The 68,260-nt window shown below is 57.1% G+C and overlaps 2 protein-coding genes across 4 annotated transcripts; one reads left to right on the top strand and one right to left on the bottom strand.

Moving 5' to 3' along the window:
* The first annotated feature begins 35,671 nt into the window (after positions 1 to 35,671).
* SLC7A10 (solute carrier family 7 member 10) lies at positions 35,672 to 51,295 on the top strand. Of its 2 annotated transcripts, none has more exons than XM_061135181.1 (11): positions 35,672 to 35,828; positions 44,888 to 45,092; positions 47,192 to 47,343; positions 47,834 to 47,959; positions 48,031 to 48,184; positions 48,905 to 49,028; positions 49,116 to 49,219; positions 49,568 to 49,664; positions 49,853 to 50,002; positions 50,575 to 50,752; positions 50,987 to 51,204. In XM_061135181.1, the coding sequence occupies exons 1-11, from the start codon at positions 35,681 to 35,683 to the stop codon at positions 51,115 to 51,117; spliced, it is 1,569 nt and encodes a 522-aa protein (XP_060991164.1). In that variant the 5' UTR covers positions 35,672 to 35,680; the 3' UTR covers positions 51,118 to 51,204. The 2 variants fall into 2 exon arrangements, with proteins under 2 accessions (XP_060991164.1, XP_060991157.1); XM_061135174.1 differs by having other exon boundaries at positions 35,681 to 35,828; positions 51,037 to 51,295.
* Positions 51,296 to 52,290: 995 nt separating this feature from the next.
* Positions 52,291 to 64,153, bottom strand: LRP3 (LDL receptor related protein 3). 2 transcript variants are annotated; one of them, XM_061135158.1, is made up of 7 exons: positions 64,072 to 64,153; positions 62,115 to 62,162; positions 56,654 to 56,828; positions 55,102 to 55,316; positions 53,564 to 54,680; positions 53,186 to 53,318; positions 52,291 to 52,944 (listed from the first exon to the last, which is right to left on the bottom strand). In XM_061135158.1, exons 1-7 carry the CDS (start codon positions 64,142 to 64,144, stop codon positions 52,357 to 52,359), a joined length of 2,349 nt encoding a protein of 782 aa, XP_060991141.1. In that variant the 5' UTR covers positions 64,145 to 64,153; the 3' UTR covers positions 52,291 to 52,356. The 2 variants fall into 2 exon arrangements, with proteins under 2 accessions (XP_060991141.1, XP_060991150.1); XM_061135167.1 differs by having other exon boundaries at positions 56,654 to 56,792; positions 64,072 to 64,152.
* Positions 64,154 to 68,260: the final 4,107 nt, after the last annotated feature.

Genomic DNA, 68,260 nt, shown 5'->3' with positions numbered 1-68,260 from the left:
CTAGAAATTAACATAAAAACTGATAAAGAACTATAAAACTTACTTCTAACCACTTTGTATGAACACTTCCACCCAGGGCAATTTCTACAGAAAAACAATCCCTGGTGAAGATGAGCTCACAATAAAAAGAAATTACAAAGAACCTGAGAAAGCAAGCCACTGCATCAGCAGGAGATTGTAGATGTATTAATAGATATTAGAACAATTTTTTAAAACTACATAATAGAAATTTTGAATTACTAAGGAGATAGAAGCATAAGTGGAAGACATAATAAAAATATTACTTAAAAATAAAGAACAGTTAAATTTCAAAGTATATCAAAAAGTCATCACAGTATAAAATAAAAGTTCAGTGGATGGATTATATAGCGGATTATATAGCAGATTATATAGCTAATTAGCTGTGGTGGAAGAGGGAACTGGAAAACACATCTGAAGAAATTTCATGAAATGCAGCACAGAGATATAAAAACAAGGAAAAATAAGATACAAAGTCTCTTAAAGGATAAAATGAAATGGTCCAAGAAGGTCCAACATGCATGTAATAGGAATTCCAGAAGGTGAAAGCAGGAAAAACTCAAGACCTAATGGTCAAGAAATTTCGGGAATTAAAGAATAAGTCCTCACACTGAAGATGCACACTGAGTCCTAAGAAGCATAAATAAAAAGAAATTCACATACTAGTAAAACTGCAGAAGTTCAAAAACAAAAAACAATCTTAAAAGTACCAGAAAGAAATGAGGAATTACACAAAAGAATAACAGTTAGACTGACAACAGACTTCTTCTCAGCAGCAATGGATGCCAGAGGACTAGAGAATCAAATATTCCAGGTGCTTAGGGAGATAACTTTCCATCAAAAATCCTGTGCTCCACTAATGTCATGTAATATGTTAGTCACCCAGTCATGTCTGACTCTTTGCGACCCCATGGACTGTAGCCTGCCAGGCTCCTCTGTCCATGGAATTCTCCAGGCAAGAACACTGGAGTGGGTTGCCATTTCCTTCTCCAGGGGATCTTCCCAACCGAGGGACTGAACCCAGGTGTCCTGCATTGCAGGCAGATTCTTTACCACTGAGCCACTAAATTATGTCCATACTCCACTAAACTGAAGTGAGATAAAGAATTGGGGTGCAAGTAGTGGGCTCGATCTCTGGTGAGAAGATAGCGTTCATGATCAGGAGTAGAACTGAGGGCCTTCAAAGCAATCATGGTGGAGGGCAGAGTGGACAGATGGGCCAGTCTGGCCTTTTGGAGAATGGCTTACTTTTGATGGACACATGAGACAGGAAAGCGGTGAAAGGCAAGGTCAGAAACTATTCCAGAAAAGAACACGATAAAGCGGCAAGAGAAATCCAGCAAGACAGCTCTGTATGTGGTTTTGACGAGTCATGGGGGTGAGGTCAAAAGCCACTAATGACCCCTTTAGCCCTGGAGCCACATTGGCTTCAGAGCGCAGCCACATCTTCCCTACATCTCCACCTGACCTGCTCTTTGTACTCCACTCCATTGCTACCTCTTTTTCCCTGACCCCTCACCAGATGCAAATTCTCTACTCCATGAACTCCCTATGAAATATCTTGCGAGCTATGTCAATTCAGTCATGTCCAACTCTTTGCAACCCTATGGACTGTAGCCTGCCAGGCTCCTCTATCCATGGGGTTCTCCAGGCAAGAATACCGGAGTGGGTTACCATGTTCTCTTCCAGAGGATCTTCCCAACCCAGAGATCCAACCTGCATCTCTTATGTCTCCTGCATTGGCAGGCAGGTTCTTTACCACTAGCACCATGTGGGAAGCTCATGAACTATTTTAGATGATTTTTTAAAAATATTTATGGCTGTGCTATAAATAAATATTAAAAAAAAAAAAACTGCAAGGAGATCCAACTAGTCAATCCTAAAGGAAATCAGCCCTGAATATTCACTGAAGGACTGATGCTAAAGCTGAAACTCCAATACTTTGATTACCAGATGCGAAGAACTGACTCATTGGAAAAGACCCTGATGCTGGGGCTGAAGGTAGGAGGAGAAGGGGACGACAGAGGATGAGATGGTTGGATGGCATCACCGGCTCAATAGACATGAGTTTGAGTAAGCTCCAGGAGTTGGTGATGGACAGGGAAGTCTGGTGTGTTGCAGTTCATGGGGTTACAAAGAGTTGGACATGAATGAGCGACTGAACTGAACTGAACTGATGGCTGTGCTGAGTCTTTGATGCTGCGTGGGTTTTTTTCTAATTGCAGCGAGCGGGGACTACACTCTAGCTGTGGTACGCGGGCTTCTCATTGCGGTGGCTTCTCTTGTTGTGAAACATGGGCTCTAGGGCACACAGGCTTCAGTAGTTGCGGTTCCTGGGCTCTACAGCACAGGCTCAATAGTTGTGGTGCACAGGTTTAGTTGCTCTAAGGCATGTGGGACCTTCCTGGACAAGGCATGTGGGATCTTCCTGGGTCTTTCTAGACATAGAACCTATGTCTTCTGCCTTTGCAAGCTGATTCTTTACCACTGAGCCATCAGGGAAGCCCTATCTTAGATGATTTTTATCTGAACTTCTGTGTTCTTTCCCTATGAGACATCCACCCCGGGATCAGTATAGACTCACCTGTGCTTTGCACACAAGTCTTCCATGGTTCCCTTTCCCTGGTGGGTGGCCAGGAAGTGTGCCCTGCTCACTCATCAGAGGTGGTACATAGACTCAGCCACACCACAGCTGCCCTTAGACAGAGCAAGGCTTCAATAGAGCTAGAGGACCCGAATGCCTACAACTACCCCCAAGACCACTCTGAGAAGCTCCCATCTCAGCACCTGTGACTCAAGGGGTCCTGTAGGTCAGCCTGAAGCACAGAGGGAAGTGGATGAAACCATCTATTACAGTGGAGTCAAGCTCTCATCACTTCCTGTCATCCCTGGCCTGTCCTCCGGGAATATATGGTGGAAAATTTCTAGTACTCCACATAGGAATCCTCAGAGGAAGGAATTCACCCACTGTGAAGCCAGCACAGCTCCCCTGACTGGCGACACAGGGCTTAGAACAGATACCCAAGCCCATCTGTATTGGGTGGTGGGGTGGTGGCCTACATCTTGGCACCACTGTTAACCTGAAACTGTCCTCTGAAGACTTCCAACCTGTTCCTGCCACAGGGCCTTTGCACTCCCTGTTCCTCTGCCTAGTACACCCATCCCCCTTAGAGTCATTTTGTTGGCTCCTTCTTGTCCTACAGGTCTCAGCTCAAGTGTCAACTCCCAGGGAAGACATCACCTCTGACCCCCTCAGCTAAAACCCCAAGGCCACTCTCATCTCCCTCATCACTCTGATGGGTGTCCTTCATGGCCTTTATCAAAAGCTGAAGTTACGTCATTTTCTTATTTGTTTACTGGTTGATCATTGCCTCTTCACAGAATGTCAGCTCTCCAAAGGCGGGGTTGAACACACCTCGCTCACCACTGAGTTCCCAGTGCCTGGTGCAACGCAGACCACACAGCAGGTTCTCAACAGATGCTGAGCAGGAGTGACTTTACAAACCCAGAGGGCACCGGAGGGGGACAATGCCAGCCCTGGACTCCAAGCCTCAGGCCACCCTGATGACTCCCTACCCAGCAGGGCTCACTTGGCCTCACCCTCCCAGCTGCTTCCTGGCCCTGGCCTTGGAGGCTGGACCCCACAATTGAGCCCTGGACCTAAACCGTCCTAAGTTCACATCCTGGCACTGTCAGTAATTGGCTGCGGGACCCTGGACACATCTCTGGGCCTCAGCTTCCTCATCTGTAACATGAGTCTGCCCAGCAGGGATCCTGGGAAGATGAACTGGAATAAGAGACTTATTAGGTTCTTAATGGGTGCCCCGGCAGAGTGGGCCTTTGAGCCTCGGGGGAGTCCAGCTGAATGGCCGGCAGCATTTCCCAGAGGCTGGGCTCAGGGTTCCCAGCAGCTGTTGGCGGCTGACTAAGGCCCTTCCTTCCCGGGAGGAGCCGCCCCCACACCCAGGAAGAATGGCAGGCGGGCACCCGCCTGGCACTGGAGACCACTTCCTATTTTCATCCTATCCTATGAACATGCCTCCTGCCAGAGTGGGCCGGACTGCCATCCTCCACAAGGGCCAGAGCCTGGCGCTGGGCAACGGTGGCCTGCTGCAGACCCGGATGAGGGCCGGGGTCCAATCAGACCCAGTCAGGGGGGCTTCCTGAGAGGGAGCCCCTCACCCTCAGCGCTCCCCGGGGCTGCCTCCTCCCCCAGACCCTCCACTCAGCAGGAGGCTGCTGGCAGTGAAGGCTGGTGGGCACTGGCTGGAGCAGACAGTGATCACACTCAGGGGTCAGTGACTGGCCCTCTGTGCCCAAAGAACCACTCTATGAGCCAGGCCTCAGCACTGGCTACACCTTTTGCTATCCCGTCGCTGCCTTTCTGGGCCCCAGCCCAGGAAGTGGTGGCAGCCTGGACGGTTTAGAACCCCACTGCCCACCACAGCTGACCTCTGGGAAAAGCCCCACAGGACTAGGGAAAAACCTACTCCTCCTGGGAGCCACGCCACCAGGGCCTCACAGGCCTTCACCGCCCCACCCCCTCCACTCATCCACAAATGGCCCAGGAGAGCCTTGGGCACTTTCCAGCAGAAAATCCGGCTCCAGCGCTGGAATGTCAGGCAGACTCAGTGGGTCAGAGGTGTCAGAGGCCCTGCTCTTCAAGATGGGACCTCTGCTCTGACCAGCTCAGGCTTGGGGACCAAGACTGGCCTGGCTTCAGGGTCTGGGAAAGAGGGCTGGGGCCCAGATGTATGATGTGTGGTGTATGATGCCCTGGAGTGGGTGGGGGGTCTTGGCCCAGGCCGGGAGTGACACTAGAAGTCACGCCACTCATTCTGGGCACAAGACGTGGGGACCCCTCCTTTTGAGCCCCTGTGGAGTTCCAAGCCAGGAGGGCAGCAGGGTGGGGGCCCAGCTGACCCTGAGTCTACTGTGAAGGGGTGTGGGTGGAGTCAGAGACCAGGGTCTCTTTTGTGCCCACATACACCCTGGGGTGGCAAGGAGGGGACAGACCCTGCCCTGAGAGTGCAGAGAGTATGGGAGAGGAGGAGGGACATCCCTCAGCCCCAGGCCTCAGCAACCAGCCACCCACCCCTGAAGGCACAACTCCCCCCACCCACAGGTCCCTGCCCTGCAGGATGTCTCCCTGGAAGCCCCGGCGTCCCCTCTGAATTTCTCCCCTAAGGCATTCAGCTGAAGACACCCTGCCCTCTCGAGCTCTGGCTTCTGCCAAGTGGAGGCTGAGGAACCTCTGAGGTGGGGGAAGGGCGGTGTGGCCCCAGGGCTCCCGCAGGCTGACAGGGCTGACTCTGGGAGTCAGGGTGCCTGGTGGAGCAGGACATGTGGCAAGTGAGGGGAGGGTCAGAGCGTGGTCTGTGTGTGTCTGTGGGCTGTGTCACTGAGTAGCATGTGGTGTCTGTGGGCCACATCAATGTGGCCTGTGTGTCAGTGTATGATGTGTGGTCTGTGTATGGTGCATATGTCTGTGATCTGTATCAGTGTGCTATGTGTGATATGGGCATTGTGTGGTGTCTGTGTTAGTGTGTGGTATAGAGGTCTATGTGGTGTGTGTCTGTGTGTTGGTGTGGTATGTGTGATGTGGGGATCCATGTATGTAGTTTTTGTGTCTTTCTATGGTATGTGTATCTGTGTTTGGTATGGGGGTTGGTGTGTAATGTGTGTGCTTGCCTGTGGTGTGTGTGTGGTGTGGGGGTCTCTGTGTGATGTGTGTGTCTATGTGTGATGTGGGGGGTCTGTGTCTATGGTGTGTCTTTTTGTGTGGTATGTTTGTGATGTGGGGTCTGTGTGTGCTGTGAGAGTCTGTGTGTGATGTGTGTGTCTGGGTGTGATGTGGGGTGGTCTGTGTGTATGGTGTGTGTTTCTGTGTGGTATGTTTGTGGTGTGGGGTCTGTGTGTAGTGTGGGGGTCTGTGTATGGTATGTGTGTCTGTATGCGGTGTGGGGTTTGTGTAATGTGGGGTCTGTGTGTGGTGGGGGGGGTCTGTGCATAGTGTTCGTGTCTCTGTGTGGTGTGGGGATCTGTTTGTGGTGTGGGTCTGTATGTGGTATGTGTGTTTATATATGGAATGTGTATCTGTGTGTGATGTGTGTGTCTGTGTGTGATGTGGGGTCTGTGTATGATGTGGGGATCTGTGTGTGGTGTGTGTGTCTGTGTGTGATGTGTGTGTCTGGGTGTGATGTGGGGTGGTCTGTGTGTATGGTGTGTGTCTGTGTGTGATGTGGGTCTGTGTGTGGTGTGTGAGTCTGCGTGTGGTGTGGGGTCTGTGTGTAGTGTGTGTCTGTGTGTGGTGTGGGGTCTGTGTGTAGTGTGTGTCTGTGTGTGGTGTGGGGTCTGTGTGTGGTGTGTGTCTGTGTGTCGTGTGGGGATCTATGTGTGGTATGTGTCTGTGTGTGGCACGGGGTCTATGCGTGGTGTGGGGTGTGTGTATGGTGTGTGTCTGTGTGTGATGTGGGTCTGTGTGTGGTGTGTTGGTCTGTGTGGTGAGGGGTCCGTGTGTGGTGTGTGTCTGTGTGTGGCGTGGGGTCTATGTGTGGTGTCAGGTGTGTGTATGGTGTGTGTCTGTGTGTGGTGTGGGGATCTATGTATTGTGTGGGGTCCATGTATGGTGTGGGTCTATATGTGGTGTGTGTGTCTGTGTGTGGTGTGGGGATCTGTGTGTGGTGTGTGTCTGTGTGTGGTGTGGGGATCTGTGTGTGGTGTGGGGTCTGTGTGTGATGTGGGTCTGTGTGTGGTGTGTGTGTCTGTGTGTGGCGTGGGGATCTGCGGTGTGATGGTGTGTGTGTGGCGTGGGTCTGTGTATGGTATGTGTGTCTGTGTGTGGTGTGGGATGTGTGTATGGTGTGTGTCTGTGTGTGATGTGTGTCTGTGTGTGGTGTGTGGGTCTATGTGTGGTGTGTGGTATGGGGTTTGTGTGGTGTGGGTCTGTATATGGTGTGATGGTGTGTGTGTGGTGTGGGGGTCTGTGTGTGGTGTGTGGTGTGGGGTTTGTGTGGTGTGGGGTCTGTGTGTGATGTGGGTCTGTATGTGGTGTGTGTGTCTGTGTGTGGCGTGGGGATGTGCGGTGTAATGGTGTGTGTGTGGCGTGGGTCTGTGTATGGTATGTGTGTCTGTGTGTGGTGTGGGATGTGTGTATGGTGTGTGTCTGTGTGTGATGTGTGTCTGTGTGTGGTGTCTGGGTCTATGTGTGGTGTGTGGTATGGGGTTTGTGTGGTGTGGGTCTGTATATGGTGTGATGGTGTGTGTGTGGTGTGGGGGTCTGTGTGTGGTGTGGGTCTGTATGTGGTGTGGGGGTCTGTGTGTGGTGTGGGGTCTGTGTGTGGTGTGTGTGTCTGTGTGTGGTGTGATGGTGTGTGTGTGGTGTGGGGGTCTGTGTGTGGTGTGGGTCTGTGTGTGGTGTGGGTCTGTGTGTGGTGTGATGGTCTGTGTGTGGTGTGGGTCTGTGTGTGGTGTGGGTCTGTGTGTGGTGTGATGGTCTGTGTGTGGTGTGGGTCTGTGTGTGGTGTGATGGTCTGTATGTGGTGTTGGTCTGTGTGTGGTGTGTGTGTCGGGGTGTGGTGTGGGTCTGTGTGGTGTGTGGTGTGGGGTTTGTGTGGTGTGGGTCTGTGTGTGGTGTGGGGGTCTGTGTGTGGTGTGGGTCTGTGTGTGGTGTGATGGTGTGTGTGTGGTGTGGGGGTCTGTGTGTGGTGTGGGTCTGTATGTGGTGTGTGTGTCTGTGTGTGGTGTGGGTCTGTGTGTGGTGTGGGTCTGTGTGTGGTGTGATGGTGTGTGTGTGGTGTGGGGGTCTGTGTGTGGTGTGGGGGTCTGTGTGTGGTGTGGGTCTGTATGTGGTGTGTGTGTCTGTGTGTGGTGTGGGTCTGTGTGTGGTGTGTGTTTGTGTGTGGTGTGTGGGTCTGTGTGTGGTGTGTGTTTGTGTGTGGTGTGTGTGTCTGAGTGTGGTGTGGGTCTGTTTGTGGTGTGGGTCTGTATGTGGTGTGGGTCTGTGTGTGGTGTGTGCGTCTGTGTGGTGTGGGTCTGTGTGTGGTGTGGGTCTGTATGTGGTGTTGGTCTGTGTGTGGTGTGTGTGTCTGTGTGTGGTGTGGGTCTGTGTGTGGTGTGTGTATCTGTGTATGGTGTGTGTCTGTGTGTGGTGTGGAGGTCTGTATTTGGTGTGAGGGTCTGTGTGTGGTGTGTGTGTCGGGGTGTGGTGTGGGTCTGTGTGGTGTGTGGTGTGGGGTTTGTGTGGTGTGGGTCTGTGTGTGGTGTGGGGGTCTGTGTGTGGTGTGGGTCTGTGTGTGGTGTGATGGTGTGTGTGTGGTGTGGGGGTCTGTGTGTGGTGTGGGTCTGTATGTGGTGTGTGTGTCTGTGTGTGGTGTGGGTCTGTGTGTGGTGTGGGTCTGTGTGTGGTGTGATGGTGTGTGTGTGGTGTGGGGGTCTGTGTGTGGTGTGGGGGTCTGTGTGTGGTGTGGGTCTGTATGTGGTGTGTGTGTCTGTGTGTGGTGTGGGTCTGTGTGTGGTGTGTGTTTGTGTGTGGTGTGTGGGTCTGTGTGTGGTGTGTGTTTGTGTGTGGTGTGTGTGTCTGAGTGTGGTGTGGGTCTGTTTGTGGTGTGGGTCTGTATGTGGTGTGGGTCTGTGTGTGGTGTGTGCGTCTGTGTGGTGTGGGTCTGTGTGTGGTGTGGGTCTGTATGTGGTGTTGGTCTGTGTGTGGTGTGTGTGTCTGTGTGTGGTGTGGGTCTGTGTGTGGTGTGTGTATCTGTGTATGGTGTGTGTCTGTGTGTGGTGTGGAGGTCTGTATTTGGTGTGAGGGTCTGTGTGTGGTGTGGGGGTCTGTGTGTGGTGTGAGGGTCTGTGTGTGTGTGGATCTGTATGTGCTGTAATGGTGTGTGTGTGGTGTGGGGGTCTGTGTGTGGTGTGGGGGTCTGTGTGTGGTGTGGGTCTGTGTGTGATGTGGGGGTCTGTGTGTGGTGTGCGTGTCTGTGTGTGGTGTGGGTCTGTGTGTGGTGTGGGGGTCTGTGTGTGGTGTGGGTCTGTGTGTGGTGTGGGGGTCTGTGTGTGGTGTGTGTGTCTGTGTGTGGTGTGGGTCTGTGTGTGGTGTGGGGGTCTGTGTGTGGTGTGATGGTCTGTGTGTGGTGTGGGTGTGTGTGTGGTGTGGGTCTTTGTGTGGTGTGGGGGTCTGTGTGTGGTGTGCGTGTCTGTGTGTGCTGTGGGTCTGTGTGTGGTGTGGGGGTCTGTGTGTGGTGTGGGTCTGTGTGTGGTGTGGGGGGTCTGTGTGTGGTGTGTGTGTCTGTGTGTGGTATGGGTCTGTGTGTGGTGAGTGGGTCTGTGTGTGGTGTGATGGTTTGTGTGTGGTGTGATGGTCTGTGTGTGATGTGGGGGTCTGTGTGTGGTGTGGGGGTCTGTGTGTGGTGTGGGTCTGTGTGTGGTGTGGGTCTGTGTGTGGTGTGTGTGTATGTGTGTGGTGTGGGGGTCTGTGTGTGGTGTGATGGTCTGTGTGTGGTGTGGGTCTGTGTGTGGTGTGTGTGTATGTGTGTGGTGTGGGTCTGTGTGTGGTGTGTGGGTCTGTGTGTGGTGTGATGGTCTGTGTGTGGTGTGGGTCTGTGTGTGGTGTGGGTCTGTGTGTGGTGTGGATCTGTATGTGGTGTAATGGTCTGTGTGTGATGTGGGGGTCTGTGTGTGGTGTGATGGTCTGTGTGTGGTGTGGGTCTGTGTGTGGTGTAATGGTCTGTGTGTGATGTGGGGGTCTGTGTGTGGTGTGATGGTCTGTGTGTGGTGTGGGTCTGTGTGTGGTGTGGGTCTGTGTGTGGTGTGGATCTGTATGTGGTGTAATGGTCTCTGTGTGGTGTGGGGGTCTGTGTGTGGTGTGTGTGTCTGTGTGTGGTGTGGGTCTGTGTGTGGTGTGTGTGTCTGTGTGTGGTGTGTGTCTGTGTGTGGTGTGGGGGTTTGTGTGTGGTGTGATGGTCTGTGTGTGGTGTGGGTCTGTGTGTGGTGTGGGTCTGTGTGTGGTGTGGGTCTGTGTGTGGTGTGGGTCTATATGTGGTGTGGGTCTGTGTGTGGTGTGTGTGTCTGTGTGTGGTGTGGGTCTGTGTGTGGTGTGGGGGTCTGTGTGTGATGTGGGGGTCTGTGTGTGGTGTGATGGTCTGTGTGTGGTGTGGGTCTGTGTGTGGTGTGGGTCTGTGTGTGGTGTGGATCTGTATGTGGTGTAATGGTCTGTGTGTGATGTGGGGGTGTGTGTGTGGTGTGATGGTCTGTGTGTGGTGTGGGTCTGTGTGTGGTGTGGGTCTGTGTGTGGTGTGGATCTGTATGTGGTGTAATGCTGTGTGTGTGATGTGGGGGTCTGTGTGTGGTGTGATGGTCTGTGTGTGGTGTGGGTCTGTGTGTGGTGTGTGTGTCTGTGTGAGGTGTGGGTCTGTATGTGGTGTGATGGTCTGTGTGTGGTGTGGGTCTGTATGTGGTGTGATGGTCTGTGTGTGGTGTGGGGGTCTGTGTGTGGTGTGTGTGTCTGTGTGTGGTGTGGGTCTGTATGTGGTGTGATGGTCTGTGTGTGGTGTGGGGGTCTGTGTGTGGTGTGTGTGTCTGTGTGTGGTGTGTGTGTCTGTGTGTGGTGTGGGTCTGTGTGTGGTGTGTGTGTCTGTGTGTGGTGTGGGTCTGTATGTGGTGTGATGGTCTGTGTGTGGTGTGGGGGTCTGTGTGTGGTGTGTGTGTCTGTGTGTGGTGTGGGTCTGTATGTGGTGTGATGGTCTGTGTGTGGTGTGGGGGTCTGTGTGTGGTGTGTGTGTCTGTGTGTGGTGTGTGTCTGTGTGTGGTGTGTGTGTCTGTGTGTGGTGTGGGTCTGTGTGTGGTGTGTGTGTCTGTGTGTGGTGTGGGTCTGTATGTGGTGTGATGGTCTGTGTGTGGTGTGGGGGTCTGTGTGTGGTGTGTGTGTCTGTGTGTGGTGTGGGTCTGTATGTGGTGTGATGGGCTGTGTGTGGTGTGGGGGTCTGTGTGTGTTGTGTGTGTCTGTGTGTGGTGTGTGTGTCTGTGTGTGGTGTGTGTGTCTGTGTGTGGTGTGGGTCTGTGTGTGGTGTGTGTGTCTGTGTGTGGTGTGGGTCTGTATGTGGTGTGATGGTCTGTGTGTGGTGTGGGGGTCTGTGTGTGGTGTGTGTGTCTGTGTGTGGTGTGGGTCTGTATGTGGTGTGATGGTCTGTGTGTGGTGTGGGTCTGTATGTGGTGTGATGGTCTGTGTGTGGTGTGGGTCTGTATGTGGTGTGATGGTCTGTGTGTGGTGTGGGGGTCTGTGTGTGGTGTGTGTGTCTGTGTGTGGTGTGTGTGTCTGTGTGTGGTGTGGGTCTGTGTGTGGTGTGTGTGTCTGTGTGTGGTGTGGGTCTGTATGTGGTGTGATGGTCTGTGTGTGGTGTGGGGGTCTGTGTGTGGTGTGTGTGTCTGTGTGTGGTGTGGGGGTCGGTATGTGGTGTGATGGTCTGTATGTGGTGTGATGGTCTGTGTGTGGTGTGATGGTCTGTGTGTGGTGTGTGTGTCTGTGTGTGGTGTGTGTGTCTGTGTGTGGTGTGTGTGTCTGTGTGTGGTGTGGGTCTGTGTGTGGTGTGATGGTCTGTGTGTGGTGTGGGTCTGTGTGTGGTGTTGGGGTCTGTGTGTGGTGTGTGTGTCTGTGTGTGGTGTGAGTCTGTGTGTGGTGTGATGGTCTGTGTGTGGTGTGCATCTGTGTGTGGTGTGGGGGTCTGTGTGTGGTGTGTGTGTCTGTGTGTGGTGTGTGTGTCTGTGTGTGGTGTGGGTCTGCGTGTGGTGTGATGGTCTGTGTGTGGTGTGGGTCTGTGTGTGGTGTGATGGTCTGTGTGTGGTGTGGGGGTCTGTGGGTGGTGTGATAGTCTGTGTGTGGTGTGTGTGTCTGTGTGTGGTGTGTGTGTCTGTGTGTGGTGTGTGTGTCTGTGTGTGGTGTGGGTCTGTGTGTGGTGTGTGTGTCTGTCTGTGGTGTGGGTCTGTATGTGGTGTGATGGTCTGTGTGTGGTGTGGGGGTCTGTGTGTGGTGTGTGTGTCTGTGTGTGGTGTGGGTCTGTATGTGGTGTGATGGTCTGTGTGTGGTGTGGGGGTCTGTGTGTGGTGTGGGTCTGTGTGTGGTGTGATGGTCTGTGTGTGGTGTGGGGGTCTGTATGTGGTGTGGGGGTCTGTGTGTGGTGTGGGTCTGTGTGTGGTGTGGGTCTGTGTGTGGTATGTGTGTCTCTGTGTGGTGTGGGTCTGTGTGTGGTGTGATGGTCTGTATGTGGTGTGGGGGTCTGTGTGTGGTGTGATGGTCTGTGTGTGGTGTGTGTGTCTGTGTGTGGTGTGTGTGTCTGTGTGTGGTGTGTGTGTCTGTGTGTGGTGTAGGTCTGTGTGTGGTGTGATGGTCTGTGTGTGGTGTGGGTCTGTGTGTTGTGTGGGTCTATGTGTGGTGTGTGTGTCTGTGTGGTTTGTGTGTCTGTGTGTGGTGTGTGTGTCTGTGTGTGGTGTGGGTCTGTGTGTGGTGTGGGGGTCTGTGTGTGGTGTGTGTGTCTGTGTGTGGTGTGTGTGTCTGTGTGTGGTGTGGGTCTGTGTGTGGTGTGTGTGTCTGTGTGTGGTGTGTGTCTGTGTGTGGTGTGGGGGTCTGTGTGTGGTGTGGGTCTGTATGTGGTGTGGGGGTCTGTGTGTGGTGTGTGTGTCTGTGTGTGGTGTGTGTGTCTGTGTGTGGTGTGATGGTCTGTGTGTGGTGTGTGTGTCTGTGTGTGGTGTGGGTCTGTGTGTGGTGTGGGTCTGTAGTGGTGTGGGTCTATATGTGGTGTGGGTCTGTGTGTGGTGTGGGTCTCTGTGTGGTGTGGGTCTGTGTGTGGTGTTGATCTGTATGTGGTGTAATGGTCTGTGTGTGGTGTGTGGGTCTGTGTGTGGTGTGATGGTCTGTGTGTGGTGTGGGTCTGTGTGTGGTGTGTGTGTCTGTGTGTGGTGTGGGGGTCTGTGTGTGGTGTGTGTGTCTGTGTGTGGTGTGGGTCTGTATGTGGTGTGATGGTCTGTGTGTGGTGTGTGTGTCTGTGTGTGGTGTGTGTGTCTGTGTGTGGTGTGGGTCTGTATGTGGTGTGATGGTCTGTGTGTGGTGTGGGGGTCTGTTTGTGGTGTGTGTGTCTGTGTGTGGTGTGGGTCTGTATGTGGTGTGATGGTCTGTGTGTGGTGTGGGTCTGTATGTGGTGTGATGGTCTGTATGTGGTGTGTGGGTCTGTGTGTGGTGTGTGTGTCTGTGTGTGGTGTGTGTGTCTGTGTGTGGTGTGTGTGTCTGTGTGTGGTGTGGGTCTGTGTGTGGTGTGTGTGTCTGTGTGTGGTGTGGGTCTGTATGTGGTGTGATGGTCTGTGTGTGGTGTGGGGGTGTATGTGGTGTGATGGTCTGTATGTGGTGTGTGGGTCTGTGTGTGGTGTGTGTGTCTGTGTGTGGTGTGTGGGTCTGTGTGTGGTTTGTGTGTCTGTGTGTGGTGTGGGTCTGTATGTGGTGTGATGGTCTGTGTGTGGTGTGGGTCTGTATGTGGTGTGATGGTCTGTATGTGGTGTGGGGGTCTGTGTGTGGTGTGTGTGTCTGTGTGTGGTGTGTGTGTCTGTGTGTGGTGTGTGTGTCTGTGTGTGGTGTGGGTCTGTGTGTGGTGTGTGTGTCTGTGTGTGGTGTGGGTCTGTATGTGGTGTGATGGTCTGTGTGTGGTGTGGGGGTCTGTGTGTGGTGTGGGTCTGTGTGTGGTGTGATGGTCTGTGTGTGGTGTAATGGTCTGTGTGTGGTGTGTGTCTGTGTGTGGTGTGTGTGTCTGTGTGTGGTGTGTGTGTCTGTGTGTGGTGTGGGCGTCTGTGTCTGGTGTGGGTCTGTGTGTGGTGTGATGGTCTGTGTGTGGTGTGGGGGTGTATGTGGTGTGATGGTCTGTATGTGGTGTGGGGGTCTGTGTGTGGTGTGTGTGTCTGTGTGTGGTGTGTGTGTCTGTGTGTGGTGTGTGTGTCTGTGTGTGGTGTGGGTCTGTGTGTGGTGTGTGTGTCTGTGTGTGGTGTGGGTCTGTATGTGGTGTGATGGTCTGTGTGTGGTGTGGGGGTCTGTGTGTGGTGTGGGTCTGTGTGTGGTGTGATGGTCTGTGTGTGGTGTGATGGTCTGTGTGTGGTGTGTGTCTGTGTGTGGTGTGTGTGTCTGTGTGTGGTGTGTGTGTCTGTGTGTGGTGTGGGTCTGTGTGTGGTGTGGGTCTGTGTGTGGTGTGTGTGTCTGTGTGTGGTGTGTGTGTCTGTGTGTGGTGTGTGTCTGTGTGTGGTGTGATGGTCTGTGTGTGGTGTGATGGTCTGTGTGTGGTGTGGGGGTGTATGTGGTGTGATGGTCTGTATGTGGTGTGGGGGTCTGTGTGTGGTGTGATGGTCTGTGTGTGGTGTGTGTGTCTGTGTGTGGTGTGGGTCTGTGTGTGGTGTGGGTCTGTGTGTGGTGTGTGTGTCTGTGTGTGGTGTGTGTCTGTGTGTGGTGTGTGTCTGTGTGTGGTGTGATGGTCTGTGTGTGGTGTGATGGTCTGTGTGTGGTGTGGGGGTGTATGTGGTGTGATGGTCTGTATGTGGTGTGGGGGTCTGTGTGTGGTGTGTGTGTCTGTGTGTGGTGTGTGTGTCTGTGTGTGGTGTGGGTCTGTGTGTGGTGTGGGTCTGTGTGTGGTGTGTGTGTCTGTGTGTGGTGTGTGTGTCTGTGTGTGGTGTGGGTCTGTGTGTGGTGTGGGTCTGTGTGTGGTGTGTGTGTCTGTGTGTGGTGTGTGTGTCTGTGTGTGGTGTGTGTCTGTGTGTGGTGTGATGGTCTGTGTGTGGTGTGATGGTCTGTGTGTGGTGTGGGGGTGTATGTGGTGTGATGGTCTGTATGTGGTGTGGGGGTCTGTATGTGGTGTGATGGTCTGTATGTGGTGTGGGGGTCTGTGTGTGGTGTGTGTCTGTGTGTGGTGTGATGGTCTGTGTGTGGTGTGTGTGTCTGTGTGTGGTGTGTGTGTCTGTGTGTGGTGTGGGTCTGTGTGTGGTGTGGGTCTGTGTGTGGTGTGATGGTCTGTGTGTGGTGTCGGGGTCTGTGTGTGGTGTGTGTGTCTGTGTGTGGTGTGGGTCTGTATGTGGTGTGATGGTCTGTGTGTGGTGTGGGGGTCTGTGTGTGGTGTGATGGTCTGTGTGTGGTGTGGGTCTGTATGTGGTGTGATGGTCTGTATGTGGTGTGGGGGTCTGTGTGTGGTGTGTGTGTCTGTGTGTGGTGTGTGTGTCTGTGTGTGGTGTGGGTCTGTGTGTGGTGTGTGTGTCTGTGTGTGGTGTGGGTCTGTGTGTGGTGTGGGGGTCTGTGTGTGGTGTGTGTGTCTGTGTGTGGTGTGTGTGTCTGTGTGTGGTGTGGGTCTGTGTGTGGTGTGTGTGTCTGTGTGTGGTGTGTGTGTCTGTGTGTGGTGTGTGTCTGTGTGTGGTGTGATGGTCTGTGTGTGGTGTGTGTGTCTGTGTGTGGTGTGTGGGTCTGTGTGTGGTGTGTGTGTCTGTGTGTGGTGTGGGTCTGTGTGTGGTGTGTGTGTCTGTGTGTGGTTTGGGTCTGTATGTGGTGTGATGGTCTGTGTGTGGTGTGGGGGTCTGTGTGTGGTGTGGGTCTGTGTGTGGTGTGATGGTCTGTGTGTGGTGTGATGGTCTGTGTGTGGTGTGGGTCTGTGTGTGGTGTGTGTGTCTGTGTGTGGTGTGTGTGTCTGTGTGTGGTGTGTGTCTGTGTGTGGTGTGGGTCTGTGTGTGGTGTGTGTGTCTGTGTGTGGTGTGGGTCTGTATGTGGTGTGATGGTCTGTGTGTGGTGTGGGGGTCTGTGTGTGGTGTGATGGTCTGTGTGTGGTGTGGGTCTGTATGTGGTGTGATGGTCTGTATGTGGTGTGGGGGTCTGTGTGTGGTGTGTGTGTCTGTGTGTGGTGTGTGTGTCTGTGTGTGGTGTGGGTCTGTGTGTGGTGTGTGTGTCTGTGTGTGGTGTGGGTCTGTGTGTGGTGTGGGGGTCTGTGTGGAGTGCCCCCATGTCTGAGGGCCTGACCAGCGGCCGGGGGTGATGCGGCGTCCGGTGCAGAGTCTGCGACTCCACGGGGCGCCCGGGAGCCCCGGGAGGGGCCCTGAAGGACCTGGGTTCCCCGCGCGGTTACCTCACAGGGGCAGCAGCGCAGGCAGGGCGCGCCCCAGAGACCAAGGTGCTGGCGCTCTCGGCATCCACCCACCCCCTCCCTCCAGATGTTGCCCAAAGCCCCGGGGCGCGGGGAGCCTGGGGCGCATTTCCCCTCTCTGCCCAGGCCCGCACAGCCCGTGTGCCAACCAGAGAGCGGTGGCTGTCACAGCGGGGTTCCCCACCCTGTGGCCTTGAACTCCTTGCCCGGGACTCGAGCCCAGCTCCGTCCCCTGAGAGCTCTGTGTGAGCCACTCTTCTCTCTGAGGCTCAGCCCCAGGACCCAGGTGGGGTGACCAGGCACTCGAGCCCAGGTAAAGGCGTGCGGAGAGGGGTCACACAGCTACTGCTATTGTCCTTACTGCTTCCTCCGGGCCAGGGCATTTTGGCTGGGGTCGGGGGGAGTGGGCAGACTGTTCCCACCTGACTGGTCCGGGTCCCAAGCAGAGAAGGAGCTGGGGGCCAAACGGAGACCCCGGGCATGGCCAGTGCAAGTGCGGGTGGTGGGCCTCCTGGATGCCCCGCCCCCACCCCACCCACCAACCTCAGGGCTTACTGCCCACGCAGCTAGCAGCCTGGGCCAGCACAACCAGTCTTCCATCCAAGCCTGGCCCATCCCTCCTGGCACCTGACGGTACCCCAGGGAGGCAACCTGGAGTCAGGCCCATTGAGCCCACTTCCGGGTGCTCCTTCTCCCTGCCTCTCTGACTCCCCAACTCCACACGCTTCTCACCTGCATCTCCCAACTTAGAGGGTGGCCCCCGCTCATCCTCCTTCTCTGCTCCTCTCCCTCCCATTCTTTCCTCCTCACCCTTCCCTTCTGTTCTTCCTCCCGCCCGGAGGGAGTCTCATTGCTGGAGTTCCTGGGCCATCCTTAACCCCTCCCACTACTGCAAACCCAGATGGACCCAGGACAGAGGGCTGCTGGGCTCCACGGCCCTCAGGGCACCCATGTTGCGGGTGGGTCCCCTTTTAGAAGCAGGAGCCAGTGTGGAGACACTCCAGGTGCCAAGAAAGGCAACCAGGTAAGAGTCACATGGTGAGTGACCGGCAGGTTCTGTTGTCCTGGCCAGACCTTCTGGGGGCAGAGTCTGGGGACAGCGGTGTCTGCCTGGGAGCCCAGGACTCCCCAGGGGATAGGGCTCTCAGCGTCCATGGGGGATTTCAATGGGACAATGGGCTAAATAACCCCCAGGCTGGTGCAGGCTGGGTGAGGGGGACAGGGTGGCCAGGGTAGTGTCACTCCCGGTTGAGTCGAAGGGGACTGGGCCCAGGTGTCTTGGGAGGGGCCTCTGCTCAGCCTCTACCTCATTCTTCGCTCAGGGCTGAGACACGGATCTGGGACACAGATAGATCAGGGGGATGGCGGCAGGGAGGGGACATGCTGGATGGGGAAGCCAGGGTCCCTCCATCCCCTAGAGGTTTATGGGCAGGTGCCCCAGCCGTGGGGCCAACATGGGCTACAAGCCGTCCATAGCTGCCCTTCCTGTTCCAGGCCCCTTCTTAGCCAGGACCATGCTGAGGGTCAGAGGGTGAAAGGGTGGGGGTCTTGAGCCTCAGGTCCCCCCATCTGCTACACAGCAGTTTGCAGGGATCAGGGTAGGGAGATGCCTTAGAGGCCTGTGGAAGACAGGAAGCCCAGAATCCCTTCTCTGATGGCTGGACCTCCAAGGCCCCTGGGCCCCAGAAAGGAGCCTCTGACTCCTTCATCCACAGGCTTTGGCTGCTTGCCTATTGCTCCAGGGCCCAGCCGTCTTCCCCTGCCCAGCAGGGCCCCCTCCCAGAGCCGGCCACCCGCCTGCCCTGGGCCCGCCGCTGACCACAGCCCTGAGTGTGGAGTGAAGGGAAGAGGCTGGGCCGTGGAGACCGAGGGCCTCCTACTCCCGCCCCTCACAGCCAGGGCTGGAGCCGGGGTCACCCCCTCATCCACCCCAGAGACCAGGCCAAGGATTGGTGGAAAGGCTGAGAGGTTCAGGGGTCACAGTGCATCGCTGGGTCGGAGGTCAAAGATATGCTGACAACAGCCTTGGAGGTATTGATCCGGTGGGGGAGGTGACAGAACTCTGTCCCCTGCCAAGAGCTGTGGGCATGGGCTGGTGGTCAGCAAGCTGGATGCAGCAGAGCCCACCCCAGAACAGACTTCTGGGGACGAGGGGCAGGGGCTACACAGCCCCTCTCATGGCGCCAAGTCCCTCGACAGGCAGGGGACCAGTGGTCATATCACAAGGGATTTCGGTTATCATGCCTGAGCTGATGGTCCAGCGTGCCTGGGCCTGTGTCGCCAGGAGGACAGCAGGGACCTGGCGGCTATGTGCTCCAGCACCCAGAGCTCTCACAGGTATGAGACAGGCCTGGGGGAGCTGGGAACTGAGGAGTCAAAAAACCCGACGTCATCTTCAAGAGAACAGCAGGCCAAGGGCCGGGCTGGCTTACTGGGGGAGGGTGCACAGCTGCAGTGACCCTCAAAGGTTTCCCCCAGTCTTACCTGCTGACCCCAGAGTCAGGCAGCCCCCAGCCCAGCCAGCTTCTAGGGGATGCAGGCATCATTCCAGCTCCCTTCCACCCCAGAAAGATGTAGTGAATCCTCCCCACTCCCATCCCCAACTTGTGCCCAGAGCCCACCCAGAGGTGGCCAGACACTCTGACTGCCCCTTACTCATCTCGCACACACCCACCCACCCAGCCTTGGCCCAGAAGGAGGGAGCCCCCATGACCGAGAGGGTGAAGGGGAAACTCGCCCAAATGAATTCACCCCTAACAGACTGGACCCAAGGTGTTTCCTTTTCTTTTGAATTATATGAATTCTTATGAATTATATGAATGTGTACATATCTTTGTATGGAGGAGATTTTACTTACTTACTTAGCTATTTATTTTGGCCGCACCATGTGGCATGTGGGATCTTAGTTCCCCAACCAGGAATTAAATCCATGCCCCCTGCAATGGGAGCCCAGTCTTAACCACTGGACCACCAGGAAAACCCCCCAAAAGTGTCTCTGCATCTATCCTTGAGGGTGCCAGGGGAGAGAGAGGAGGGGAGTGTGCATGCCTGTGTGTGTGCGTGTGTATCTGCATGTGTGTACATCCATGTGCTTGTTGCTATGTGAGCACGTGTTTTTCCTGTGTGTGTTTATGTGCACGGGGTACATGTGTGAACATGCAGTTGTGTGCATGTGTGAACTGTGTGATCATGTGCACGTGGGTGCATTGTGTGTGTATGTGTGTGCATGTACTCACATGTGTTTGGCCCAGGCCCGAGGCTGGGCTGGCCCCCTTCCAAGCACTGCCTGGAGAGACACTCCAGCTGTCCCTTGGAATGGCTTGATCAGGGCTTAGCCAGAAACCCTCACAAGTCCCTGTGGCCCTGGCCCTGGCAGCTGGCCCAGAGCTGAAGGCTTCTGATCAGCCCTGGCCAAGCTGGCAGCATGGCCAGAGGGCAGCTCTGTCCACTGGGAAGGCATGTGGTGGCCCCTGACTCAGAGCATACCTAGGTTCGAGGTCACTGGCACTGAGGCAGGAAGAGACACGTGGCCCCCTGGGGTCTGGAGCTCCTTGATGCAAATGGGGTCCCCTAGCAGTGGCCCCTGCTGGGAACATCAGGTATTGCAGACTGACTCTACAAGCCATCGTCAGGCAAAGGGCCCCCTTCGCTGCAAAAGATTCCTCCCTACAAGAAGCAGTGGGTTGATACACATGGTTTTCAAACTGTGCTCTAAGGAAGCCTGGGGTTCCTCAGGTCTCTCCAGGGGTTCCCAAAAGTCAATGCTCCCAGTTTCTCACTTCCTTCTCAAAAGAGCATCGCTTTTAAGTATTGAGCTTTTGAAGCAATTTCTCCCAAAATACTTTAAATCTCCAGGCTGATTTTGACCTTTCAGTTCTGGGAGTCTATTTATGAGTGTGTCTCAGTCAGATCTGCATTTAGAACAATTCATTGGGCTTTAACCCCATCAATTCCTGCCAGGTGTACAATGTCACTTTAGGTTGGGTTCTGACTTAAATACCTCTTAGAAAGCAGAAGAAGCAAAAAAGAGAGTGGAATCCACTTCAGAGCTGGGCAGCTTTGGGGGTCCCCTGGGGCCCAACCCTTTGGCAAGGAGTTCACGCCTTCCAACAAAAGGGTATGTATGTGAGGGGCTCCCAGGGAGGGGCTGCCTCACCACTCTGGGCTTGACACGGGGAGGACCTGATAACAGGGCATCTCCATCCAACAGCCCACCGGCTCCCCCCACCACTCCAGAGGGGCAGAACAGTTACTGCCGGTCTCCCCCTGCCACGTGGCTTCTGGCATCCTCCCACACGTCCCCAGCTCCTGCACGTAACACATGGGGCATACCACGTCGCCTGCATTCCACGCCTTGCTGTGTTTGCCTGAAGCCATAAAATGTGATTTGCTAGATATAAAACATGGTTCACAGGGAGGTAAAGCAGGGCCAGAGGTGCGGTGGGTGGCGGCTAGCCACCCTGGCCCCAGCCTGGCCCACCACTTCTAGCTTAGACTGGCCCCAGAAGCTCCCCATGGGGCCACTTCCCTGTAATTTCCTAGGGGGTGTGGCCACAACAGACCAATCAGAGCACGACAAGGTCTGGGGACCTCTGGGGCAGACACACCTTGTTCAGGTCTTTGGCTTTCTTCCAGGGGGATGGGTGCTGAGGCCCAGGGTTGGTCCTGCCCTGGCCAGACCAGGTTGGGATGGATGGGGGACAGCCTTGACCCACTCATCCCTGTTCATTCATTCATTCATTCATTCAGCAGTGGAGAGACTCAAGACAGGAACTTTGTTGCCCTTCCCTCTGCCCCACTCCCTCTGACTTTGCTCCCAGCCAAGAAGACACTATCCAGGAGCCTGGAGACAGACCAGCCCTGTCCTGCCCTGGGGAGCCCTCAACCAGCGGGGAAAGGCCCTCAAGGGTTTTAACTGCTTCTCAGCCTACAAAGATATGAGGACTGGGTCCTATTGGATCCACCACAAGCTGTGGCCTCCACTCCTCACCAGCCATTACCAGCCCCAGATAGAACAAGCCCTTCAGCCACATCCCAGCATGAAGGCCCCACTGCCTGGCCCCCGAGGGCCTCTCCATATTGCATGTCCTTGAGGAGAAGAAGGCAACGTAGCCTGAGGCCCTATGTAGTCTGTTTTCTCCCACCCTCCACCCTTTATCACTTCACCCATCCACACAGGCCTAGGTGTTTCACCAGTAACAGGTTCAGCTTGTTCCTGCCTCAGGACCTTTGCACATACTGTTCCAGATACCCTGAATGCTCTTCCCTCTGGTGTTCACACAACTGATCCTCTTCATTACCTGTTCACAGAAGCCCTCCCTGGACCCTCCTTGCCCATGACCCTCCCAGTTCCTCCATGAATGATTTCCCCTGTGACAGGGTCCCCACCGCAAATTCTCTGGTTCATTTACTGCTGACTTTAGCATTCTGTAGCCTGTAGGCTCCATGGGGTAGAGTCCAGCCGTCGTCTATGGCTGAATCCCTAGCACCAGGCACATGTGAGTGGGTCCCCCTCACTCTCGCTGAGTGGTCCACAAGTAAGTGCATGTCTAGAGGCTGGGAACTAGGCCCACGGGGAGCAGAGTAGGGCTGTGGGAATCTAACTGCCGAGCTGGACAGGGGCGGGCAGGTGCAAGTGGGACTCTACCCTCCTCCTTCACCTGGCAGGTAGGCCGGCCTGCTGGCAAAGCGCTCACCTGGACGTGCCAGCAGGAAGGCGCTCCCTCCCCCGCAGCAAGGCATCTGGGCCAGGGAGGGGCCCAGGTGGCCAGGAGTCAGCGCTGCCACCCCACCACTCACTAGCTCTGTCCTCAGCCTGGATCGATATGGGCAGGAAGTGGAGACTGTCTCCTCCTGGACAAGGCGATGCCACCCACATGGGCTAAACACAGCTAGTGGGTGCTCAGATGTCTTGATAGACCAGAAAGCACCCCTTGATCAAGGGAAGGGGGACAAGCCTGGGTGGGGGAGGTGGGTGCGGATAAGGGGACTTTTTCTGTCCCATGGGCTCCTGGTGACACCTAGTGGCCAGCATTCCTGATGCACTGTTTCCCCCATTCCCTGAACTCTCTCCTGGGGGAGGTCCCAGGGAGAAGGGGCACCCCAGCCCTCGGTCCCACCCACTCACGTTCTCACGATCCCTGTCTCTGGGCCCACACCCACACGCTCACTCTCACACCATCTCTCAAGGCTCCTCCCACCCACGCACAGTCACAGAGACACCTGGGGCCCCTAGGGTGTCCCTGGGCCCTCTAGGCAAAGGGTCTTCACCAGGGCCAGCTCCTACCCTCCAGCCTCCCCACCCCCACCCAGGTGCACCATGACCAGCTAGTCGCCCCTGGGGAGGGAGGCATCAAGGGGGAGGCTGCAGTGACACGCTGGGCTCCCTGCCCATCCCCTCCCCCTGATAAACACAAACCAGGCCGGGGGCCCAAGACCGAGGTTGAGAAGCAGCAAGAACCCAGGAGGTCGCCATCCTGACCAGAAGCCCAGGAAGAACCAGCCCCATGAGCAAGGCCTGCACGAATGAGGGTGGTGACCCTTGAGGACTCCGGGCAGGGGAAGGGGCCTGGGAGCCAGGCCAGGCCCCAGAGTGGGTACGTCCACTCTGGCCAAGAACAACCTCAGCTGAGCCGGGGCCAGGCCGCCTGCGTCACAGAGAGGAGCCTGAGGAACTGGGGGAAAGGCCTGGGGGGTGGGGTGTCTGAGCCCTACCAACTGAGGCATGGGGCACGCGAGGCCAGCAGTACCGGGCGGGGCCTGCCTGGGCCCCAGAACCCCAGACTCGGTGGACTGGAGGGACCCATTTCAGGTATACTGCTGGCCCTCTCCTGCATAGCCACCAGGAGAGGAGGGCAAAGGTCACTTTCCCCAATTTTTTTTTCCCCAGTTGGGAGCATGAGACCCAATGGGAGCTGACAGAGACAGGAGTTGCTGGTGCCTCCCTTCCCAGACTGCAGGGTATCAGGGCCTTCACCTCCTATAGGGCTTCCCTGATGGCTCAGATAGCTAAGAATCCACCTGCAATGCAGGAGATCCAGGTGTGTTCCCTGGGTCAGGAAGATCCCCTGGAGAAGGGAATGGCTACCCACTACGATATTCTGGCCTAAAGAATTCCATGGACAGAGGAGCCTGGTGGACTACAGACCATAAGGTCGCAAAGAGTCGGGCACGACTGAGCCAGTAACACCATCACCTCCCATATCCTCCCAGGATCTGGCATCCCTCAGCGCTGTGCACCCAGCTTGGAGATGGCCTCATCCACCCGCGCACCCTCCCCGAGCCGCCTCCACCTGCACCACACAGAGGAGGTGTCCCAGAAGCCGGAGCACCCCCAGGATGGGATGCAGTCTCTGCCATGGGCTGAGAGGTGGCCAGGTCGGCGTGGCCACAGCCCTTCTCTGCCCCGTCCACAGCCCTGGCCCACTTGCCAGGCATGAACCTCGCTCAGGGACAAGCAGGCTTGCGGGGAGATGAGGAGTGAGGTGAAGGCCACCCCAGGAGGTGCCCCATGCCCCAGGGACACCTTAAGGGCTGGAAGTTCTGGTTCCTCAAGGGGTAGATGCCAGGAACTGAACTGGAGGCGGGACCCTCCCCTCTGCCTCCCCAGTGCTCATCCTCAGCCCTAGCCCCACTTTGGACCGGAGCAGACCTTCCCCAGGAGACACCTGTGGATGGAGAGATTCCAGGGTCCTGTGAGAGAGGGGGCAGAAGCTCTGGGCAGGGAGACTCCAGGTCCTTCCCCCACCCCACAGGCTATAACCCACTGCCCTCCCAGAGCTGCCCCTCGACAGGCACCTCTTCCAGTCTCTGGGGGGGCACTGGAGGCCTCAGAGGATGAAACAAGGCTTGAACTGAGTTGCAGTCTCAGCCACGTCACCTTCTTGGGAGTCATACTCTGACAATGCTGGCCCTGGGGGCTGGGACACGTGGAAGGAAATACTGGCCCAGGTGATGCTGGGGAGAGGCTCTGGTGGAGGGCTCCCTGGAGAAGACCCCTAGGCGGAGAAAGCTCCTCCAGACCAGGGATGTGGATAGAATTCCAGGGTAATGAAGAGGAAAGGGCCTTGAGAAGGACAAGACCCCGAGCTGCTGGGAGGGAAAGGCATGAGGGGGAGGTGGGCGAGGCTGGGGCAATAGGGCCCTGGTGGCCATGGGGTGGGATGGGTCAGCTGTCCCTGCAGGGGCCGGGGAGGCAGTGGTGACTGGGCCCAAGGGAGAAATCCAGACACAGGTCTTACAGTGTTTGCGGGAAAGTGGAAGGGGCTTCTCTTTGGAAAGGGCCTGGCTGCCCTTCCAGATCAGAGAACCAGCTGGCTGAGAGGCCCTCGGAGTTCTTGCGCTCCTCCCATGGGGTGTTTGAGAAATGGAGGGAAACACTGGATGTCATGCAATGAGAGTGCTACAGGCATTATCGAGGCGGGGGTGGGGGCGGGTGGGGATGGGGCTGGGTGTGGGGGCCATCCTGCCCAGCGGCGAGTTGTCCCGTGCCCACACAGCGTCTGAATATCACACGGGACACTCAGGTAGGGGTGGTTCCGCCCCTCAGGGAACCTTTGATGATGTCTGGTCACACTTCTGATCATCACCTGGGGTGGGAGTGCTCCTGACCTCTAGTAGATGGAGGCCAGGGATGCTGCTCACATCCCACAATGCACCATACCACATCAGTAGCACCAAGGCTGAGGAATTCCTGGCGAAGGTGAAGACTCTCTTGGTAACAGTGAGAAGTCTGGAACCTGCTTTGGTTTTACATGGTTTCCAAATACAGAATTTCCTAGGATGCAACAAGCATGACAATCCTGGGAAAATATGTCCTTGTTTCATTTGGATGTTTATCAAGAGTTGTTCTCAGACTTCCCTGGTGGTCCAGTGGTTAAGGCTCTGACTTCCAATGCAGAGGGCACAGGTTTGATCCCTGGTCAGGGAGCTAAGATCCTACATGCCATGAGATATGGCCAAAAATTGAAAAATAAACTTTAAAGATTTTTAAATAAAACTTATGGGGAGCTGTTGTGTAGCACAGGGAACTCGGTGTTCTGTATAGAGGGGGAAAGAATCTAAATGAGAGTGGATACATGTGTGCGTGTGGCTGATTTGCTTTGCTGCACACCTCAAACTAACACAACATTGTAAACCAACTATATACTCCAATAAAAATTTTAAAAAATATAAAATAAAAAAACAGAGTTGTTTTGCCATTTTGGAAATGCGCCATCCCTAAGCTGTGGCTCCTGCAGCCATCTGAACCTGGAAGGATGCTCCGAGCCCAGTCTGGTCTACAGCTGTCACAGCCTCCATGATTCTGCACAACCGGTAACTGAGTCCTCTGGAGGTCATACGCAAGCATTTTCCAAATCAACCACACATCGTGAAGTTACCATTTACATCCCTTTTATTTCTCTCTAGTTTTAAAGTTAGGGCATTATGTTGATTCTTATTAAATTTGACTGTAGGTTACATTACCTATGAATTTTACTCCGGGGTGGCGAGAAGACATGATAACATTCCTTATAAAAAGGCCAGTGAATCGACAGGCTGGGCTGAATGCCAGGACGGACTCCAGTGAGCAGCTCAGGACTAGGAGGCCCATGCCTCCCGGGGGTCGCAGTTTCCGCATCTGACTATCCCAGCTCCCCACTTAGCAGCTACATGACTATTTCCACTCCATGCCACAGCTTTTCCACCTTAAAAATGGGGAGACAACACAGCGCTGGCTCCACTCCCATCTCCCCGCCACCAGACAACGCCCTGAATCTATCCCGTGGCCTGGCCCCCTTCCCTCTTGGCACGACTCACCCTTAGCCAGGCTGACCTGGACCCCATGGGCAGCCTGGAGTCGCCTGAGGCCCTGGGAATCCTCACTTCACACATCTTCCTCCCTGTGAGGTGGGCCTGAGAGAACGTGCCATCCTCCTTTTGGGAAAGTGTTCCAACAGATGCTGGTCCTGAGGTCCTCTGGTATGGAGCTGAGTGGGCCCGAGGCCCCCAGACCTATGCATGTCAGGAACAGACAGGGCGGGGTCAGATTCAGGCCCTCCCCTACTGCAGATCTCAGTCCAGCCCACCCAGGGTGGCCAAGGCCTTGTGCCCAAAGGGGTGGTCCCAGGAGGGTGACCCAGGGGCCGGGGGTAGGGAGATCCCTCTGACATTGAGACAGCCGCTCTCCAGACCCTTCTCTGTGGGCACCCAGGGTCCAGCAGGCCCACCTGCACAAGGTCCTGGAAAAGCAGATGGACCTGTGTTTCCAGAGTGGATCACCCCTCACAACCCAGGGGAGACAGACCCCTACCCTCCCACACAGGGAGGGCTCCCCAGGATGGGGGGGATCCAAGTGGGGGGCACCCAGAGAGCTGTCCTGTCCAGGGTCCCATACTTAAACTTTCTGTGAGGTTCCCCTGTGACATTCCACCATGGCCCTTAAGCTGCCCACAAGACTGAGGACAGTCCCTGCCCATGGAATCATAAGATCCTGCAGTGTCCCAGGGGCTGGTGTGTCTCAAATTTAGAGTATCTGGTGATGCACAAACTCTTGTTTTCACGTTAAAAGCGTTAGTTTGTTACAAGTACATGCCTAGATTGCCCCAATATTTAGTAGCAACTGATTTTGACCTTTCTCTGTGTTTTGAGGCACCAGGCCTCTGAGGGACCCGCCTAAGCGCCCAGGCCCACGGTGCCCGCTCCCCTCCAGCGGCGCCCGCTCCTCCGCCCGCACCTTTCTCAGGCTCACTGCCTCCCTGCGCATTGGGCAGGTGGGGAAGCTGGGCCCATGGGGCCCACAGCGCCCCTGCCCACCAGGCTGTGGTCGGCCTGTCAGGGCAGTTCCACTCCACTGTGAGAAAGGCCAGGGCCCATCAGATAAGGCCCTGGGCCCCCCCCACACCACCGCCACTGCAGAGGCTCTATCGCCTCCCGACCTGCCCCAGCCCTGCCCCGGGGCAGGTGTGCTGCGCGGAATGAATTTCACTACGAGATCTCTCTGGTTTCACTATGAGTTTCCTGACCCAGGCCAGCACCCACGGCCCCGGGGGCCTCGCCTCCATGTCTAGGGCCAGGACAGGCGGCAGAAGGAGGAAGCAGGCACAGCCCTTGGGAACGACTTCCCTGGCTCCCAGCTGACTCCAAAAGAGGCTAGCTCCTTTCCCAAGAAGCCCGTCCCAACCCCTTAGGACAGGATTCGCTGGGGCCTGATTTCCTTGATGTCTGAGAGGGAGGCAGGCTACAGGGTCCACCCCAGGGTCAGGAGGCTGCCCTCTGGTGGCGTCCTCTGGAATGGCATGTGTCCTTGAGAGAAGGCCGGGGGCTTCAGTGTCCTGATCCAGGAAGCTCACCTGGCAAGATTTAGGGCTGGGACAACCAGGAAGGAGAGGAGAGCCCAATTCCAGAGCAGAGGCCCAAGCCACAGCTTCTCATGTTCTCTACTGGTCCCTGTTACCCACAGCCCTCACCACCTCCAACAGGGGGCTACACAGGGCTGTGCCTAAGGGGGTCTCAGGGGAGGACATGGGATGACACAGCAAGACACAAGAGTTCCAGACTCCCCAGCAGGTCACCCTACCCCTCTTTTTCCCTCTTCCAACCAGTGGGCCCAGGAATCCCAGGCCCTGGGCAAGCTGCCCCCTAGAACATCTGCACCACTGGGGGATCATGACCGGTCTCCACTCCCTCCCCCTCACAGAGGGTCAGTGACTCATCTAGCTTAGAAGTCGGGAGCAGGACTGGGGCTGGAAGCTGTATCTCTGAGTTCCCAGGTCAGATGCCTGGGAACCCACATTGAGGACCTACTGTGTGCTGGGAGTAAGGCCAGACTGCCTCTGAGGAGCATCTGGTCCAGCAGGGAGGGAAGTAGTAAGCAGAGGTGCAAGGTGGGCACAGAAGAGGCACGTGGTCCCACCTGGGGACCAGGAGGTCTTCCTGGAGAAGGTGGTGAGCAGGCTGACTCACGAGGGACACAGGAGCAGGAAGGCTTGCGCGAGGGGGTGCAGGCCAAGCAGACAGCATGGGCAAGGCAAGATGGGGACCGACATCTGAGCATGCAGAGCCTGGCACAGTGGCTTTAAAGAAGGTGACTGCGCATCCCAGATTGCTCAGACATCCGGTTAACGCCCTCTCATCCTGCTTTAATTATTAATAGCACCCCCTTGCCTTTTCAAAAGGGTCCCAGTTTGGACTGTTAGTCATATGGCCTCCCTGGATTTCCCTGGTGGTCCAGTGGTTAAGAATCCACCTGCCAGAGGCAGGGGAATGGGTTCGATCCCAGGTCCAGGAAGATCCCACATGCCTTGGAGCAACAAAGCCCGTGTTCCACACCTACTGAGCCCACCTGCTGCAACTACCGAAGCCTGCGTGCCTAGAGCCTGTGCTCCTCAACAAGAGAAGCCACTGCAATGAGAAGACTGTGCGTCACAGCTGGAGAGCAGTTCCTGCTTGCTGCAACTAGAGAAAGCAGAGCAACGAAGACCCAGTGAAGACAAAAATAAATAAATAATTTTTTTTTAAAGAGAAAGAAACCTGTTCTTTAAAGAAAAAAATTAAAAATAAATAAATAAATGGCCTCCCTGCTGAAACACCTCTGCGGGGGGTTGATCCATACCCCCATGGCTGCACTGAGCAGGGAGACTTTGGGATGGGGGAGAGGGATTTGATTTGCATTTTGGAGCAATCCTGGGGTGATGAAGAAACTGTCATAGCCTGGAGGAAAGAGTGGGTGGTGGAGAGTACTGGGGAGGCTGGTGTGGAGGCTGGAGGAGTCACAGCTCTGGGAGTGGAGACTGAGATAGGGATCGCAGAGTGGGTGAGGGCTTGGTGTCCTGACACACCCTTCATGTGATCATTCTAGAAGCACCGAATGTGCAGGCTGAGCCATCAGCTTTGGGCACAGGGGTCCCTGCCATGGACCCTCACACCACAGAGAGCCAGAATGTCACCAGCCCAGAATACAAAAGCGTTGTTTTTAATTTCAGTCTCACTGATTATTTTAAAGTTTGGTAACTAGCTGAACAAAGGTGAACTTAGAGAGAGGAACAAATGTAATACCAGGACCCCTCCTCCCAAGGCCAGAAGATGCTGGGCTAAGGAGTGGTGTGTGTTTGTGTGTGTGTGTGTGTGTGTGTACATGTGCACAGGGGGGCAGTCATAACCCCCTGCCCTGGGAAACTAGAAGAGACAACGCTTTCACTTAAAGTTGGTTGCCTCAGATCACCAAGGACAGTGTCTTGGCTTCCCTCTAACTGTGCTTTCTTCATTGTCTATTCCCTAATGACCTTAGGAGCTTGGATTTAAACTAAATATTTAGGCACATGTATGTGGAGCCTTTGGACTCCTGCCCTGGTCCAACCAGTGTTAGGGCTAGCCATGGGCAGTGGCTGTCCAGGGAGGGTGCAGAGACTGCAGACAGAAAACAGGGAGAGGCAGAGACAGCCCCGTGAGGCAGAAACAGAGAGGCCCCCTAGAGGCACCCACAAGGAGATGCTGGAGACTTAGGGAGTGGTTTGGGATCAGGATGGTAGAAACCAAGGAGAAACAGGCTACCTGAGCAGCCACCTAGGCTGGAATGTAAGTAGCAGGAGAAGAGGGGTTAAGGCCAGAACAGGTACGGAGGTACCGAGCAGGTTCAGCACCCGTGAGGAGCTGGTGGAAAAAGAACTGGCCCAAGGGACACCCCAACTCAGATCCTGTCCCATCCAGGGATGCTGCAAAAGACATGTTTAATGTCCTATTCTTATTGAAGTGAGCACAACCGACATATAAAATTTTGCACACATCCTAAGTGTTTTGCTTGACGAATTTTCACAAACTGAACATATTCATACAACCAGCACCCAGATCAAGAAACAGAACACAAACAACACCCCAGATTCCCTCCCTTGCCCTCGCCAGTTACCACCTCCAAAGCACCTCTGTCTTAACTTATAACATCATACATTAGTTTTGCTGAGAATGTTATGTTATCAGCTTCTTTTGTTCAATATTATGTCTATAAGATTTATCCAGGTTGGGGCATGGTAGTAATTTGTTCATTTCCTTTGGGTACAGGACTCCAGGATTTGAATGTACTCTGACATATTTACCCATGCTACTAATAATGGTTTCCTGTTTGGGGCTACTGCGAAGAGGGCTGTTATAAATAGTGTTAAAGGGACTTTCTTGGTGGCCCAGTGGTTAAGACTCCACTTCTGCTGCAGGGGGCACAGGTTCTATCCCTGAACAGAGAAGATCTTGCATGCCGCACAGCATGGTCAAAAAATAAACAATAAAACAGTTAGTTCTTTTAAAAATAATAACAACATTATAAACATCTTGCAGTGCAGTTGTATCTTTGTTTCTGAAAGGTCCCTGGGAGTGTATCTTTGCCTGGGCTCTCCAGAAAGAGAGCCTGAGGCAAAAGCTTAGGTGGTACTTCTTAACCAGAGTGTGAAATCACAGGGAATCAAGAGTGAGGGTAGAGACTCCCCTGGTGGGCCAGTGCTTAAGAATCCACCTTGCAATGCATGGGGTGTCGACTGTAAGATACCACATGCCTCTCGGCCAAAACATAAAACAGAAGTAATACTGTAACAAATTCAATAAAGACTTAAAAACGAGGGACTTCTGGGCCGGTCCAGTGGTTAAGGACCCACCTTGCAATGCAAGGGATGTGGGTTTGATCCCTGGTTGGGGAACTAAGATCCCAGATGCCGTGCAGCAACTAAGCCTGCTCTCTGCAACTACAAAATCCACGCACTGCAATGAAAGATCCCGTATGATGCAACGAAAATCCTGCGTGCCGCAACTAATACACAGCCAAACATAGTTTAAGAAGGAAAAAAAAAAAAGACTGAGGGGAAGGGAAGTGAGGCAGGGAAGACAAGAGAGCCAATATGAGGGTGAGTTTCTGAACTGGCCACAACTTGCCAAAAGCATCTGATTGCTGGGCTGGTGGGACCCTCTTGCAAGAGGCTTTATAATGAACAGGACTCATGACAGTCCATCCAGGATGAGGAATGGCGGAGAATTTGTCCACTGGTTACCACCTGCCATCATCAAAAGTTAGGCCCAAGTATGTTAACTCCTCTGCATTTTTGGTTACAAATGTGTGGGTACTGGTTTCAACCCTCATGGTCTCAGACCTCAAGGGATAGCAGAGAAGACCTGGGTGGGGGTGAGGGTGATGGGAGGTGTCAGCAGGTTGTACTTGAAAAGGAAAAGAGAGTAGCCAAGGCCTTCCCAGCAAGGTGAGGCTGGAGGACCTGAGGTGGAAGCTGGCAGGTCTGATACAGAATGGAGATGCTGGGCCTTAGGGCCTTAGTGCCTGCGTGCATGGGCAGTCAGTCGCGTCTGACGGTTTGTGACCCCAGCGATTGCGGCCCACCAGACTCCTCTGTCCATGGAATAACACAGTGGATTACCACTTCCTTCTGCCAGGGATCTCCCCAGCCCAGGGATGGAACGAACGTACGGCTCTTGTGTCTCCTGCATTGGCAGGCAGATTCTTTACCAGCTGAGCCGCCGGGGAAGCCCATAGCAGTTTAGAAATACTGCCAAATAGGCTTCCAAGCTGGTGTACCAAGGCACACTCCCTCCACATCCTTGGCGACAGTGGTGTTTACTATTATGCACTCTGGTGGACATGCAGTGGTAGCTCATTCTGGTTTTAATTTGCATTTCCCTGATGACTAATGAGGCTGAACACCTGTTCAAGAGTTTACCAGCCATTTGGACATCCTCGTGAAGCACCTACTTAAAGTCTTTTTTCCTACTAATCTGTAGTTTTTGTATTTTTAAGATACAAGTCCCTTATCAGATATACGTACTGAAATAACTTCTCTCAAAGGTGGCTTACTTTTCCCTCTGTTAGTCATGCCTTTTGATTAACAGAAGTTTTTCTTTTTAATGGAGTCAAATATATCACTTCTTTATTGATGGTGCTTTTTGTATCCTGGGTAAGGCAATGAATCTATTCTTTCCCCTAAGTCTTCTTTTAGCAGCCTGGTTGTTTTACCTTTCACGAGTTCATTTAGCTTTCATGGGCACATCCATGGACTTGGTTTTAGGGTACAGTGCAAGGCAGAGATGAAGGGATTGTTTGTTTGTTTTCCAATACGGATACTTTATTGATTCAGCACCGTTTACTGAAACGTCTGTCCCACTTCTCTCCCCTGCTCTGTGATGTCAACTTTGTGGGAACAAAACAGGAATCCAAAAATGAATGAGTCTATTTCTCATTTTCTATCCTGTTCCTAGTTGATTTGTTTATCCTTGCACCTGTCTTCCTAACTGCAGTGTAAGTCCTCCAGCTTTGTTCTTCTTCATCTATGCTTTAGAATCAGCCACTTTGCTAAATTACCTGATTAACCTTAAGTTATAAACATAAATGTTTTATATAGTATAAATGTTTTTGAATTTGCTATCCAACAGTGTTACATATAAATGACAGTTGTATGGTTTCCTCTCCTATCTTCATACCTTTTTTATTCTTTTCAGATTGGCTTCTTTCACTTAATAACATGCATTTAAGTTTTCTCCATGTCTTTTCATGGTTTGATAGTGCATTTCTTTTAGCGCTAAGTATTATTCTCTTAAGGGCTTCCCTGGTGGTTCAGACGGTAAAGAATCTGCCTACAGTGCAGGAGACTTGGGTTGGGAAGATTTCCTGGAGAAAGGCATGGAAACCCACTCCAGTATTCTTGCCTGGAGAATCCTATTGACATAGCAGCCTGGTGGGCTACAGTCCACAGGGTCGCAAAGAGTCAGACATGACTGAGTGACTAAGCATAGCACACATTATTCTATCATCCTAAACTGTGGATGTGCCACAATTTATTTATCCATTCACCTACTGAAGGACATCTAGATTACTTCCAAGTGTTGACAATTTTGAATAAAGCTGCTATAAACATCCATGTGAAGATTTTTGTGTGGACGTGAGTTTTCAATTCCTTTGGGTAAATATCAAGGAGCACGATTGCTGGGTTGTATGATTAAGAGTATGTTAGTTTTTAAAAAACTGACAATCTTCCAAAGTGGCTGTACCATTTTGCACTCCCACCAGCAACCAGTAAGAGTTACTGTAGCTATACATCCTCGACAGCATTTGGTGTTGTATTTCAGATTTTGGTCATTAAAAGGTTGTGTCTTATCACTTCTTTTTCTTGCCTTATTGCACTGGGAGGACCACCAGCCCAGTACCGTATAGGAAAGAGTGCTAACTGGCATTCCTTCTCCTCTCCAGTCTCAGTGGGAAAGCAATCATTTCACCATTGAGCACGAAGTTACTGTAAGGGTTTTGCTTGTTGTTTTCTGTTTCTTGGAGGGTTTGGCGGTTTGGTAAGATACATCTATCAGATTGAGAAAGCGCCTTACTATTTCTAATGTGCTAAGAGTTTTTGGTTTGTTTAAATGGTGGAAGACTGTTTTCTGAACCTTTTGAGAACATCCTATGAGTTTCCTATTTTTTCCTCCTGTTAAAGTGGGGCCTTACATACCCCTTGTCATTTGAATGGTAAACCAATCTTGCCAACATTTTTTCCCATCAGGGTTTGCAAGTTCTGCTGTATTCCACTAAAATGACCTCCTGAACCGTGGGCCTGGAAAACAAAATGCAAATTCCATCCTGCACAGTGCCCTAGGGTCACCCCCCGCCCTCCACCTCCTGAAACACCGACTCCACGTTTCAAGGACCATGAGAAGCTCACCTTGGAAAACCACAGGCCCCCGGCCCGTGAGGCTCATGCCAACCCCGGAGGGACCCAATCCCAACAGACCTTATCGTTCCAAGGGCAGCTGGGTGCGGAGAGTCGAACAGGTCAGACCCCAGCCCCCATCACCCGCGACAATTAAAGAATCCCCGGAGCTCGCGCCGCTTGCCCTCACTCCACCACCCGCGCCGAGGCTCCTTTAAGAGAGTCCGCGCTGAACGCGTCTCTGGGGCGGGAGGCGGAGGGCGCCAAGAATGCGGGACTCCGACGGGAGCGCGAGGGCTGAAGCCCCGCCGGAGGCCTCCCCCTCCGCGTCCCGCCAGGGTCGTCCCACCCCTACTCCCAGGTCCCCACCCTCAGCTTCGAAGGCCCCCCTCGCTTGCAACCCCGGTGCACCGCCGCACTCGCACCTCGATGCTCGGCGAGCAGTCCAGCCCCGGGCCCAGAATCCGTCCCGCCCCCGTCCGCCCGTCGGAGGCCGCGGGCTGGCGGAACACGGGTCGCCCGGCGCGGCCTCATCCACATTCAGGGGGCAGCGCGTCGCGGCGGCCGCCAGAAAGGGACAAAGGCTGTTCCGCCGCCGGCCGCACCGTGCCAGACTCTCCCCTCCCGCCTCCCTGGTGGCCCCCGACGCGGCCCCCCTCGTGTCTGCTCCGCCGGGCCCGGCTACACAGTCCTGACGGCTTCCAGGAGGAGGCGGCGGCGGCAACCTCTCTTGGACCCTGCACACCCGACCCCCCGCTTGTAACCCCAGAGGCCAGGGCCCCCTTCTCAGCGTCTTCGGGTCAGTTGAGGGGGCCTCGTCTCCTGGTGCGGGCTGGACTGCGCGGGGCCTTCCCCAGAGACCCGAGTTCTGGTGCACCAGCCCGAATTCTCACCTGTGGCCAGGCGCCTGCGGGTAGAACCTGCCAGGCTCCGCGCAGAGCCAGGCTGGGCGGGAGAGCGAGGGAAGGTGGGGTTTTGAGCCGAAGCCCTTCCAGGTCCCCCACGACGCACTGGGTCCCCTCTGGATGACCATTGAGGGCTCCAGTCTTCACCCCGACCCAGTCTCCCCAGACGTTTGATGGCGTGGGCTTAGGGTCTCCTGACCCCTTCGAGGGGATCCCGGACACAACCTTTACCCCTCGGAGAACTGTAGCTCCTACACCCTCCACCCAGCGTCTGGAGGCCAAGGCGGCATGGGGAAGGGTTTGCGCCCCGGCGCGAGCCACTCGGTCTGTGAGCTGCCTTTACTATCCCGGGAGCTCAGCTTCCACCCGGAGAATGGGCCCAACCTTCATCCCTCTCCTGGCACTTGCGCTCTAGGGACCCGTGCCAGGACTTAAGGGGTCCGGCCGCGCTGGCGCACAGTGGATCTCAGCACACAGACGGCTACGATGTTGGCCAGCTTCCTTCAGTCTCCTTGAGGGCAGGGACAGTCCTGCCTTTGAGCCCTGCTCCCCTACCCCCACCCCAGGAATGGCTGTAACTCAGGCAGCGGGAAGACCCACTTCTTAAGCCTTCTTGGGTCTGGGAAGTTCTTCCTAAGTCTGCCCCAAGTTCTCTCCTTCCTTCCAGGCCCGGGTTGGGAGGGGGAGAGCCACGGGGAGTGGTGGTGGGGGGGGGGAGTTCCCTTTAAGGCAGGTGGGGGAGGGGGCTGCCGGCCGGTCTTCCTTCCGCCCCTCCCTGGCCCCGGCCGCCGGGGCTCAGGGCCCGGGCCCCGCGCCCGCGCATGCGCCCGCCTGTGGGCGCTGTCCCGGCTGCGAGGGCGGCGCGCACCGACAGCCGGCCGGACGGACGGACGGACAGGCGGCCGGTCGGACCGACGGGGTAGCGCGGGGAGCGCGGACGCGGCGGGACAGCGACATGGCCGGCCACACGCAGCCGAGCGGGCGCGGGAACCCGGGCCCTGCGCCCTCGCCCTCCCCCGGCCGGGGTCCCGGCCCGGGCGCCTCGGAGCGGGTGGCGCTCAAGAAGGAGATCGGGCTGGTGAGCGCCTGTACCATCATCATCGGTGAGCGGGACCGGGGCGGGCGGGTGCCTGGGGCGGTGAGGCCTGAGGCGGACAGCGGCTTGGGACAAGGAGCACCCCTCTCCGGGTGCGCCTAGCGGTCCGCGACGGTGGACCATGGATGAAGGATGCACGCCCGCGGCACATGCGGCGTCTTCCCTCACACAGCAGCCGCAGAGTTCCCAAGTGCCCGGAACTTCTGCGCTCGAACGAGGTGCAGGTCCCATCCACTGCTGGAATCCTCCTGCTGTCCTTATTTCTTTACTCTAAACTTCTGCAGGGCAGTTACCCTCAGTCATCATCTCTAACATGTGGTCCTGCCTTGAGAGCAGGAGCCTTGCCAAGTGTGCCGACTCTGTAAGCTGGCCTTCTGCTAAGACCCCCAAGTTCTGGGTCTTGGTGCTCGAGCAGAGTTCCTATGGTGTGCAGGGTCCAGGTGCCATACGGTGTGAATGATTGATTCTTCCAAAGCAGGAGGGACTGTGGGTAGCCTGGACAGGTAGAACCAGCCCAGAGTGGAAATGGGTTCAGAGTATGTAATTACTGCCAAGATTGGCAGCTGGACCCTGGCGCAGAGGGCAGAGCAGCAGTGATGGCTAAGTTGGGGTGGGCAGACCCCGCCTGCAGAGAGGCTTCCTGGGCTGGGACCCCACTTCTGTCCTTTCTGGCCCAGCTTCCCCACCTGAGAATGAGCGCATACATCCTGCCCCCATATGGGGACTTCTGGGGAGGCAGAGGGCTCAGGGCCCAGTGAAAACAGTGGTGGGATTTTCCTCCTTCTGTCCCAAGTCATGAACACTGACACCTCAGGAAGTGGCTAACCCAGACCTGTGCCTGTGTCCACACAAGGTGCCCCAGACACCCTTGTGGGAGGAGTCTGTTCCATCTCCAGTGTCCCAGGGGACAAGGACTGGAAGGATGAATGGAATGGACTTTGACTGCTCTCCCTTTATCACCCGCTCATTCTTCCCATCCCCAGTCAGTGGGAGCTGCTTGTTCATCCTCAGATCCCTGGATATGGAAAAAGTTGGGGGCTCAGGAGGACAGTCTGGGGTCTTCACTTCCTCCTCGTCTGCCCCCCCACCCCCCACACTGGAGCTCCTGAGCCAAGGCTGGGGTCTAGCTCTTGGTCAACCCCCACACTCAAACTGAGAGTTGCCCCAGGACGCAGTCCCTGTGCAGGTACCGCTCTGACTCACCCCCCTTGCACCTGGAAAGGTATCTTCTAGGAGCTGATCCTGATCTGGTCTGGAGCCCTGCTTGACCTCGAGTGCCCCTGCCCATCTGCTGGGAGGACAGGCTCCTTCCAGGGATTCAGTCAGGGTACTGGCTAGAGCTTTGCCCTGATCCACACCCTCTCCAGGAGCTGTGCCCCCAGAAAGAGGAAGCCCACACATCATGGGTGGACCAGGGGGTCCAGAGGCTGACCAGCTACAGTGCCCAGAAGGTGCAGAGAGAGATGTGATTCTTCCTGGGCTGCCTCAAGCTAAACCCAGCATCCTCAAGCATAGACCTACTCTGCCTTCTCCCCGTATCCCATCCCCACTCCCCTAAGTCAGGCAGAGGCTGCTGGCTCATCTCGCCTCCTGAGAGTGCCCTGGCGGTGATGGTGGGAGAAGATGAGGCTAACTCAGTAGGAGTTTTTCTGTGCAACACAGGTCTGCCCTCAGCTTCACCACCTTTCTTGCCATTTTTGCTGTTCCATGGCCACTGTTCCCTTGGCCTCAGGCCTTGAAGACTGAACTGGGGTTTAGGAGTGACTTAGCCAAGGGTGGCAGACTCAAAAACAGAGCCCAGATGATCTGACTGCAGCCCAGGAAACTCAGGGGTGGTCCTATAACCCTACTTGGGGAGTTTTGAAGGGTTTCAGCAAGCAGGAGGCTAGACTGGGCAGAAAACAGACAAGGGGAGAATGGACCTGTTCCAGAAGGTGACAGATGAGGCAGGTGTGGGCTGAATCACTGCACTACCATCTCCCACCTGATACCCTGAAGGTCCCCCTCTTCACTGTTCCAGGGGCCCCATCTCCCACATCTTATCCCACTTTCCTGCTCTGGGGAGCCTGGTCAGAGTGAAAAATGTCTGCAAAGTATCCTATTTTAGCCTAAAAAGTCTTGAGAACTTTATAGCCTTCTTCATAATCTTTCTTGTTTATTAGTAGCTACTCTTCCTATCTCTAAAACTTCCAAATAAACTCTCCCAGAAGAACCTGTAATTCTCTCCCCTTGCAGCCCCTCCCTCAGGCTGAGTAGGGCTTTGGGCTGGAAAAAAAACTCCACCTAAAATGTGCTTAGGACCGCTGAAGCAAGCACAGCTGGAGGGAAATGAGCCAGCCCGGAGGGAAGAGTCCTCTGGGGCCGGAGCTGTGCAAGACATCACTACATCCATCTATTCAGAAAAACACGCCTGGCTACATTATGAAAACACAGTCTCCCTTTATCTCACATGATTGCCCACCTTGCAAGATGGGAATTTTCATACCCACTTTATAGATATAGAAACTGCTCTTGAAAGTTAAATGATGCTGCTGCAAGGGGTGGACTTGATATTTGGAACCAGAATTGGACTCCTCTCCCAGGCCAGTGCGCTTCTTCACACTGCTCTGGTGCAGGGCAAAATCGGAGCCAGATTCAGAGCCCATGATAGGGGAAGGTTGAGGATTAAGCTGGGAGCTCATCCAACCAAGATTTACTGAACTCCTCACTCTACTATAAATAGACAAACAGGTGGACAGAGAAATCTCCTGTGACTCCTCACCCCCACCCAAGACTGTATGTACAGGATTCCTTGTCCTGACTCAGGGACCGCAAACAGCTACCTCCCCAGTTCATGCCCAAGGAGGGACTGTGCCCAGGTTCAGGAGAGTGAGAATCACCTGGGTCTGCTGACCAGGCTGTCCTGGCCTCCACTGTCTCCCTTTGACTCAAATATCCAGACTATGTTTCTGGATCAGGCTCAAGTGTGTTCTGGGACTCTGGGGTCTCCTTTGTGAACCCCATCTCCTTAGGAGCCAGTACCTATGCATCCAGCCGTGGCCGGGTCCCTCCATTGTCTCCAGGGCTGGAGATTCTGGGCTGCTCAGGATAGCCCTCTTCAGAACCCTTGCCCACCAGCCTGTCTTTGCTTCACCATAGCCCCAGTTTACAGATGAGGGAAGTAGAGAGCTGAGGCTGGCACCAGCCCGGGGTCAGATGCTTTTGGTGTCCTCTGGAACACCCTTGGGGGCTGAGGCAGCTCCAGCTCCAGTCAAAGAGCAAACAAGATAAAGCAGCTGAATGTTTAGCTGACGGGGTCATGATTAAGTGCCAAGGTGAGAAGATGATAGAGAGAGGTTTGTAGATAGGAGATGAGTCAGGCATGGGATGGGGTCCAGTCTGTGTGGGTCTTGCAGCCACAGTAAGGACCTTGCCTCTTTTTCTTTGTCAGATGGGAGCCCGAGGAGAGCTTTGAGCAGAAGAGGGATGGTGTGGGGTAGAATAGGATGGAATGGAACAGGATGGCATGGCATGACATGGCCTGGGGCTTACTGTGGGGGAGAGGCTGCGGCAACAGGGGCTGAAGTCAGAAGCCCAGTCAGGAGTCACCCAGGTAAGAGATAATGGTGATGGACAGCAGGGTGATGCTAATGGAGGTGCTGAGAGGAGGTTCAGCCCTGGGCATGTCTGGAAGATTGAGCCAAAGGACTTGTGATGAACTGGATGAAAGATGTGGCCAAGCAGAGTCTAGGTGGTAGCGAGTTGGGGCCTGAGCAGCTGGGGGCCTGGTTTGCCATTCATTGATCTTGGAAGACTGTGAGATGAGCAGGTCCAGGGAAGAGAGTTCATTCCTTCTGCTCATCACTCTCTCAAAAGGAAAGTGGGTCAGTCTGGTGGTACACACTGGCCGATTGGCAATTTCAGGCATGTCTTGGAAATGTCCCCGCTCACCTCCCTGGAGTTCTGCCATGACTTCAGCGGGCACTTGTGTCCCCCAGAGGGCTGCCTGACACGTGCTCACCACCAGGACACTGGGAGGCAGAGGCTTCACCCAGAGCAATAGCAAGGCCCCCAAAGCAGGACTCTGGCTGCTGACCCCAGGATGTTGAGGTCCCAAGGGGCTCAGGTCTCCATAGGCCAGCTTGGGTGGCTGGGTGTCTCCAAAGTAGACGGCAGTAGGGGCTACCCATAAACACTTCCCAGGACCTCTGAGGTGGCAGACGGAATGAGTACAGACCCACATCACTCCCTCATCTCCCCATCTTACAGATAAGAAGGTTCAGAGAGTGAAGCACCTTGTCCACAGCCCCCCACCACGAGGGAGCTAGAGTTTGAATTCAGATTTAGGGGTTCTCAACCAGTCATTGGCCCTGCCTACAGTCCCAGGACACTTGGGGCTTACCAGCGGGAATTTTGAATTCTTCCCTAGAAATCTCACGGGTCACATCCTAATGGGGAGGTGCTGGGACTCATTGCCCAGTGTAAGGGAAGGAGGCCTGGCCCATGGCCAGTCCCTGACAGGGCCCAGGAGCCCCGGAGCTGCTCTCTGTCGGGCCAGCAGGCCAGTGTGGCAGGAGGAAGCCCTGTCATAGCCATGCTCACTGAAAAGGCAGGCGTGTGTGAGAGGACCTAGGCCCTAGGGGTTCCCTGTCCTTTCAGGGGGCTCAAACTCCTCATCTCAGCAGGTCAGGGCATAGTCCCTGCCCTCTGGGAATGCAGGGTCCACCCAGGATGGCAAATAAAGTAATCACTTCCTGGCCATCCTCCAGGTACCATGGGAAAGAAGGAGGAGCCATATTACAGAGATCATGGTGGGAGATCAGGGATGGCTTCCTGGAGGTGGCATTGCTTCTCAGAGGCCAGTGAGCTGGGAAGAGACCTGCCACAGGGGAGGACAGAGGGCCCCGAGCAGACCGTGTTTCCTCTGGCAGCTATGCAGGACACATCCATCCTGCCCAGCAGTACCTCTGCCAAAGTCAGGGTTGCCCCAGCCCTCTGCTGCCCCCCAAGCCCCATGGCCCTTCCTGGCAGAAGGGGAAACTGAGGCTTAAAGGGGGCAGCACAGGCCTGAGGTCACACAGCTGACTCCCGTTTTGGGGATGGGGTGGGGGGTGACAGAACCTCCCCGACCCCTCCCTGAATCAGACTCTGCACATTCCCCCCACACACACCCAGGACAGCCAGCCCCTTCCACCGGCACGACCTTCGCGGTCTACCCCGGCGACCTCCATAGTCGGCCACTGCCTCCCAGAAATAGGTCAGCACGCACTGCGGCAGCCGGGGGAACAATGGCCCTTTCTTCATTCCTCCACGGAGCCGGGTAAGCCCCATCAGGCCAAACATCTTAATGTGATAAAAACCACCCAGCTCGGGCTGAGGGAAGAGGGCCGGAGGGGGGCTCTCTGGTGGGGGGACTCATCCTCACCACCCTCCTGGGAGCTCTGGCCCCACCGAGGACCGGCAGGGACCACAGAGCAGCCGTCCCATTGGGTGGATGGGAACGTGGAGGCCTCGGAACACACATTCCTCCAGCCCACGGTCAGTGAGACACCTGACCAGGTGCTCAGCAGTATCTCCCAGCCCATCCTACCTTCCATGGTCCCTGCCCTTCCTCCACTTCCTCCAGAGCAGGGTCCCCCGAAGGTTGGACTTGTCCACTGTGCTTAGTCACTCAGACGTGTCCAACTCTTTGCAACCATGAGCCATACCCTGCCAGGCTCCTCTGTCCATGGGGAGTCTCCAGGCAAGAATACTGGAGTGGGTTGCCATGCCCTCCTCCAGGGGATCTTCCCAACCCAGGGATCGAACCCAGGTCTTCCGCATTGCAGGGGGATTCTTTACCATCTGAGCCACCAGGGAAGCCGATGAATACTGGAGTGGGTAGCCTATCCCTTCTCCAGGGGCTCTTCCCAACCCAGGAATTGAACTGGGGTCTCCCACACTGCAGGTGGATTCTTGACCAGCTGAGCTACCAGGAAGCCCAGACTTGTCCACTGCTGTTCACCAAATCTGGCAGAGCTGATTCTGCCAGGCCTGAACATGGGGGTTGAGAAGGGAGGCCTGGACCCACCACCACCAGGAGCGATAGGCAGGCATCCCTTCTGGCTCTGTGGTCCCTTCTCCACACCCCTAATCATCCACCTCTGGAGGAGCCCCCCCCAGCAACATCCCTCCTCCTTGCCCTCTGCCCCTCACCTAGCCCTTTTGCTCCTTGCATAGCCCCGTCCCACCCACATGGTACCAAGAGCAGCCAGTGGACCTCGATGGGGTTTTCTGCCACCTTCCAGCGCAGACCCGGGGCAGAGACTGGAGGATGTCCAGGCCTGGAGGAAGAGGGCCCCAAAGACCTCAGAGACACCTGCTGGCACACATGTCCCTTTGAGCCACATGGGGAGAAATCCTGCACTGTAGCCTGAGGCCACATGTCTAAAACAACAGCAATCTCCACCCCCCGCCCATCCCCCAGTTCCCAACATCCAAGTCTCCAGCCAGTGGGCAACGACTAGTGATATGTCCCTTTCAGATCCCAGCCTTGGGAGACGAGGTGTCAGGTGTGGCTTCCCCAAGAGCTACCCTGGCGAGGCCCTGAATTGTGCAGGGTGGTGGGGGTCCCCACGGGGGGGTGGGGGTGGGGGGGCGCGTGGCTCAGGGCCCTGGATGCACCCAGCTCCTTCCAAGGCCACCCAACCCCCGCTGGCTTCCAACCTCCCTGGCTTTTGGCAAATCCTGCTCACCAGATCCTGAGAACAGAGGCTCTACTACCAGACAGAGTGAACTCAAAGACCCTTTAGAAACCCGAGAGCCCACCAAGGCCCCGGGCCCCATGGTGGATGAAGGAGGTGGCCCTTCTCCCCCTGGAAGCAAGCTGAGGACACAGCCTACCTGGGGTAGGCTGGGAGACAGGAATTCTTTCCTCCTTATCTGGATGTATTTAGAGCTCCTGGGATGTGACTAGAAAGCCAAGCGGGGCATCGTGGCTGTCCAGACTGGAAATCTGTGTCGACCGGGTGGAGGTGGGGTAGGACTGTGGACAGGGAGTCCATGCAGATGGGCGGCCCCAGCTGTGTCCTCGTCCAGACCCGCCTGTGGGCCCTGCAGGTGGAGCCAGCAGACTCTGCCCTCATGGTCGTGCGCTCCTCACCTGGGCCCGGCAGGTGGGGCCATCTGTGGAGGGGCTGAGGCCCAGGTCCCAGGAGTGTTACATTTTTATTCATGTGGCCTGTGGGTGTGTACACGTTTGTGTGCTCAGTCGTATTTGACTCTTTGCAACCGCTTGGACTCCAGCCCGCCAGGTTCCTCTGTCCATGGGATTTCCCAGGCAAGAATGCTGGAGTGGGTTGCCAGGGGATCTCCAGGGGATCTTCCTGATCCAGGGATCCAACCTGTGTCTCCTGCATTGGTGGATGGGTTCTTTACCAGCTGAGCCACCACGGAAGCCCATGCCCTGTGGGTTCTGGGATTGTCTCCTCTTGGGCAGCCCCTAGTGTACATCACCAGTGATGTGTCTGGATTCATTAGCACAGATGATGAGGCCAAGGTCACCCAGAACATTATCCTCTTTGCCCCAGCCTCCAGGGAGTTCAGGGTTAAGTGGGCGCTCAGCATTTTGCTCATTCTGGGAGCCTGCTCTGCAGCCCGCAGCTTGGCTCTCTGAGGGTCTCCCATTGTTCTGCTCCCATACCCCATGTGTCAACAGAGTCCCACCCTGACCTGCGCCCGTCCTTCCAAGAGAGTTGGCCCAGGGGCAGGCCAGACTTTGTGACCCATGACCTGCCAGGTTCCACTGGCACCCAAACCGAGAATGCCAACCACCCCCCTGCTCCTGCCTAGAGTCCCCTTCTGGGAGGGCCGAGTGAAGACGGCTGCCCCCACTTCACAGATGAGAACATTGGTCCCTCACATCGGGGCACAGGTGCCATTTGGGACCTCAGGCCATTCACTCATCCCATAATTTGCACAACAGATGTGTATTGACCACCTACTATATGCTGGAGGCCCCAGATAAGGTTTCAGACAGTACACACAGAATCACCCAAAGATGCAAAGAACATCTGGATGCAGCTGTGAATGAGCTGAGGCTTCCCATACAGTACTTCACTGAATCCTCACAACAGCCCTGTTGTGCAGGCAGAACTCGAGAGGTGACCTGCGCTAGGAGAGATTCCTGGCTTTCTGAGCCTCTGCCAGGATTTCCCACTGTGGTCCTGGGATTTGAGCAGTAATTCCTGTTTGCAACCAGTGGGCTATTCCCAAGGGAGAGGCATCTGTGCCCAGACCCCAGGCTGAGCCAACTGAGTCCTGCCATCCCTGAAAATGCACCAGGTCCTCTTCCTCACCCCACTGCCCTTTGCCCAGAAGCTGAACCATTTTAAGAACACCAGGAAACCAGATCTCTTCTGAGTCTGTGTCCACAGTCTGGGTCCTAGGTCAGGGAGGAGCCCAGCAGGCAAAGGGCTCTCTGACAGGGAAAGAGGAGATGGAAGATAAAGAGAGTATGGAGCAGGGTCTGGGGCCGTGAAGTGGGAGGAGGAGCCTTACCAGGTGGTCAAGGAAGGCTTCCTGGAGGAGGTGCCAGTCCCCAAGTCACTGTGAGTTTGGATTTCAGCCAATAAGAAAGTGGCATGTCAAGTATCATGGTCAAGGTCATGCTTTAAGTGACGGGCTCTGCCAGCAGGCCAGGAGGAAGGAGGTGGTTGGAGGCTGACAAGCCTGAAGGCCTTGGCCAAGGTTGAGGGGCTGGGCTTGGGCCCTATGGAGAGGCACCGGAGTGGCTGCCACTGCTTGGGCTTGGCCCACCTCGTGGGACTGAGAGGCAGAGGAACTTAGAACAGGACTCATCTCTGGCAGGGAGCCTGTCTGGACAGACAAAGATGTCACTGCCCATGCCAGGGACTGGGGAGGGGAAATGAGGTGGCCAGAATGGGGCTTGCAGGGTTTGAGGGGCCCGTGGCATCCACATGCCTCAAGGCCCACCTCCAGGGAGCAGCCCAAGCTCCCCTCCTCACTGCAGCATCTGGAGCTGCACAGAGAGGCCGGCCTACTGGGGGCACCCCAGACCTGATGCCTCCCTCCCTTTCCCCACTACAGGAAACATCATTGGCTCGGGCATCTTCATCTCCCCCAAAGGGGTCTTAGAGCACTCTGGCTCCGTGGGTCTGGCCCTCTTCGTCTGGGTCCTGGGTGGAGGCATCACTGCCCTGGGCTCACTCTGCTACGCGGAGCTGGGAGTGGCCATCCCCAAGTCTGGCGGGGACTACGCCTATGTCACCGAGATCTTTGGGGGCCTGGCTGGGTAAGTGTGGGGCTCCAGCAGTTGGGGGTGGGGACAGCCTCTCCAGAACCGATGGCCTGCTGGGCCTCGAACCCCAGTATCCTCTTCTGCTTCTCACATCCTGGGGAGGTCATGGGAATGGGTGGAGGGAAGGAGGGAGTGTTGGATGGCCTTCTAAGGCCAGGGTGTGTGGGACCAAAGCCCATGCCACTCCAGCCAGACACTAGCTGGCCCCTTTTAAATAAGCCCCACCTCCCTCCCAGGTGTTTACAGGTGAGAAGGGCCTTACTATGGAAACCTCTAGATGATGTCAGCATCCAGGCAAGCAGTGAGGGGCATGATATTCCTATTAACGCTCTGCAAGAGCTTTCCTTTAAATAACTTCTAGTGTTCCTTTAGTCACCGTGAACGTTAGCTAAGCGCCTGCTGCTTGCCGAGGGCCGGGACGCAGTGATAAAAGGGTCTGTCCCGGTGTTCAGGTTCCTTACAGTGCAGAAGGGAAACCCCTCAGATGTGATCAAGACCAGGAGGAGCCTTGCTCTGAAAGTGTAAGAGGTAGCTGTCCAGTAGCCAAGAGAACAGCTGCCTACCACCCAGAGAAGACTGCCAGAGAAAGCACGTTTGTGCTGAGGCTTGAAGGGGGAGGTGGGTTTTTTTTGGCCAACCAGTGAGGAAGGATGGGGCGCACGTACAGAGGGTGGTGGCCTGGGCGAGCTCAGGCTGTCTTCCGCAGCCAGAAGCGAGGTCACATCCATGGCAGACACCGGGGCTTGGTGGGGACTGGGCAGCCTGTGGGTGGAGGGGAACCCAAGCTCCGTCTAGCTGAGCCATGCTGAAGTCCAGGAAGATTCCAGAACCATTTAGGAGTCCAAATTGGGGGGACGTGGTGGTCAGTGTGACATGAGGGAGGCGTTTACCGAGACTCCACTGATGGACATTCCTGATTGGGAGGTAGAGACGTCAGGCTGGGGTTTGTCACTTGGGTGGGGTCTTTGGCACACCCGGGAGACACTCAGTCAGGCCTTGGGTGGGGGATCTGGAGCACAGAGCAGTCTAGGCTGAAGAATTTAAAGCGTGGTTCTGAGTGATGTGGTCAGTGGCCTTTAAGAGGATGGAGTGTGGCGGGGCATGCACACCCCTCTGCGTGTGTCTGGGGGTGTTTTCCTCCGGGGAGGCGGTCCTCAAAGGGGCCTGGAACCCACGAAAGCAGAAGAATCGTGCTGTGTGGCTGGAATACTTGAGAAGATGGGAGAGGAGGGCCCAAGCCCCACCCCAGGGACACCTAACATCGTGTGGGTGTGTGGGTGGGCAGAGGGGAGCACCCAGTATGAGAGGGGGGCCAGGGAGCTAGGATATCCCAGAAGTGAAAGGAGTGGGGCATGGGGGGGCTGTGTACAGCACGGAGTAAAGAAGCAGGGCTACAGAGCAAAGGCGAGGACCAAGGGGAAGCCACGGAGCTCGGTGCCCCAGAGGCCACTGGTATCCTTGGATAAGGCAGTGCCCACCCTCAAGGTGGGATGGACAGGGGGCCAGCACCACCCCCACGGACAGGCGCTGCCCTGGGTGCAGCCAGAGCCCCCAAGAACAGGTCACTGTTCCTGGTCACGGTTCCAGGTCACTCCCATGTGGGAGTGCAGAGGGGAGTTTCAGGCAGAAGGGACCTGAATCCTTCCCACCCTACCAGGATGCTTTACAAGGTCCGGTCCCTTGGAGCTCACAGCTCAGAGTCAGCCATCTGTAGCCACAGGGCTCTGCTGGGGACTACTTCTGGAGCCAGGACTGGAGGTCCCAGGAGAGCCCAGCCCAGCTCAGGAACAGCCTGTGGCCTAGGGCCTGGTGCTCTTAGAAAAGGGGTTGGTTCCCTAGTCTTTCTCCATGCCTGCCCAAAGGCAGCCCATAGCCGTGTGTGCTGAACAACCATCTCCGTTGAAACAGTTCATCAGCAGAGCAGAGACCTCGACAAGGTGGGCCCTGCCTCCCTGGACCGAAGCCGGCCTCTGGGCGCCCGCAGCAGCCCTGGGTACCAGGGCTCAGGGTGCAGCCCCGCTCCCCACACCTGGGCCCACTTGGCCGGGAGGGTCCCGAGAGGCCTGCCCCACTCGGGCCCTGGCTCATTCCAGCTTCCTGCTGCTCTGGAGCGCCGTGCTCATCATGTACCCCACCAGCCTGGCCGTCATATCCATGACCTTCTCCAACTACGTGCTGCAGCCCGTGTTCCCCAACTGTATCCCGCCGGCTGCCGCCTCCCGCGCGCTCTCCATGGCTTGCCTGAGTGAGTGCCTGTCGTGGGGGTGGGTAGGGCCTCTGTCCCCAGGGCCCGCCCTGCAGGGTGGGACTTGGGGGTTTGTCTTTTGTGTTGTCGTTAAGAAAAATTTTTTTTGTCCCTATGTGGACCATTTCTAAAGTCTTTATTAAATTTGTTGCAATAGTGTTTCTGTTTTATGCTTTGGCTTTTGGGCCTGGAGGCTTGTGGGATCGTAGCTCTCCACCCAGGGATCGAACCCACACCCCCTGCATTGGAAGGCAGAGTCTTAACCACTGGACCGCTGGGGAAGTCCCCTGCGGGAGGACTTTGGGAGGGAGCATCCTGCCAGCTGCCAGCCCCCCATGAAGCTGGCCTCAGGGGGTGGGCTTCTGGTACTCTGGCTGCTGCACAGGACACCCTGTCCTGCAGCCGGGGCTGGACTTGGCCATGGCCCACAGTGAGGGGCTCGGCCTCAGGTGCCTGCTCACCCACCCGCCCTCCTGTTCGTCCTCCCCAGTGCTCTTGACGTGGGTGAACAGCTCGAGTGTGCGCTGGGCCACGCGCATCCAGGACGTGTTCACCGGCGGGAAGCTGCTGGCCCTCTCACTCATCATTGGCGTGGGCTTTGTCCAGATCTTCCAAGGTAGGGCCGGGCATGGGGCTGGGCGCAGGGCCAGGGAGACGGCGCTGACCCTTGGCCTCCGGACCCCCCAGGACACTTTGAGGAGCTGAGGCCCAGCAACGCCTTCGACTTCTGGATGACGCCGTCCGTGGGCCACCTGGCCCTGGCCTTCCTCCAGGGCTCCTTCGCCTTCAGCGGCTGGAACTTCCTCAACTACGTCACAGAGGAGCTGGTGGACCCTCGAAAGTGAGTGGGGCACTGGCCAAGCCCTGGGAAGGGGTGGGAGAAGCGGCCTCCCCGCACAGGCCTGCGGTCACCTATGGCCGGCCGGGCTGGCCATCGGCCTGGCTGCACTGCTGATCCCCACGATCGGCTCTGGAAAGGCAGCTGGGAGGCCTGTGTTCCAGCCTGACCCTGCTCTGTATGGCTGTGGATGAGTCACGGCCCCTCGCTGGGTCTTGGAAACACTGAGTCTCATTGTCTCCCTGTAAACGGATCCAGTTATGTGCTTGGCCAAAAAATTACACATGTGCACACAACATGGTCCCTAGAAAAGAAGCCAATGGCTCTGTCTGATGCTCGGCTGGGACCTTGACAGTGAACAGTTACAGCTGGGGCTAGGGGGCAGGCGGTGCTGATGGGAGTCCCAGGGGACCCTGGCCTGTGGACTGAGCTCTAAGGACACTCTGAGGATCTTCAAAGCTGATTCTGGCTGTATGCAACGTTCTTTTCATGTGCCAACATTAGATCCGCCCCCTCCCCCAGGATATTAGTGGCTCCTCCTCCCACCAGGCTGTGCCAAGGCTGGGCTGTGGAGTGGTGGGGAGACAGACAGACAGATTGCAGGGCTGTCCTCTCCCCTGCCCCAGGGCCCCCCAGGAGATGGGCTCAAAGACCTGTACCACCCTGAGGCCCCACCCCAGCCCCCCAAGCACCGACGCTGACACGCTCCACCACTGTCCCCAGGAACCTACCTCGTGCCATCTTCATCTCCATCCCCCTGGTGACCTTCGTGTACACCTTCACCAATGTCGCCTACTTCACTGCCATGTCCCCCCAGGAGCTGCTGGCCTCTAACGCCGTGGCCGTGGTGAGTGGGGGGCCCCCTGCCTGGTCCATGGCTCCCGCCCGGCCCCCACCCTGCCTCACACTCTGCTTCTCTTCTCTGCCCACCCAGACCTTCGGGGAGAAGCTGCTGGGCTATTTTTCTTGGGTCATGCCTGTCTCTGTGGCACTTTCCACTTTCGGAGGGATCAATGGCTACCTGTTCACCTCCTCCAGGTGACCGGGCTGAAGGGAGGGTGGTCAGGGTGAGGCCCGGCAGCCACCCTGGTGCACGGGAGCAGTGCTGGGGCCAGAGGAAGGGAAATCCCGCCTGGTGGAGCCCGCATGAAGGTGGGACGAGGAACTCCCGGGGAACAGAGATCTGATCCCACTTCTGAGGAACAGGAAGCAGGAGGGAGGCAGGCTGGATGAAGGGGAAAACTGCCCGGTGGGGGCTGCTGGAGCAGGCGGTCAGAGGTGACAGCTCAAGAGGGCCATCAGGTCCAGAGCAGAGGTGGGGATCTGGCTGGCGGGGAGGCCCCGGGCCAGGCTCATGGCCCCCACCCATCCATCCCCACCCCCCAGATTGTGCTTCTCTGGAGCCCGAGAGGGGCACCTGCCCAGCCTGCTAGCCATGATCCATGTCAGACGCTGCACCCCTATTCCCGCCCTCCTCGTCTGTGTAAGTTGGGGGACCAGGCTGGCAGGGCGGGGAGCCAGGGCCCCGCAGCAGCCTGGGTGGTGGCAGGGGCTGAGGCCTGGCCCTGTGGGAGGGGAGGGCCGGGCTCACTGATGTCCTGGCCCGAGCTGGCTGGCCCAGGGCCGACAGGAGGCAGGTGGGAGCCAGCCCTCAGCCCGGTCCTCTCCCAGTGCGGGGCCACGGCGGTCATCATGCTCGTGGGAGACACATACACGCTCATCAACTACGTGTCCTTCATCAACTACCTCTGCTACGGTGTCACCATCCTGGGTCTGCTCGTGCTGCGCTGGAGGCGGCCGGCGCTCCACAGGCCCATCAAGGTGAGGCCGGGGAAGGACTAGCTGGCTCACGTGCCGGAAGTAGTCAGGGCCACCCCTTTACCCAATTGGGCACCGGGGGCAGCGACGGCAGCAATGGGGAAGCCAGCCTTGTGCCAGGCCCTGCCTGGGGCCCTGTGTGCACTGGCATATTCAGTCCTTAAGCAGCTCTGTGAGGTGGGTGCTGTGGATACTCCCACTTCACGGACAGGAAAATAAGGCTAAGACACGGTCACAGAGGATTCCATGAGCCCACACGAAACAGAAGCCCCAAAAGCGAGCTAAGAGAAAAGTCCTCCCATTTGCATATCAATCCGTGAGCTGGAGAAGTAAGTGCTCAGTGCCTGAAATGTGGAACACTGAAAATCATTCACCTCCAGCCAAGTGCGAGCGGCCAGTCCACATACAGTCGCTGTGGGGAGCTCAGAGCCGCTGAAGTTGACAAACCCTCAACAGTTGGGCCAGCTGGGCCCCTCAGGTCTCAGCTCCCAGGAAATGGTCTGAGACCCCCAGGGATGGGGGGTGGGCTGGAGAGCTTGGGGGTGTGTCCTGCACTGCCGACTGCTGCCCCTCAGGTGAACCTCCTCGTCCCCGTGGCGTACTTGGTCTTCTGGGCATTCCTGCTGGTCTTCAGCTTCATTTCAGAGCCCATGGTGTGTGGGGTAGGCGTTATCATCATCCTCACGGGGGTGCCCGTCTTCTTCCTGGGAGCGTTCTGGAGAAGCAAACCGAAGTGTGTGCACAGACTCACAGGTGAGCTGGGCAGCTCCCCAGGGCCTGCAGTTAGGACCCTCTTTGGGGTTTGCCCTAGAGCGGGGATCTCCCGGCAGCCGAGGTGGCCACATGGGGCCCAGCCACCACCCGACGTCTGCCGATGGAGTGGCTCAAGTGTCCGGGTCCCACGTGCAGAGAGCAGCTCCCTGAGGACCCCTGTCCCACGGGGTCAGACCCCAGCATCCATGTGTTGGTCTGTCTGTCTGTCCTCAGAGTCAGTGACACGCTGGGGCCAGGAGCTGTGTTTCGTGGTCTACCCCCAGGGCTCCCCAGAGGAGGAGGAAAATGGCCCCTGCCAGCCCTCCCCACTGCCTGCCACGGACAAGCCCTTGAAGACACAATGAGACATTTGTGGAGCCTGAAGCAGCTGTTTCTGTTTACATGTTGTTTATTGAGGAGGTGTTTTTGCAAAAAAAAAAAAAATTTTTTTTTTCCTGGGGAAAAATTCTGACTCTTAGAAGGGCTTGGTAAGGAAGCCCTGAAGATGTGGACTGGGTTCCCTGTCATCACTGCCCCACTAGCTTTTCCTGGAAAGATCTGTGAATAAAACAGGGCTGGTGGTGCACCTGTCTCAGGAACTTGTTGGGTCCCCCTGGGTGGGGGGGCATGTGTGGAACTGGCTGGAGCAGGTGGCTCGGGAGGAGGCTCTTGACTTTTGGAGGTTCTGCTGCTTGAGCCAGGCATTCCTCTGGGGTTGGCTTCTTGGGGTCCGGGGCCAACCCTGCTTCTACAGGGATGTGGAGGACTGAGAATTGGCTGGGTGTGCCCCTCTCCCCAAGACCCTGATATAGGCTCAGCCACCCAGGAGAGCCTGGGGTCCCCGCCAGAACTGCCTTTCTTCCCATAAATCCCCACGGAGTGAATGTCAGGACTCAATGGCCTGGCCTGGTTCACAGGTGGGGAAACGGGCTTTGAGACAGGATGGCATGGGTTTGGATGAGGTCAATTGGTGCCTCAGCCTCTGCCCTCTGAGACAGCATCGGGCACCATCTTCTGGGGGCCTCAGGGCCTGTAAGAGATCTCGTGAGCTTTCTCTACCCCGTGCCCACTTTCTCAGCCCGGCATCAAGTTGACCGGGCCCACACTGACCCCACAGGCACGAGGTTGGGGGCAGAAGCCTCCTAACCCAGCTTCTCTGGGGCCTGTGCCACCGGAGCGCTCACTGTGAACTAGGTCTGACGTACCCATGGCCACATCCAGTCCAGGGACAGCTCTGGCGCCCCACAGGGTGAATGGAGGGAAAAGCCACAGGAAGCATTCTGGGGAGCCCTGGCCCTCCTTCTTCTCTGGAAAAGGATTCCCAGAATGGAGTTGGGGGAGGCAGATGGGGACCCTCCAGGTGTCTTGTGTACACTGGAGCCCTAGCGATGGGCTCACCACTCCACCCTCTTCCCGCCTTCAAGCCCCAGCAAGTCCCCCGCCCACCATGCCCACCGGGGGGCCAGGGTGCTGACACAGGAAGCTGGCAGAGCTCCCGGGTGGGCCTCTCCATAAGAAAGAAGGACGCGGAGGCAGGGTAGAAACGACTGTGTATTCCCTGGTTACAAAGCGGGGCTGTGGCGGTCATCAGCGTGTCCGGCGGGTCAGCAGACCAGCAGGGCCTCGTCGTCACTGGCCTCCAACGTTGGGGAGCGGGGTGGCGGGGGGCTCCTGCAGACTCCCAGTGGCTCTGATGGGTGGGGGCCGGGGGTGCCACCGGCAGTGAGGGCCGGGGGGTAAGGGTCCTGGCCCGAGCAGGACTCCTGAGGCACGTCCACAGGGGCTGGGCTGTCCACCAGAGGGTCCCTGCCAGCCTTTCTGTCCTTGTCAGCCAGTCTGGACTCCGAGGGGTCCCGCAGGCCCGAGGGGGGCGGCGCGGAAGGTCCCACCTCCGAGGCGTGGCTGGGGGCGCCAGGGGGCCCCTCCCCTGCTGCCCCTGGTCTGCTTGTGTCCGTTAGGGGTGCCGGGGGTTCTCGGGCAGCCCCCGGCGCCGGCTGGAGGAGCCCGTCACCCAGCACCGTCTGGGAGATGCGCGCGGCCGTCAGCAGCGGGATCTGCCCGCGCGACGCCCGCGGCCGGTGAAAGAGCCGGTTCCAGAGGCGGCCGAGCCGGCGGCGGGAGGGCCCGCGGCGGGAGGCGTGTCTGCGCATCTGTCGCCGCATGGCCGTGCGCAGGTTCTGTAGCACCGAGGCCTGGAGGGTGGGGCGGCGGCTGAGGAGGCAGAGGTCAGCACGACCCCACCCCCCCGAGGGACCTGAGGCCCCCTTGTCCCCTCCCCTGGCCTGTCACCCGGCCGAGGCCTCATCTCCCATCTCCCTCAACCCCAGGACCAGCCCGGTTGTACAGACCCTGGGCCTCCCCGTCTCCCGCGTTCTCTGAGGACCGGTTGGGCGGGCTGGGGGCTGCGGGCGGGTCTCCCGCTCGCCGGCTCACCTGGGACGCGCTGTAGACCGGGAAGTCCTCGACGGGTGGGATGAGGCCCTGTGCGATGAGCTGCCCGTAGGACGGGGGTGCCTCCCGCCGCACAAACTCAGCCTCCAGGCGTGTCATCTGGGTCTCAAAGGCCCTGAAGGCAACAGCAGAAGGGCAGCATGCAGGCCGGCCGGCCAGACGAGGGTGGGGGTCGCACTTCCCGCCTCCCACGGGGCGCCCCCCAGCGGCAGGATGTGGGCCCTCCTCCCTCCATCCGGGCATCCGGAGGGTCCCAGACCCGAGAAGCCCCGGGTGGGTGGCCAACAGCTGCAGGAAGCGTGAGCCCAGGCCCTCTCTCCAGGAACGGGGAGGAAGCGAGGCTCCGGCCCCAGCGCCCACCTGTACTCCTGCGTGCGCAGGGAGTAGAGTTTGAAGGCACAGCCCAGGGCGATGACAAGCAGCAGCCCGCAGACCAGGCTGCCGATGAGTGCAGCGGTGATGACCTTGCGGGGCACCGCCGCCAGGCAGCCGTGCTCGTCGCTGCCGTCCTGGCAGTCCTCCTGACCGTCACAGCGCCACGTCTCGAAGATGCACAGGTTGGTGCCGCAGTGGAAAGTGCCCGGCTGGCAGGAGAAGCAGTTCTTCTCGTCCGCACCGTCGGGGCAGCTCTTCTGGTTGTTGCAGCGGTCGGCGGGCGTGTAGCACAAACCGCTGCCCCCCTCGCAGGGGTACTGGTCCGGGGGGCAGGCGGGGCAGCCCTGCTCGTCCCGGCCGCTGGCGCAGTGCCACCAGCCGTCGCAGCGCTGCGGCTCCGAGAAGCAGCCTTGCTCGCCCGGGTCCTCCGCGTCGCCCTCGCGGCTGCTCCCGCACGGCTGCTCCCACGGGAGGCAGTAGCCCTTCACCTGGTAGGTGGCATTGAAGCCGTGGCCGGCGCTGCGGGCGCGGGCGTGGTAGGCCACGGTGAGGCGGCCCTGGGCGGCCTCGAGGCTCACCGGCCGGTGGTTGCTGCGGTAGGACAGCGTCTGCAGCAGGCGGTCCCCGCGCTCGCCCAGGCCCTCGTACACCTGCACGTAGTCGTCGTAGCCCAGCCGCAGCTCCAGCTGCAGCAGCACGCGCCGCGGGTCCTGCGTGTCCACCAGCCATGTGCAGTGAAGGTCCGAGGGCCCGCGGGCCGCACCGAACAGGTCTGGGGAGGCGAAGGAGCCGTAGAAGCTGCCCAGCCGCCGGCCGCAGGCCAGGTCGGGACAGCCGGCCTCGTCGGAGCCGTCGCCGCAGTCCTGAGTGCCGTCGCAGCGCCGCTCGGCAGGCAGGCAGCGTGTGGAGCGCGCCCCGCTGCAGGGGAAGGTACCCCCGGGGCACAGGCTGCCTGGCGGCTCCGAGGCGGGCGCCGAGCAGTTGCCCTCATCAGAGCCGTCGCCACACTCGTCCACGGTGTTGCACTGCCAAGGGCCCGGCAGGCACTTGCCGTTGTCACAGCGGAACTCGTCAGCCTGGCAGGATGCCTGGCCCAGCTTCCCTGCAGGGTGAGGTGCGTGGTGGAGACAGTCAGGGGCAGCAGAACCACCCTCCTCCTGGGGCCTGGGGCCAGCAGCCTGCGGGAGGTCCCCCTGCTCCCAGCAACGCCTCTGCAGGATTCAGGGAGAGGCAGGACCCAAGGAGAAGGGCCCTGGACTCTCTCTCTCCCCAGCCACCTGAGGGGCAGAGACGCCTCGAATACCAGGGAGGCTCAGTTCCTGACCTGAGCCAGGGTCTATAAAGTGGGGTCAGTGATCTTGAGGGGTTTCAAGGCACCCCGAGGCAGCAATGTGACCAGTTCCTGTCCCAACACTGGGCTCCAACAGTTGGGTACTGGGGGAGACCCTGCGGGGAGGGGGCAGATGGAGGATGCCACCCCCACCCCTGGGGAGCCCATAGGCGCGCCCTGCCGTTGGTGTTACCTCGGATGTAGGAGAGACGGAAGCCCTGGGCCTGGCCGGAGCTGGAGGCGTCCGAGTGGAAGAAGATCCAGACGTGGTCCCGGGCGGAGATGAAGGCGGGAGGGATGGCAGAGCCACAGAGCCGGAAGGCCTCCTGGCGGGGCGGGGCCGCGGGGCCCAGCATGAGCCAGTCCAGGGAGCACTGGTGGGACTCCTCCACGTCAAAGTTACGGAAGCTGCAGGGGGCAGGGAGGACCGCAGATGTGAGTGGGTGGTCAGAGACCAGCAGGTCATGCCTAAACTCACAGCAAGGATGGCCAGCCCCAGCATCCCCTCTCTCTTCCACTCCCAGCTGCTCAGCAGGCCCCCAGGGGTCCGAGAGTGGCTCCATGAAGAACCAGGACAGTGTGGACAACTAGGAACATGTCAGCCCCCAGGCAGCTCTGTGAAGGCCTCCTCTCTGCCTCTCCACCCTCCATTAGAACACACGTGGTACCCCAACCGAAGGCCACATGGAGGTGGAGGCAGGAGTCCCATGGTAGGCAAGTCCCCCCACTTACACTCTCCCCTGAAGGGCAAGGTTTAAGGGTCCAGATCCCCCCATGCTGGCTTAGCTGCAATAGGCCCGGCACGAATCCCAGGCCAGGGCACAGAGGGGACCCGTGTGCACAGGGCAGGCCTGGGCTGGGGCACAGCTCATCCCCTGGGGAGAAGCACTGGCCCAGGCTGTGGATGAGCAGGGCTGAGGAGTACTCTAGAAGTGGCCGAGGAGGCTGGCGTCTTTGAAGAGATTCCCAGTGGCCACAGAGAAACAGGCACAGACCCTGATGTGTTCCCATCACACCTCTGGCCTTGGAGACGTGGAGCGTCTGGGTCTTCCAGGCTTTGCATTTACGAGTGACACCCCAGCCAAACATCCCCATGACCATCCCCGTCTAGGGCTCCAGCCTCGGTTCCACCATCTGATCACCTCACCCTGCTTCCCTCCACATCCCCGCAGCTTGAGCACCTGGCTCCTCCCTGCTTCCCTCTCCTGCTGAGATGGCCCCAAGGGCCCGGGGGCAAACCCGCTCTGGGCTCAGTGCCAGCCTGGCCTCAAGCCACCCCTGCAGGACAGACAGGACACCCCTGCCACCTCACAGATGACTGGGCCATGCCCTCCAGTCCCAGGGCTCCCCTCCCTGGCAGGCCCGAGGTGACAGACAGCCCCACAAGCCCATGAGAGAGGCCCAGGTCTGGGAAGCCAGCCCCAGAGACCCACACCCACATGTTCACATGCATACAACTCGTACATGGGCACACAGAGACTCACACATGTATTTGCACACCTACACATCTCACACACATGCCCACCACGCCTACACACACATGTGCTCACAAACACACATACATGTGTCCTTCATACCTGCTCAGGCTGGGCTCACACACATACACAAGCACACGTATGTTCACACACACACGTACACACACATCTGGTCACTGTACTTGTTGCAGGCACTCACATACACATCATCACACATGCAGCACGTGCAGGCCCACATCGAGTCCGTCTGACACCCCGGTGCCCCCATACCTGATGGTGATCATGTCCCCGCGGTCGCCCTGTATGTACCAGCTGCAGTTGGTGCCCGGCGGGTAGTTGAGGGGCCAGGCTGGGCTGTAGATGACGCCACGGCGTGCGGTGTGCTGCTCCAGCTTCCCGCTGCAGGCGGCTGTCAGGAGAGGAGGCTGAGAGGTGCTGGCTTCACCTTTGGGTGGGAGGGGGCAGTGAGGGAGGGGGACATTGAGCCCCCAGCCCAGGACCCGAGCACAGGCCTTTCCCAGGGAGGATCAAGGCCAGCCAAGGTGGTCATGGCCAAGGGCATGGGTGTGCCGTGAGACTGCAGGGAAGTGGTATGTATGGCATGGGGAGAGGAGGACCCACATGGACTCGGGACAGTCCACCCTGTGCCCCAGAGCCCAGCTCTTCTCCCCTACCCTCTGCGGGGCTGGGAGCCAGCCCACCAGCTCCCTTTGGCACCTCACAGGTAAGGCCTCTTGGCCTCGGGTCTCAGCTCAGTGGAGAATCCTGCAGCCCTAGGCCTGGTGGCCCAGCATAAGCAGACCCACTATGGTTCCCTGCCTGCCACCCCACCACCCCAGGACTGGCCTAATACAGGCCTCATTCAACACATGCTTTCTGAGGACCTACTATGTGGCAAGCACAGTTCTAGGCATGCTCATAAGACAGGTAAAAGTCTGGCTCTGTGGGGCTCACAGACTGGGGGAGGAGCAGACAGACTATGCAGATTCCCTGGGCGAAATGAAGATTATAAAACAGGCCTGAAGAGAGGGGCCGATATCCTGAGGTGGCTGGAAACACAGGCTGGGTCTGATGGCATCTTGCGTGGCATTTAGATTTTATCCTGAGTGTGAGTGGGAGGCCACCAGGGGGGCATGTCATAACCAGATGAGGAAACCAAGGTTCAGAGAGGGTCAGTGAGTTGCCCATGGCCACACAGCGGGTAAGTGGCAGAGTCAGGGCCCACCCTGGTCCTCTAGTGGGCTGGGCTTCTCATTGTGTCAACCACCCACTGTGTCAGCGAGCACAAGGCATCACTCAGGCCGGCACGGGTGATGAGTGCCTCTATGCCCAGCCCCGCAGGCTTCATTGTACCCACTTCATTAGTTACACATGCCCTCTGCGACCTAGCAAAGCTCACCCAGCCTAAAAGGTGGCAAACCCTGCCCTGGTGTGCCCTGGCCTTCGCAGGACCAAGCAAGGCTCTGAACTTGGTTGCCCCAGCCCCTCACAGCCCCTCACCACACTTCTTCATCTGATCTTCACAACAGCCTGTGGCACAGGCACAGGTAGGCCCATTATACAGATGGAGAAACTGAGGCCTGGGGAGACAAATCATAGTGCTTTGCCCAAGCCCCATGATACCACCTACCTCTTCACTCTCCCTGACCCCTGACTGTTGCCCTGCAAGCAGGGTCTCTCTGCTGGCTCTCAACAAGACTCTTTGGAATCCCAAAAGGCTCAAGTGCAAAAAGGAAAGTGAAAGCCCTCCAGCAGCTTCCCATGCTCCACCTGTGGAGGTTCGGGTGATCCAAGGCTGTGACCCACACGGGGTTAACCCCCAGCAATGGCTCACAGGAGGATCAGGGGCTGGAAGAGAAACACCCACACCCCTAAAGCAAGGCGGACCACGTCAGGTCTCCATCAGAACCTTGACAGCCCCGGGTTGGTGAGTTACCAGCCAAGGCTCCCTACTTGGCACTCACCAGGGCCTGGGAGGTCAGCCTCCCTGAGCCTCAGCGTTCCCGCAATCCAGGGGGGTAAGGACTACACAACCAGAGTGGTGATCAGGGGCCTGAGCAACTTGTTTCCTTGGATGGGTGAGGCTCTGTGGGCTTCACAGAGACGCTGACCTGGGGACCATGGCAGGTGTGAGGTCAGGGCTCCTCCTCCTCCAGGATGCTGGGTGGGGGGTCCCTAGGCAGGGCTGGGAGCACATCCTCCCCCCACAGTGAGTCTCTAAAGCAAACGTTACACCCGGAGTCAGACGCTCCATCAGCCAATGTGGGAGTCATCCCTGTCCCCTCAGCCCCCAGGACAGGCCTGAGGCAAAGCAATAACCACTGTGGCCTAGAGGCTTTCCCCACAAGATGGAGCCCTCGTGGAGGCCCGGTTTCTCCCCCACACTGGCCAGAGAAAGCCAGGCCTGCAGGGACCCACGTCTGGCCCTCTTTCATGACATAGGGAAGCCTGTCTCTCCAGACCACCAGCCTCGTCAGGAGCAGATAACCAGACACTGCTTCTCAACAATCCCCAGACAACATGTTCCCCCAGACATCCCTCACCCCAAGTGCCCCTCAGATGCCCCAGACATTTCCCCACTGAGGGCAGCAATGTCCCTGAGTCACTGTTAATTCTTCTGCAAGGGCAGGTGGGCAGAGAGACCACAGTTACTGCAGCTGTCGGCCTGGCCCATGCAGAGTGACCATGGACGGGGAGGGAGGCTGGGGTCCCTGCAGGACCCCAGACTGGATGCTGCCTGGCCGTGGGCCTGGAGGGCATCACCAGCTCAGACGACCAGCCCCAGGCTTCTCTGTGACGGCAACCTCATTCCCATCCCACCGCCACCCCAGCACCCAGGCGCAGGCAGGGGAAAGAGCTTCGTGAATCCAGTCCAGTCCTGGAGTCCACACTGCCAGTCACACCCTAGGCCCCAGCTTGCCCTTCAGTGAAATGCAGTCAGAGGGTGCCACTCATTTCAGGGTGGCTGCGAGATGTGGGCGAGCGGCAGTCTAGAGGCAGGCGTGCATGTGGGGTGAGTAGGGGGGACACCCGTGGGAGGTGAGGGCAGAGACGGCGTGTGTGATGAGGGGTGGGTAGTGAGGGGAGCTGGGAGATACTGACGCAGGATGGAGGCTCTTGGGGGTATTTAGAGGCAGTCAGAGAAGTCTGTCTGAGCTTAACTGGAAGTGATCTGTGTTCACTTGGACAGAAGTTTTGCTCAGGTCAAGGTGGCCTGCTCAAAGGGCAAAGGGTGACAGCGCTTTCAGACCAGCATCCTTTCCTGGTCCAAAGAAATGTCAAATACTCCTGAGAGGGCATAAGCAAGCCTGAAGACATACAGCGTGCAAATCTGGTTTTCAGGGGCTCCCAGCACTCTGGACAACCTGCCAGTGTGCTCAATGACTGGGAGCCAGGAGCCCCAGCAGAGTGCCTGGACAAAGTTGCCAGATGAGCGGAGAACACCCTGAAGACGCTGCCCAGGCTAACCCCCCGGGTCACAGCGGCCAGAGTCTGGGGTGATGGGGGTGGGTTATCTGACCCAGTTGGTGCCTGACAAGCTGGGGCAGGATGGGGGCTGAGAGGCAAAAGCCTGTGAGGTCCCCGGGTGGCCCAGCTGGGCCCTGCGGAGGGACTGAGCCCAGTGAGGGTGGGGAAGCGGCAGGCTAGACAGTGATGACCCGGGTTCCTCACAGCAGGAATTACAGGGAAACCCTGAAAGTGCGGAGGCACGGCGCTTCGGGTGGGAGGAGGCACTCTGGCAGCCAGAAGCTGGTCTCTACTTCTCTCAGCAATGCTAGAGGGTGAGAGATGGGCTCTAGGACAGCCTCAGCTCAGCCCAGCCCCTGTGGCCACACAGGCTCCGTGTGCAGCCTCAGGACACCGGGGGTGGGGGTGGGGGGCAGGCACAGACAGCTTGAACCCCGCTGGCAGTCAAACAGGAGGCTGAACCTGGATGGATTTCTCTCCTGCCTCTACAGATGGACTTTGTCCCCGGAGCATCTCTTTTCGAACCCGGGGCAGAAATGTTTGGAGCCACATGCCCGCCCACACACCAGCAGGGGGCCTGGCCTGGGACTCACATGTGTAAGACCTGCCACCCCCTTGTCCCCTTTGCCCTGTGCCCCCTCTCTACCATGGCTGCCACGGACACCTGACCCAGGTGAGGCCAGTCCGTCTGGTCCTGGAAATTGAGGTGGGGAGACTGCGTGGTTAGCTGTGGGGGCCATGACGTCAGGCAGGACTCAGGCCGGCTCAACGCTGAGCGAGGCCGGGCCCTGAGCCAGCGCGGTCAGCAGCGGAGGCCAGGCTGCAGGGGCAGGAAGGAGCCGGTTGAAGGGAGAATGGGAAGGGAGGCTGAGAGTATGCATCTGAGAGACAAGCCTTTGAGAGCAGCTTCTGTGAATCCCGAGCCTCCCCATCGCAGGGACAGCAACCAGGAGACAGCCCACCCCAACCCACCCCCACCCCGCCTCCCTGAGCTGCCTCAGTGGGTCTGTGCTGCCAGCCAGGCCCTGAGCAGAACTATTAATAAAAATCCCAGGTACGTCCTGCCCCATGACACAGCTCAGGACACAGCAAACAAGCCCGCAGACTCCAGTTCCCGAGACCCTTCTCAGATGTCTCCCCTGGCACCAAGGGACCCAGGGCCTGGGCCTATGCATTCACCAACCCCTGGCAGCCCCCTCAGCAAAGGGCAAATGCCCCTGATGGCCTCAGCCCTGAAGGCTCCCGCTCCTGGCAGCCTTTGCTGCACTTGGCACTAGGCCCAAGCATGAAGACAGCCAGCAGATGGACAGACCCGCTCTGACAGGCAGGAGGCAACCACGGAGTTCAACTGTGTTTTCTTAGATCCTGTGTGTCTATTTGGCACCTACTTATCACAGGGCCAAACCATCAGCCAAAGTGTTTACATCTCTCCTGCAAATCGGTGTTCCTGAAACTGGTCTTTCCCTGGCAGACTGGCTGATGCGAGACTGAACCCCTACAGCCTTCTTACCTAATTCACACACCAAGCCAATATTTTATCCCAGGGTCAGGTAGCTGGCACGGACAGACCACCCCGCTAGCCCAGAGCCCTTAGGGATTAGCCAAACTAGCCAGCCCTAAGATGTTTTCTCTGCCCTGTCTTGTTCTGCTCACCGAAACTTCGATCAAGGCTCTGGCCAAAAAGGCTTCCCCTCACTTCTGCCTGCCTTGACTAGACCTGGTGTTGCCCAAGTGACCCTAAGTGGTATGGCATGTCCCCTCCTCGCGAGACACATAAGTAACAAATTCCTCCATCAATGGCTTTGGCCTCTGTGTTGGCACTCAGTCATACCTTCCTAAACTAAATCCCAGGTGTAATTTTAAAGCAGGCAGGCATCTTATGGTGCCCTATGGTTCTCTGGGATCCCCACTGCCTACAGGAAGCACAGTCTGCCAAGTGTGCAGGCCATGACAGTTTCCTAGTGGTATGAGGCTACCACGTGCAAAAGCCGTGCTGAACACCTTACCTCCCTGGCCCATTTAACCAGGCTTCATGGTTAAATGCACCCATTTTACAGAAGAGGAAACTGAGGCTCAGAGAGGTATAAGCTTGCCCAATGCCACAAAACTCCTTTGTGATGCAAAGATACCCAGGAATTGAGATTAAAAAAAAAAGGCCAGGTGACCTCAGGGGTGGAGCCAGGATCCTGAAGGCTGGTACTCAAAGGTCACTAAACCAGGAGAGCAGGGAGGAGGGGAGGAAGGGGAGAAGCGTGTTACTCACCTAAGGCAGGAACGGCGCTGCTGAACCGCCCGGTGAGAACAATGTTCACTGTGGGAAACACAAAGCGGGTTCAGTGGTGTGGGGGAAAGGAGGAGGAGAGGGGGTAGCTCTTGGGGCTTAAAAACTTGAGGTGCAAAACAACACAGCCCAAACTCCAAACAGCTGGTTCTCTTCATCTCGAAGGGTAAGGCCCAGAGCACTGTTACAGTCCTGCTGGGATGGGCAGAATGAGAACCCCAGGGGACCTCAGGACTCACCCAAACACCCATAGTGGGAGAGAGCAGGGTGCAAGCCTGGCTGCCCCAGACCACTCCTGCCATTCCCCATGCTTGGGAATTCTAACTCACGTGGGAGGGGGTTTGCTTGTATATTCTCGGGCTTGGGACCCACAGGCCTTGACCATCCTTCAGGGAAAGACCTTGCTCAACCCGGGCCTTGCTCAACCCGGGCCTTGCTCAACCCAGGCAGGGGCCCTGCTTGTGAAGGGGGCTCCTACCAAACTGTAGGGCTTCCTCCCTCTGAGGGGCCTTGCCAGCCAACCAGGGAGGGAGGGAAGCAGTTCTGATCACCCCCATTCTACAGGCACTTACAGCTACCAGGGTTCAAGGTCCTCCTCACTACCCCGTGCTGACCTTGGGAAGAGAGGCAAAAAACTTGCCTGCCACCTACCCCTTCAGGTACCCACCACCATGGGATCTGCCCTTTGCTTTCACTGAATGCTTTCCTGCAGCAGTTATGGGAGCAGAAGACGTAGGCACACTCAACTTCCTGAGGTTCAGGGTGTCCCCTTCCCCAACATCAAGGATGTGAAGGGAAGCAGAGAACATCTCTACAGGGGTCAGCCCATGTCTGGTGAAGAAGAGAGCCAGCTGCCCCCTGGCAGGACACCCAGCCTCTACTGGGCGGGGAGGGCCTTGGGGGAGGCCAAAGGGTCTGCCCCTTGCCTTGCACCCTGGGGGAAGCCAGGCACTCAGGAGCATGGGACCACACTGACAGATTGGGGATCAGGCACTCTGGGGGCCATGAAGCTTACTGAGATCTGCTCATGCAGCTAAGGCAGGGGCCTTCCCCCAGCTCCTAGATTCTTGGGGGCAGAGGAGAGTGCACCCTAAAATGAACAGGCTTCTTTTTTTACTTTGTCATTTCAGTGGCTTCAACAAACCTGCTGGGATTACAGAGCCTTCACTGATGACACCATAGGGTGTCCCCTAATGACCCCGGCTTAGATAATGGCCTCCCTCCTTCATCATGGTAAATAAAGGAGCCATGTGGCTAGAGGATTTAACCCCTTGCCTCCCCTCTCCCGCACACAAGGCCCTGGAAAGGTGGACAGAAAAGCTCTGGCAGGGCTGGATGGGTCCCTGGCCCTCCCCAGACACATCGCCCTGGGCTGCTGAGGCCTGCCCTGCTGGGTCTGAGAAGACACAAAGAGAAGACAGGAGTCATTCTAGCAGCTGCCTCCTGCCGCGCATCCCTATCCCGGCTCCGGCTGGCTCCCGCCCCCAACCCACTCCAGGCAGGAAATAGTTCTTCGTTCAGGGGACCACCGGCCCCAGCCCCGGTGGCTTCGCCTTTGTCCGCAGCTCCGGAGGCCCGGATCGCCCATCGCCCCCAGGCTAAGAGCGGGGAAGTCAGGCAGAAAGTCACTGCCCGCCAATCTCAGGCGCCCGCACAGTGGGCCGCCCCGCGCGCCGCTCACCCGGGCTCCCGGACGCTATTCTGAACCCGGCTGAAGCCGGGGCTCCGCGGCCGGAGTCGCCCTCCCAGGCCTAAGACCCCAGCAGGCCAGACTGCTGGGGGCCGCAGTCTCCTCGGCCTCTAGCAGGAGCTCTCGCAGTGCCCGTCCCGGGAGCCCCAGCCGCAACCAGCGGAGAGGGGCGCCCCAAGTCCGACCAGGGCGCGGCGCGGAACTACGAGGCAGGGGACCGATCCCGCCGCGGCCGCGCGGCCCACTCACCCAGGCAGACGACGGCGAGCTGCGCCCGGGCGCCCGGCGCCCCCTCCGGCCCCGCGGCCGCCAGCTTCTCCATGCTGGGGCCGGCCGGCCGCCCGCGGGCGCCGCCTCCTGCCCAGCTCCTGAGGCTCCGGCTCCGGCTCGGGCCCCCGAGGCTGCTGCGGCCCGGATGCGGGCGGCGACTCCGGCGGCGTCTTTGTGAGGCGGCGGTGCAGGCCCGCAGCGCACGCGGGGCCACATCGGCCGCGGCGTCACGGGCCCCGCGGGGGCTCAGCGGCGGCCGCCAGGGAGGACCCCCGCCCGCCGCTGCCCCCGCGCCCCGGGCCCCGCGGCGCGGCCGGCCTGTGCCCGGGGGCCCCCGGCGCGCCCATGCCCCGCGGCGCGCAGCCCGCCCGGCCCTGGCGCCCCCCGGCCGCCCCGCGCTGCGCCCAGCCCGCCTGGCCGGTGCCGCCGGTGGAGCGTCCGCGGGTCCCGCCGCCCGGCCCTTGGCCCGCCCGAGCCCGGAGGCCGCGCCGCGCCAGCCACGTGACGCGCCCGCCGAGCCGCAGTGGCGCTGGCAGGGCGGGTGCGGGCGGCTGGGGCGGGCGGGGGGCGCGCGCCCCGCCTCCGGTGCTGGACAGCTCCGCGCAGGAGGCCCCTGGCCAGTGCGCGCCCTCCCGGCCCGAGCCTGGCGCTACCAGCAGCCCTCCTCCCCGCCCAAGAATCGGTCCCTCCCGGAGCCGGCTGAGATGCGAGGGGAGGGGAGGGGTGATGGGTAGGGGGTGGCAGAGAAAGGGGCTACGAGGAGCTGCTAAGGGGACCTGAGGACAGGACCGCCCCTGGTGGCGCAGGACTAAGGCCTGTTTTCTGTGTGAGGACCTGCCCTCCTCATTGGCCGCGACCAAGTAGACCGCCACATCCCTGAGATGAATCGCTCTGCGCAGAGCCAGGCCTGTGAGGGGACACTGGTGACCAGGCGACCATTCTAACAGGCCTCTGGAAACCCACCCTTCCCGGGGCCCCAGAGGCCAGGCAGTCATCCCGAGAGGCACTGGGAAATGGAGAGAAGGCCTGTTTTCCAGCATCTTCTATCCTGGAGTGTTGTCAACCAAGGGAATGGGCCCAGTAGAAGCCGAAACCCTGGGAAACAGAGGAGACCACCTAAGGGGCCAACCCTCCTTTCTTGAGAACCTTGTGAAATGGGAGGTCCCCAGAGGTTCCCTCCCTGTCCTGGCTGCTGCGTTTAACCTTCCCTGCTTGCCTCCCCAAGCCAAGGCTCAGGATTCGTCTCCCCTTGATGTTCCCTGTTTTGCAAAGAAGGTAGAGAGAAACTGGTGTTCTGTTAGTGAACATTGTAGACAGAACATTGTAGACGTTGTAATTCAACTAACTCATTTTCATAGTACAGGCCAACTGGATTTTAATTTTTTAAAATCAGGAGGAAACAACTTTTAGGTTTTCTGTCTTCCCTTGTTCTCTCTCTTCTAATTCTTCTGGTGATTTTTCCAAAGCAGACTTCTTGGGAGATGTATTAAAGGATTTAAGAATCAAATAACAGGATAAATGACTCATTTATGGTAAAGAGCACTAGCCTGCTGTAATTTGGTTTCAAAATTTCATCAGGCTGCTGACCACTCTGTAATGGGTGTTTATGCTTGGCAAAAATGTTCAGCAGAAGTAGGGATAGGCAGAGTCTGCAGTTTTGTTTCCATCTGAAGATGCTTTCTGCCTCAGTGTATGTTTTGAAAGCTATGTGAGGAATCCAGGGTCAACACCAGTGCCCTGGGGAGTCCTATTGGAGCTTGTGGGGCATGGAAAAATATGAGCCCCTATCTACACTTCTCAAATACAAAATATGTTGAATCAAGTGGAAAAGCATGGCTAGATATAAAGCTCCAGTTTGCCCAATCTGTTCACACCTGTCAACCCTCATAAACCCACAGACCAGAGCATAGACAGCTGGATACCCTTCGGTCAATTGGGAACAAGTCTTCCCACTGCCCAGTAGAGCAGGGTCAGAAAACAACCACCACCTAACTTTATGTAAACTTTTGATAATTTGTTTAGCATGAATTTTTTTGCATTTATATACATTTAAAAAAATATAACTTGTCTGGGACTTCCCTGTTGGTCCAGTGGTTAAGAATTTACCTACCAATGCAGGGTACACGGATTCAATCCCTGATCTGGGAAGATTCCACATGCCACAGAGCAACTAAGCCCATGTGCCACAACTACTGAAGCCTGAGCACCTAGACTCCATGCTCTGCAACAAGAGTATGTGTGTTAGTTGCTCAGTCGTGTCTGACTCTGCAACTCCACAAACTGTAGCCTGCTAGGCTCCTGTGTCCATGGGATTCTCCAGGCAAGAATACTGGAGTGGGTTGTCATTTCCTTCTCCAGGGAATCTTTCCAACCCAGGGCACAAACCTGAGTCTCCAGGGTCTCCTGCATTGGCAGGTAGATTCTTTACCACTGAACCACCTGGGAGAAGCCACCACAGTGAGAAGCCCACTCACAAAAACTAGAGAATAGCCCCCCACTCACTGCAACTAGAGAAAACCCACGTGCAGCAACGAAGACCCAGCACAGTAAAAAAATAAAAAACAATAACTAACGAAATTTAAAAATATATGTGACTTATCTTGATTACTGGCGCTTCCCAAGTGGCATTTGTGGTAAAGAACCCACCTGCAAACGCAAGATATGTAAGAGATTAAGCTTTGATCCCTGGGTTGGGAGGGAGGAGGAAATGGCAACTCACTCCAATATTCTTGCCTGAAGAAGCTCCTAGACAGAGGAGCCTGGTGGGCTACAATCCATGGGGTTGCCAAGAGTTGGACATGAAGTGACTTAGTGCACATACACACATCTTGATTACTGAGTCTTCTGGCACAAACTTAGTCCCTGCCCATATTGAGACCTTAACTATCTGACGTCCCTTTCCAGTTTAGGCTCATGGTGGTCTAGCGCCCTCTAGAGGCTGTTGCCCCAGGCAGGTCCTCCCTAGGGATCTCCAGTGTAGCCCTGACCCAGTCTTCTCCTGCAACCCTTCTAACCACTTTTGGAGTAGTTCCTGGCAGCCTAATCTCTGCTGTAGGACTTGACAGTCTGGTTGCAGTCACCAGGTCCCCCACAACTTTTTAACAAACATCCCACCTTGGCTTGATTGTCTCCAGGAGGTCTGTGTCCCTCACAACCAAATCTTCCAACTAGTGGAGAACTTAGTACTGGAAAGGGGTGATACAAGTAACAAACCCCAAGAACCTGCAGACCGGCTGGGGCAGATGAGGAAGCAGTGGGGCGGAGGGACCCAGGCAGGGGATCAAGGTCTTCCTGGCAGGAAGCTGACCTTCCTAGTTAGGAGGAAGGGAAGCTGCTGTTCCCTCCACATGTCTCATGAGCTTCAGCATGTGGGCCACTGAAGCCTTCGGCAACCTGCTCCAGGAGTGAGGTGAGGAGGGCAAGCGGAGAGGAGGAAGGAGCTTGGAGGCATCCCACGTAAATCCCCTTCTGGAACAACCCCCTCACCGAAATGCAGGCACACCTCAAGCCCGCTCTTACCCAATGGTTGCTGGACTCTATGTAGAGGATGCCAAGTTGGCTGGTAATTGACTTTCTCAGTCTCACAGAGTGAGCGTTGATTTGAGGAGCAAAGGCCGAATGTGGCTTTGACAAGTCAAACTGAAACAAGGGCTTATGATCACTTGGTCCAGGTCTACTGCAAGTGCCTTCCGGGGTCAGGGGCAAGCTCTTCCTTGTCCAGACACTTCCAAATCTGCCATCTGCACCTTCGCTGTTGTGTCCATCTCGGTTCATGGTGGCATCACTTGCTGAATTAGTATTTTCTACTCCAGTCCCCCCAGAGCCATCCATCACTAAGCCCTGATAGCACAACCCCACAATGTGGGTATCTCAAATCAAATCTACCCACTTCTCTTCATTACCATGGCCAGCTCCCTGGCCCCAGCCACCATCTCCTCTCCCATGAGCTGCCTACATGGTCTCCTGCCTCCCAGTTAACAGCTCACGTTTTTAACATGCAAAGTGAATCATGCTTGCTACAGAAAATGCACCAGGGCAGACTTTGAAGTTTTTAACCTGAGCTTTATGATCCTGTGGGACTAGCCCTGCCTAACACCCTTTCCAAGCCCCCTCTCCACCCAACTCATTCTGACCTCAGAAGGTTTCCACCTTAGCCAGAGCTAAGGTC

This window comes from Dama dama, chromosome 4 (genome assembly GCF_033118175.1).
Source record: "Dama dama isolate Ldn47 chromosome 4, ASM3311817v1, whole genome shotgun sequence".
Lineage (NCBI taxonomy): Eukaryota > Metazoa > Chordata > Mammalia > Artiodactyla > Cervidae > Dama > Dama dama.
This window is presented reverse-complemented; position numbering and strand designations above follow the sequence as displayed.

Bases quoted from the DNA above. Each gene is read 5' to 3' on its own strand.
- LRP3 (XM_061135158.1), bottom strand. From the start codon at position 64,144: ATGGAGAAGCTGGCGGCCGCGGGGCCGGAGGGGGCGCCGGGCGCCCGG. The intron at 55,317-56,653 runs GTATGGGGGCAC...TGCCCCCTGCAG, and splicing joins GGGGACATGATCACCATCAG to CTTCCGTAACTTTGACGTGG. The intron at 54,681-55,101 runs GTAACACCAACG...CTCACCCTGCAG, and splicing joins CCGTCTCTCCTACATCCGAG to GGAAGCTGGGCCAGGCATCC.
- SLC7A10 (XM_061135174.1), top strand. From the start codon at position 35,681: ATGGCCGGCCACACGCAGCCGAGCGGGCGCGGGAACCCGGGCCCTGCG. The intron at 48,185-48,904 runs GTGAGTGGGGCA...CACTGTCCCCAG, and splicing joins GAGCTGGTGGACCCTCGAAA to GAACCTACCTCGTGCCATCT. The intron at 49,029-49,115 runs GTGAGTGGGGGG...CTGCCCACCCAG, and splicing joins CCTCTAACGCCGTGGCCGTG to ACCTTCGGGGAGAAGCTGCT.